General features: G+C 32.7%; 3 protein-coding genes across 3 annotated transcripts; 1 reads left to right on the top strand and 2 right to left on the bottom strand.

Annotated features, from left to right (window-relative positions):
* The first annotated feature begins 21,729 nt into the window (after positions 1 to 21,729).
* Positions 21,730 to 23,913, top strand: LOC120092861 (protein cornichon homolog 4-like). Its single transcript, XM_039051094.2, has 4 exons — positions 21,730 to 22,168; positions 22,565 to 22,746; positions 23,405 to 23,527; positions 23,633 to 23,913. The coding sequence occupies exons 1-4, from the start codon at positions 22,097 to 22,099 to the stop codon at positions 23,667 to 23,669; spliced, it is 414 nt and encodes a 137-aa protein (XP_038907022.1). The 5' UTR covers positions 21,730 to 22,096; the 3' UTR covers positions 23,670 to 23,913.
* A 37,532-nt stretch (positions 23,914 to 61,445) lies between these two features.
* On the bottom strand, positions 61,446 to 63,082 carry LOC150031771 (uncharacterized). Its single transcript, XM_090308275.1, has 2 exons — positions 62,791 to 63,082; positions 61,446 to 61,807 (listed from the first exon to the last, which is right to left on the bottom strand). The coding sequence occupies exons 1-2, from the start codon at positions 63,080 to 63,082 to the stop codon at positions 61,446 to 61,448; spliced, it is 654 nt and encodes a 217-aa protein (XP_090164401.1).
* A 4,010-nt stretch (positions 63,083 to 67,092) lies between these two features.
* LOC120092558 (AT hook motif DNA-binding family protein) lies at positions 67,093 to 71,612 on the bottom strand. Its single transcript, XM_039050679.2, has 5 exons — positions 70,564 to 71,612; positions 69,587 to 69,654; positions 68,988 to 69,119; positions 67,761 to 67,922; positions 67,093 to 67,626 (listed from the first exon to the last, which is right to left on the bottom strand). Exons 1-5 carry the CDS (start codon positions 70,961 to 70,963, stop codon positions 67,396 to 67,398), a joined length of 993 nt encoding a protein of 330 aa, XP_038906607.1. The 5' UTR covers positions 70,964 to 71,612; the 3' UTR covers positions 67,093 to 67,395.
* Between the last annotated feature and the right edge of the window lie 477 nt (positions 71,613 to 72,089).

Genomic DNA, 72,089 nt, shown 5'->3' with positions numbered 1-72,089 from the left:
CTAGAGACTCCATGATCTCATGGACAGTGATCATGGGCTCATGCTTCTTGGCTAAGACTTCTAAAAAGCTAGCCAAGATATACGCTCAGGTCTTCTTGTTTGCCCGTGTCCAGCACTCGTATGCCTCTCGAACATTTTAAGTGGCATTTGGATCAAGAATAGAAGGACACTCCTTCATTACGAAAAAATGGAGGTCATCAATGATCAGTATAGTGTTGATTGTGTTTTTCCAGGATGTATAATTATCGTCCGTTAGTTTGTTGGCGACGAGCAAATTTAAATTTGCGGAAGTCATAATTAAATTGCTAAAATCATACAAATTATTTATATTAGTATATCTTGCATTAACCCAATTAGAAAAACCAATCAATTTTAGCAAAATAATCTAATGCACCCTAAGTGACATCTATTTTGCAATGATGCTTCAGTGAGACAGAAAAAAGCCACCGTAGGGTGATCAGGTGCCCCTTCACTAAAATGAGACCATCTCAACCAATAGACAGAACAACTCATTGTTATTGTAACTATCAGTCACCATTGTTCGGTAACAAAATAGTTAAACTTGCTTAACATTTCTTGTAAGTATAACCCCTCATTTTAGATTCTAGAGTTTCACCTCAATGAGCTAATCATAGGGAAAAACCGATTGAGGCAAAACTAAAGTAACCTTTATCCATTTTTGGAGTTTGAATAAAGCGTCATACAAAATGCCATCCGTAAGGGGACACTCAAGATGACTCGAGGCCGAGAATGGAACTTTACTTCAAACTAATGAGAGAGACTAATGGATCAGTTGATATTTATTCCACTCCCATGTACTAAAAACGCTCTCCACATTCACCTTGATATTGATCTATACAAACACCATCTTTAGGGAGACACTCAAGGTGCCTCAAGGTCGAGTATAGATCTCATGGTGTGAACATTTAGGGAGAAACGTGAAGAGAAAAAATGAAGTATCATATAACCTATTTTTCTCCCACTGAGCGTTTTACCTAGGGTTAATTAACTTAGAAAATCCGGCTACTGATTTTCACTAAGTTTTTGTTTAATTTGCCCAAAAGCAACACTTATTTTGGATAGTTACACAACTTTGATTAATGTTTATTAAACATTTTAATAAACTTTAATCAAACATTGCATGCTTGTAACAAATCTATCTAATTCACCTTTCTAGGGAAGTTCCCAAGTAGGGGTGTTTCGTTTTCATTAACTTAAATACCCCAGTCTAGACAAAACAAACCTTAGACAAAAGGTCCATTATAGATACATTTGTTACAAATTTAATCTTTTAATTAAGAATCAATTTAATCCTATTAAACTGATTAAAAGATTACGCTTAATTTCTAATCTTATTAGAAAAGTGATCTTAGGTCCATGTGAATCATATTTGAAAACTATTTTAAAAGATGATGTAGGTTTGCATGCAATTATTAATTATTGATTTTAATTTCTAAATTTATTTAACTATAATGATTATAAAAAAATGAAACAAATTAAAATCAATTGCATCGAATGACATACTTAGTAAATATAACAATTATAAATTATCTAAGGTAATGTCACTCTTCATGCAATTCCATTTCATTACTAACTATATATAACAATTATATAATAATGTAATGAAATAATTAATAACATTCATCCACACATACTCAAAACTATATATTATAACATTTACAATATAATGATGCATGACAATGTTATTAATGGATGTAAACTTATAGTATAACACTTATATTATATGATGCATGAGCATGCTATATTAGTTAAATCATACAACTATATATATATTATAACACGTACAATATAAATGATGCATGAAATTAAATGCATAATCTATGGTAGGATTTTTACTATATGACATACATTATGACATATAATAATAAATATAAATCATACATCAAATACATAATTTAAAAAAATAATAATTATTGGATCGGGATTAGATATCTTAAAAATTAATTAAATTATTATAACACTTATATTAATTTAATTAATTAAAAAAATCTAACTATTACAAAATAAAAGTCAATCAGTTTGAAACAAGTGAACCGGGCCTTGAACTACTCGAACCAAAATACCCACCAACAATCTCTCAACAGCAATCTCTTAGCAAACGCTGAGAGGTTTCTTAGAAAATGCTACATGATCTCTTAGAAAATGCAATGTGATCTCTTAGCAAACCTACCCGATTTCTTAACAAATGCTACACGATCTCTTAGCAAACGCTACACAATCTCTTTGCAAATGCTATGCAATCTCTTAACAACTATGCAATCTCTTAACAAATGCTAAGCGATCTCTTCCTCATCGTAGCGTTGCTTTGCTTCTCCTCTGAAACACACCGAGAAAACACGAGCGACTCAAAACTTTAAATTACAGACTCGATTGAAAACAATAATGCCTAAGATAGAGGCCCTTACAAACAAATTTGTAAATTGAAAGCGATAAATCTAAACAGTTCAATCTTGAAAACATCCAATAATTGTAAACCATTCACGTTCACAAACATTCAACACATGAACATATACAAAATGCTACCTACCAATTATATAAAATTAAAATCTAGAATAATAAAAATTGGGGATCAAAACCTGGCTCTGATACCAATTGAAGAAATCTTTGAAGGTTCTTAAGCAGAAGTGTGAAGATCAATCCAAATTTTATTTTCACAAAATAAAAATTAAAGAGTACAAATGTTATGCATAATCATAAATTTACAACATGCAAACAAAAGGGAAATGAGAGAATTAGGGTGAGAGAAAACTTACCCTTAAAGAACCCTTCTTCACATATTTCCTTTCTCCAGATCTGTCATGAACAAACTCAATCCAGAGCTTTCTTTATTCTCTAATGGGATGAGAATCACTAAGGAGTTGCAGGCTTTTGTTTTTTTGGTGACGGAAAGAATTAAGAGATTTTGAGAGATTGGGTGAGACCAAATCATACAAACTCAAGGAAAAAGAAGATGAATGAATAAACTAAACTGTTTTTTCTACTCTTGCATGTTGTAGAGAGAAAAAAGGGGCCTCCCTAAAATTATTTTTAAAAAATAAAATTAATTTTAACAAATTCTTTAATATATATTTATATGATAACCACTATATCATATAATATAACCTATAGTTTAATATTATATCCAATACAATATAAGTTATAGTTTAATTCTCTCAACAACGATATTTAATATAAATCCCATTTATATTAATTTTAATCATATGAATCAGATTCACATAATTAATATTTGAATCATATTCAAATATTTATTTCCTCTCAAATAAACTTTATATGATAATGTATCAAATATATTATAGTAATTATATCATATATAATTAAATTAAAATAATTATATCACATATAATTAATTCCCTCAATTAATTTGAACAATTTAAATTAATCCAAAACTAATTCTCATAAAAATCCTGTTGAGCTACAGAGGGGACCTCGTGGACCTATAGCTTGAAGCTCCAACGGTACTTGAATAATTAATTAAACATTTTAATTAATTTATTTAACATCAATTAATTGTCAGGCACTCCACTAAAAACTGACAGCTGCACTCTTCGCATTAAAAATATATTTCTGTGCGCATTGGATATAACCAATCAACAGTGCGATGACCCTTCACAAATTGCTTGTAAGTACAACTAGGCCCAAATTACTGTTTTGCTCCTTTAGTTACATTTGACTCCTTAAGTATCACTGATCCCTCTAATGAACAATAAATCACAGTCCAAATATGACTAGACTCCTCTTGAGCCAGGAGAGACTGTGGCATCACATTGTTGAAGCCTTGAAATCAGCCCCTTAAGGGAGCAATTTATTTACTTTCCCTTACCTTTGAGAATGAGTGAATTCTGTCTTGTGTAGTTGTGTTCCCAGCTCCCTAGTCAGACGAATCCTTAAAATGGTAGACTTGTTGAGTCGGTGATCTGACCACTCTCACCTATACAAATCAAAGGACCACCTTCATAAGTAGGAGTTCATAACTCACTCAGGATTTAGGTCATGTCACTTATGATCATCCTGGTGAAATATAAGTCTCTATTATGAACAACATTACATAATGAGAGTAGTTATTTCGTGGTCCGATCTTATACAAACTCGTTTGTATAGAATATCCCCGCTCATATGACTCCACATGCATGATCAGGATCAGATCATTTGTAGCACTTTACAATGATTCTAACATCTACAAAGTGGGTCATACTCGTAGTGTCACCAAAATAAGGTATCCAGCCTTATCTATCTACTACAGACCATTTAGTTTATCACTTAAACATGGTCCACCTGTCTGTCTCTACATACATGTTTAAGCTACAAAAGATAACTTTGGGTGTTAATTTATTGGTTTGTGGATTTAATGCTATTAAATGTCAAATAAAATATCTCATATTTTATTAAATAATTAAAATGTTTGTACAATACAATTACAAACTACAAGATCTTACGAGATTTATAGTACCTCAAATAGAACACTAGCGACAGAAATGGGCAAGTGAATGAGGTTACTCAGGTGGCTAATGAGAGATGTGTTTTATGCGAAGAAGCTCACTCGAGGTATGCCCGCATAACCTGTAATCTATCTTCTTTGTCAAGAATAACCCGTTTTCAAACACCTATAACCCTGGTTGGCAAAACCACCCAAATTTCTATTGGGGTGGAAATTAACACGTACACATCAACCATCATGGTGCTCCTAAAGATGGACCATCTAGGTTCCATCAAGGACAGAATGGACATCAACAAGCGTCAATTCCATCGTAACAACCAGCAACTTCACCTCTTTAAAATATGTTAAAAGAGTACACATAGAAAAAGGAGGCAGTTCTGCAAAGTCAAGCATCCTCCATCCGAAATCTTGAACTTTAAATAGGGCAGATTGTAGGAGAATTGAAAAGCAGACCACAAGGATCACTGCCAAGTAACATTGAGGTTCCTCGCTAGCTGGGGAGTTCTGACAAAGAATAATGTCATGCGGTGACATTGAGAAGGGGCCATATAATGAACGAAAGAAAGGTCAATCAAGCTTACCAATGAAACACAGAGACACTCTTTTGGTGAACATACTGACAAGCAACCAATGCAGGAAACAAAGATACCATCGCATTAAAATCAAGAGGAACACAGAGATTCATCTGTGATAGCTTCAAGTTCGAAGGTGTCAAATGAAGTGCAAGTCTCTCAATATCCACAAATGTTGAGGCAGAAGAATGATGAAGGTTAATTTCAACACTTCCTTGGAGTGTTAAAGCAACTGCATATTAACATTCCACTCATCGAAGCGCTGGAGCAAATGCCATCTTATGTTAAATTCTTAAAAGATATCATCTCAAAAAAAAAAAAAAAAAAAAAAAGAAAAGAAAGAAAGATGAGAAACTATGAGATTGTTGCACTGACACAAGAATGTAGTGCCATTATACAAGAAAGTATTCCACCAAAAATGCGAGATCCAGGAGTTATACTATTCCCTATTCAATCAGAGGAGTTTACATAGGGCAAGTCCTATGCAACCTTGGAGCTAGCATCAATCTCATGCCATTATCAATCTTTAAGCAATTGAGAATAGGAAAACTTGTACCCACAATAATAAATACCTCTAGCTAATCTTGAGAAAATTAATGAATACCTCTAGTTAATCTTGAGAAGATTTTGAGGAGATGTGAAGACACCAATCTAGTTTTGAATTGGGAAAAATGTCATTTCATGGTGACAAAAGGAATTGTGCTTGGACATAAGGTGTCTAAGCTGAGGCTGGAGGTTGACAAAGCTAAAATTGAAGCCGTAGAAAAATTGCCACCGCCTATAAACGTAAAAACACTCCGAAGCTTTCTTGGACATGTTGAGTTCTATCGTAGGTTTTGCAAAGTTTCTCGAAAAGCGCACACCCTTCGAACTTATTGCTAGAAGTCAATAGACCTTTTGAATTTGATCATAACTATTTAAAAGCATTTGAAACACTAAAGCAAGCACTAGTCACAACGCCTTATTTTGATCGCACAAAACTGGTCAAAGCCATTATGAATGTCAGATCCATAAACTCTCCACCTCGATCAAATTGAAATGCCTTAATAGTTCTATTTAATGCATTTTCAACATCAACTTTGAATTCTTTGAACTTTTCAAAAGATTCAGACATATGTTACATTAAATAAACATACTCATATCTTGAATAATCATTAGTAAAAGTGATGAAATATTCAAAACCTCCCCTTTCTTTAACATTCATTAGACCACAGAGGTCTGAATGTACCAGATCTAGAGGTTCTTTAGTCTTGTGACCTTTTCCGGTAAAGGGTCTTTTAATCATTTTTTCTTCAAGACATGACTCACACACAAGTAAAGAATTTTCTTCTAACTCGCTTAGAAGTCTACTCTTCACCAACCTCTCAATCCTATTGAGATTGATGTGTCTTAATCTTAGGTGCCAAAGTTGGACATTTTTTTAGGAGAATTTTTAAGTCTTTCATGTTGAGTTATCATAGTTTTAAACATTTAAGTGTTATGGAGGGCTTTAGTTGCTAACGGTCTTAGCAAAAAAAGGTTGTTTTCCAGTTTCACATAACAAATATCAACACCATTTTTGGAAATAAGCACTTTATTTATATGGAAATTGATATAATAAGATTGTTCTAATTTGTACTTTACAACAATTAGGTTCCTTTTTAAATCAGGAACTACATACAACATTTTATAGTAAAATGAATTTATTCTATAAAGTCAACTAAAGACCTCCCACTGCCACAGCCGAGACGACGTACCTAGTTCCAACTTGCGTCGTCATCTCACCAGCATCAAGTTGATGCCAGAAACTAATTCCCTGAAATGATGAACAAACATGGTTAGTAGCACATAATCTGTAATCTTGGTAGAATTATCATTCTCCACTAAACATGTTTCCAAAACAAGTAAATCATATTTACCTTGCTTGACCTTCTTCTTTTCGACCAAGTGCTTGGGACAGTTTCTCTTCCAATGTCCCTCCTGGTAACAATGGAAATAGATTCCCTTTGCAACTTTGGCTTTCTTTTGTGTAGCAGTTGGTGGGTTAGCTTTCCCTTTTCTACATTTCTTCTTCTTCCACTTCTTGGTGCCGTAAAAAGAAGGTATAGACTTTGTCCCAGAGGTAGGACCTCTGTGGAACTTCTTAAAGGATGAAGCAACATTTGTTTCACCCTTTTGTCCCTTTGATTTCATCAAGGACTGGAAGGTCTGTAGCTCGTTAAGCAAGGTGGTTAGGTTGTAGTCAATCCTGTTCAAAACAACATTACTACGAAAATGTAGGAAACTTTCAATTAAAAATCCCAAAATGAAGCTAACCTTGTTGGCTTCATTAATGACGGTCTCATTCATCTTCGCCATGTTGAAGTGGACCATCATGTTGAGAACATGTTCTCGAACAAATGCCTCTTCTTGCATACAGGCATTGAAGATGTGTTTGAAAGCGTTATGCCTGAGTTGTGCGAACGGTTGTCTGAACATTCTCTCAAGTACTACATGATCTCACGGGCTATGAGCATGACCTCATGTTTCTTGGCCAAGACTTCAGAAAGACTCACCAAGATATACGTTCGGGCCTTTTCGTTTGTCCGTGTCCAATGTTCATATGCTTCTCGAATATTTCGAGCTGGAATGGGAAAATAGTCCTCCATCACAAAAAAACGAAGGTCATTTATGATAAGTATTGTGTTGATCGTGTTTTTCCATGAAGTATAGTTTTTGCCCATTAATTTATCAGCAGCGAGTAGATTTAAGGTCACGGAAGTCATTGTGAAATACGTTTGCTGAAATTATACAAATTATTTATAATTAGTTTATTTACATTAAACCAATAAGACAACCAATCAATTTTAGAAAAATAGTCTAATGTACCCTAAGTGAGATCTATTTTGTAATGATGTTTCAGTGAGGCGGGAAAAAAGTCACCGTAGGGTGATCAAGTACCCTTTCACTAAAATGAGACAATCTCAACTAATTGACAAAACAACTTCTTGTTACTGTCACTATTAGTCACTATTGTTCAGTCAAGAATTTGTTAAACTCGTTTAACAATTCTTGTAAGTGTAACCCCTCATTTTAGGTTCTAGAGTTCTATCTCAATGAGTCAACCATAGAGAAAAATAAATTGGGACATGAAATTAAAGCAACCCTATCCATTCCTAGAGTTTGAATAAAGCGTCATGTAAAAATGCCATCCTTTAGGGGGACACTCACGGTGCCACGAGGCCATGCATGAAACTTTACTTCAAACAAATGAGAAAGACCGAGGGATGTGTTGTCACACGTCCTGGTCCCACTTACTATAAACACTCTCTCCATTCACCTTGAGATTGATCTATACAAATGCCACCCGTAGGGGGACACCCATGGTGCCTCGAGGTCGAGTATAAACCTCATGGTGTGAACTTTAAGGAGAAACGCGGAGAGGATGAAATGAAGTATCATATGCCCTATTTTCCTCCTACTGAGCATTTTACTTAGGGTTAATTAACGAAGGAAAATCCGACTACTGATTTTATCTAAATGATTGTTTAATTTGTCCAAAAAAAAAAAACTTGCCTTTGGATAGTTAAACAATTTTGATTAAGATTTGTTAAACTCTTTAACAAACTTTAATCAAGTTTGCATGCATATAACAAATATATCTAATTCACCTTTTCAGATAAGTTCCTAGGTAGGGGTGTTATGTTTCTGTCAACTTAAATACCCTAGCCTAGACAGAACTAGCCTTAGAAAAAAGGTTCCATATAGTTACATTTGTTACATAGTTAATCTTTTATTAAGAATCAATTTAATCTTATTAAACTGATTAAAACATTAAACTTATATTTCTAATTTAATTAGAAATAGTGATCTTAGGTCTATCTAAATCATGTTTTAAAACAATTTTAAAACATGATCCTTAACCTAAGGTTTGCATGCCAATCTTAATTATTGATTTTAATTTCTAATTTCATTTTTTTTAATAAAAGTTATAAACAAATGAAATAAATTAAACCATACATTGCATGCTTTGACATACTTTAGTAAATTATAACATTTATAAATTAACCTAAAGTAGTGATATACTTCATGCAATTGTTAGTTTCTAAAAACATACAGTGGAAGAAAACAAGATCATTAAGCATTCTAATTTGTAAATTTTGACATCAAGTTATGCATGTTCATGGGGTATCAAGAGGGTTTCATTACATACCTTTGAAGATCCTCTTCAAATTTTGCTGTGGACCACCACTAGAGCTTCTCCACTATTCTCTAGGAGCCTTAGATTGAGTTGTGGATTCAAAACAAACTTGAATTAAAGGAAATTGAAGAAGAGGTACAGGTTTACCAACTGTGAACAACCCTTTCTTTAGCTTGAAATTTCAGCAGAATTTCAGTAACTTTTGCATGCCTTGTTCAGCTGAAGTTCAGTGTATATTTATGTAGATTCAACATGTAATCACATTGCATTTTAAAGCTCCACCGCCTACTTGAATTTTGATTAAAAACCAGAAATGAAAAGGTGACCAAGCTTCTTGGTTGAAGAAGTGGAAAAATCCCACTTTTTGAAAAAAACCAAAATTTCCAAATTTCTTTTTATTTTGAAAAAATAATTTCCAAAATAAATCTTTTCAAATTTAATTCTTTTAATTAAAAAACTTTATTAATTTTACAAAATTAATTCAATAATTAATTTTTAAAATAAAATTAATAATAAATAATTAATTAAACAGTTTAATTAATTCTATTAATTTAATATCAAATATTAAATTAATTTGTCACCAATTCCACTACCATAAATCTCTATTCATGAAATCAATATTTAAATCAATTTAAATATTAATCGATTCTCCAATTTTATCACATATGATTACTAATTCCCTTAATTCGAATTTGAATTATTCAAATTTACTTATCATGCTATTCTAAGGCTAATCTGGTTGTGAGCTAGTAGGGGGACCTAATGAACCTACAGATCATGGGCTCTAACGATCCGAGATTAATTGGACTCTTTACACCGAATTAAACCCCATTCATTAACTATCGGATCACTCCACTAAAGCCCAGTAGTTGCACTCCCCTCACTATAGATATATTGTTTCCACTCGATATAACCATGATTAGTATGCTAACCCTTCATAGGTTGTTCGTAATAACAGCTGGATCAAATGACTGTTTTATTTTCGAGATTACCTTTTATTCCTTAAGTACCATTAATCCTCTAATGAACAATTTGTTTGTGATCCAATCAGCAAATAGAATCCCTCTCGAGCCAATGAGAGGGTGGGACCCTTTGTTCAAGACTCGGAGTTAGCACTTAAAGAAACAACCTCTCTACTATCCCTGAAAATGGGTAGGAGTGAATTCCATCTTGCATCCTATGTCCCCAACTATCTACCCGGTCTTACCCTTGAAATGGGAGGCTTATTGAGCCGGCGCTGTTGAGCCAATCCTCACCTATGCAAATCTAAGGATAATCCCGAAATAAACAAGAGTTCATAGTTAGCTCAAGATTAAGGTTAAGTTACCTATGTCATCGTTTTGAAATAGTCAATCTTAAACAGTAAACAACGTTATAAAGTAAGAGTGACTTATTTCTTGGTCCGATCTTATGAAAACTCATTGCATAGGATGCCCCCACTCCTCATGTCACTACATGAATGAATCAGGATCACTTCGTTTGTAGCACTTTACAACTCCTTATAACAACTTCAGAGTGGGCCGCATCCGATAGTGTTACTAGAATAAGACACCCAACCTTATTTGTATACTATAGATCATTTTGATTATTTACTCGAATCTAGCCCACTCTTATGTCTCCACATAAAGTTCAAGTACTCATGTAATAATCATGGATCTTTTAGTTTATTGGATTTATTTCTAAAACGAAATAAGTAATTCATAAATTCTTTATTGAATTTCAAAATAAGTTTATTGTTTTACAAGGACATAAACCCAACAAATCACTCCCCTTGACCCGAACCAGCTCATTTGAACTGCTGGTTTAGGCTTACGTGTGCATGCCGGGCTGAGATGAATAGCGTCGCAACGCTGGATCCTCTAAGAAGCATGTTAATTTAAATATTAATTTCATGAATAGGGATTCATGGTGATAGAATTTGTGACAAATTAATTTAATATTTGATATTAAATTAATAGAATTAATTAAATTGTTTAATTAATTATTTATTATTAATTTATTAAAAAATTAATTATTGAATTAATTTTGAAAAATTAATAAAGTTCCTTTTTAATTAAAAGAAATTGAAAAGATTTTTTATTTTGGAAATCATTTTTTCAAAATAAAAAGAAATTTGGAAAAATTGATTTTTTTTTTTTTGAAAAAGTGGGATTTTCCCACTTCTTCAACAAAAAGCTTAGTCACCTTTCCATTTCTGTTTTTTCACAAAATTCAAGCAGGTGGTGGAGCTTTAAAATGCAATGTGATTGTATGTTGAATCTAATAAATATACACTGAACTTCAATTGAACAAGGCATGCAAAAGTTACTAAAATTCTGCTGAAATTTCAAGCTGAAGAAAGTATTCTTCACAGCTGATAAACCTGTACCTCCCCTCTAATTTTCCTAAATTCAAGCTTGTTTTGAATCCCACAACACAATCTAAGGGTCCTAGAGAATAGTAGGGAAGCCCTACTAGTGGTCCACAGCAAGATTTGGAGAAGATTGCAGCTGAATCTGGTTGAAGAATAGGATCTTCAAAGGTATGTAATGAAACCCCATGAACATGCTTAATTTGATGTCAAAATTGAGGAATTAGAATGCTTAATGATCCTGTTTTCTTCCACTGCATGTTTTTAGAAACCAACAAAAATTTCATTTCATTACTAATATATATAACATTTATATAAAAAAGTAATGAAACTGACAACAACATACATCCATACATACGTTGAACCATTATTATAACAATTATAATAGAAATGATGCATGAATATGTTATTAATGCATGCATGCATATATTATAATATTCATATTATATGATACATGAATATGCTACATTAATTAAATCATGCATAACCTATGGTGGGATTTTATACTATATGACATACTTTATGGCATATTAATATAAATAAAATTCATACGTCACATGTATAAAATAAAAGCAATTAACGAACCGGGATTGGACACCTAAAAGGAAATTTAAAACTAACTATTACAAATAAAGAGTCAGTCGATTCGAAACAAGTGAATCAGGTTTTGAACCGCTCAACTCGAATCGCCCAACAATGATCACCCACATCCATCGCATAGAAACGAACATACAATGACATGCTTAGCCATAATCATGTAGTGCTATTGCATAGCAACAATTATCCAATGTTATCGCATAGCAATAATAGCACAAAGCTATTGCATAGTTATGATCGCATAGTGCTATCACATAGCCACGATCGTATGGGGCTATTGCATAACCACGATCGCATAGCGTTATCATATAGCCACGATCACACAGTGCTATCACATAGCACCTCACGCCAAGTGCCATCGCACAACAAGCATCGCCTAGCAACGAACGAATGAACCTTCTTGTTCTTCCAAAGTGGACTCCGTTTTCTTTGGAAAACACATCGGGATCAATACGAGCGACTCAAAATTTTAAATATAGACTTGATTGCATTTAAATACCCCAAAAACATGGACCCTGACAAACCAATTTGTAAAAAGAAAGTAGTAAATCTATACAGTCCAGTCCCGAAAACATCCAATAATCGCAAAATCAAACATTCCACAAAACATTCATCACATGAATTACAGAATGCAAAATCCCACCAGAACACTGTAAAGTTAATCCGAAATTTTGGAAAAATTTGGATTAGAAACCTGACTCTGATACCAATTGAAGAAACCATTGAAGATTTTTTAGTGGAAGCATAAGATTAGACCAAATACTCAAAATTTACAGAACATAAATTTTACAGCAAAAACATACAGATTATGTATTTAAAAGAAAATTACAGCATGCTTTAAAACAGAGAATAGATAAGAAAAAGGGTTCAAGAAACCTCACCCTTGAAGAACTCTTCTTCACGAAATTCCTTCTCCGAATCTTGTCACGATCAATCTCGAACCCTCTAACTGTCAACAAGGACACCACCACGAATTTTTTCTCTATATTCTCTGGATGAGAATCCATGAGTTTTGTGGGCTTTGGCTATTTTGGAAGAGAGGGATTATTAAAGTATCAAGAGGAAGAGATGATCTTCAGCAATTCTCACAAAAATTTTCTGTGTATATCTCTATTGTGAAAACCACTCCCCAAGAACTTTTTACTTTCCCACTAATACGTTTTAGAGAGAAAAGAGGGGAAGGGAGTTATAACTCCCTCCCAAAAAGATTTTTAAAATAATTTATTTTAATAAATCAATTTAATATATATTTATATGATAATTACCTTATCATATGATATATATATTAAACTATTTGTTATATCAAATATAACACATAACGTATAAATCCTATATTGTATCAAATACAATATAACCTATAGTTTCTATTCTCTCACCAATGGTATTTAATATAAATCTCATTTATATTAAATTTAATTATATGAATCAAATTCATAAAATTAATATTTGAATCATATTCAAATATTTATTTCCTCACAAATAAACTTTATATTTCAATGTATCAAATATATTATAGCAATTATATCATATATATAATTAGATTATATTAATTATATAACATGTAATTAATTCTTTCAACTAATTTGATGAATTCAAATTAATCTAAAAATTGATTCTATTAATTCTCGTGAGTTACAGAGGGGACCTCATAGACCTGTAGCTTGGATCTCCAATGGTACGTATTATTCACCATCTATTAACTGTTGAGCACTCCATTAAAGACCGACAGTTGCATTCTTTGCACTATAGATATATTTATGTGTCCATTGAATACAACCAGTCAACAGTACGATGACCTTTCAAAAATTGCTTGTAAGTACAGCTGAGCCAAAAATACCGTTTTGCCCTTGTAGTTATATCTAACTCCTTAAACACCATCGATCTATTTAATGAACAATAAATCATAGTCCAACTATGATCAAACCCCTCTCAAGCCAGAAAAAGGTGTGGTGCCCATTGTTCAAGCCTCAAAATCAACCCTTAAGGGAACAATTTATCTACTTGCCCCGACATTGGAGAAGAAGTGAATTCCTTCTTGTGTAGCTGTGTTCCCAGCTCCCCAATCAGACGAATCCACAAAATGGTAGGCTTGTTGAGTCGGCAATCTGGCCACTCTCACCCATACAAATCAAAGGACCACCTTCATAGGCAGGAGTTCACAACTCAATCAAGATTTAGGTCATGTTACCTATGGTCATCCTGGTCAAATGTAAGTCTCTATTATGAACGACATTATATAATGAGACTAAATATTTCTTGGTCTGGTCTTATACAAACTCCTTTGTATAGAATATCCCCACTCACATGTCTCCTCATGAATGATTAGGATCAGATTATTTGTAGCACTTTATAATAATTGCAACATCTACAAAACGGGCCATATTCGTAGTGTCACCAGGATAAGGTATCCAACATTATCCATCTACTATAGACCATTTAGGTTATCACTTAAACATGATCCACCTGTATGTCTCTACATATATGTTTAAGCTACAAAGATAACCTTGGATGTTAGTTTATTGGTTTTTGATTAATGCAACTAATTTTGAAATAAAAATCACATATTTTATTACATAAATAAAATATTTGTACATTACAATTACAAACTCTAGGACCCTATGAGATTTAGGGCATCAACCCAATACTTATGATAAAAAAGTGTCATCTTTTCAAGATCGCATCATATCCTTTTTTTTTGTATTCTTTTATGCTTTCTTTTATTTTGCCTTTTCTTCTTATTGATTGTTTTTTTTACTTGAACTTTTGGGAAAAATGATTGCTTTATGAGATTGGATCTGTATGGGATTAGTGAGAATAGTGTTTAAAAAAAAGCATTGAGTGTTGCGATGATTTTTAGAATGCATTGAGATCTCAACTCAATGCATCCTAGCTAAACTCATTGCATGAGAGGGAACCTTAAGCATCAAAATTTGACCATTAGGATCACTGAAAAGACACCATCATGGGGTCGCCTGACACACTTTCACATCAAACTTTCATTTAATCCACATGCATTACGATGACATCAATTCTCAAAACAAGCACCCAATCATTTCCTCATCCTTCTCGCATCTATTTAAACCCCACTTTCCCCTTTATTTCTTCTTATGTTTTCAAAGAGCCTAAATCTTGCGATTTCCAGCAAACCTCTGCCTAACGATTGTTAGCTTCACCTTCCCTTCTCTCTTCTTCACTGAGCTTCCATTTCAACACCATTCTCAGCCTATTTTCTAAATGGCCCACCAAAAACCTACCTCCTTCGCTCTCGCGAAAACTTCATCTTCTTCTTATGAAGTAGTAGTGTCGTCGGCAAACATCCACCTGATGTCTTTCTATGTCGTTCCTGTACAAGTTTATGCGTCACCACCAAACGTGGTGGCTCATCTACCTTTCAACCCTACTTTCCTTAAACCTGCATCCAAAAATCGCCCAAAGCCCGCATTATCGCAATTTTCATCGCCGCAATAGCGCATTCAACCACTAGCCCCCAACGCTAACGAAGAAAGACGTAGAGACAAGTTAGAAGTCTATGGAGACATCTTGAGGATGAAGTCGCTCAAATCTTTTGAAGATGAAGGCATTTTCAATCAACCCAGCAAGGTGGGGTCTGAATCAGAAGTCTCATCTTATGGGTCTGGCCATGCAGTAAGTGGCCTTGAGGCACTGGCATCCATCCAAGTCCTACCAATGTCAAGGAAGGACCCCTTAGAAAAATGTTCGCTGCATTTAAACAGAAGAAGGCGACAAAGAAACAAGGGCAAGATATTGAGGAAAGGACCAAAGTGCATTGCATTGATTTAATAGACGAAGAGAAGGAGCCTCTCTAACATAAAAACACCAAAGGAAAAAAGGAAGAGAAACGAGGAAGAAGAGGGATTGATAATACTGCCTGCCTCATCTGAAGAATGATTGGTGGCCAGCTTGGCTGTTAAAATGAAGAAGGTGAATGAAGGCTTCTGGAGGTGAGGAAGGAAGCTGAGACACTCATCGCTGCGACAGAGTTTCATCACGAAACGCGCATGAGGACATTGAGGAAGCTGGGGCCATGATGCAAACTAAGCCAGAGAGATTAGTAGATAGTGCGGAGTGTGTCACGCTTGAATTTGAGAAGGAATGGAGGGAAGAGAGCGAAGAAGAGAGAAAAGACCACGAATAAGAAGAAGAAAAAAAAAGGCAACTGGTAAGAGAAAGCAACCTGAGAAATAAGGGGTAAAATCCACAAAGAAAGATGTGGTACCAAGAAAAGTGGCATCGAAAAAAGGGGATAAAGAAAAATGCTCATACTCAAGGAGGAGGAGAAAGCACAAAGGAAGAGGCTCTCAATTTTGCTAAAAATGGGATTTTTCTCGAAGAGTGCACCACTGCCTGGCTTCATCACAGACGCTTTGATGCGATTAGGTGGAGAGATTTTTGTGAAGGGGCTCGAATGGTCAAACCAAAAGTGGTTCACACGTTCTATGGTGGGATGCTGCATTCATAGACGTCGACAATATAACAATTGGATTCCACATCAAGAAAGTCAATGCCATGTACAATTTGGAGGATATCCTTGATGCGAAAGGAAACAAAATTATAGAGAAGCCAACCAACGAGGAGCAAAGAGAAGTGCTGAGAGTGGTTGCTAAATCAAGGACCAAATGGATCACGTCTGCTAAGAGGATGAAAACTTTATCATCACACAACCTGACACCTGAAGCAAACGTGTGGCTATACTTCATCAAAAGGAAGTTGCTCTCCACATTGCATGGCCATTCAATTTTGAGAGAGCACGTGATGGTTATTTACTGTATAATATAGCTTATTTCGATCGACATTAGCCACATTATTGCTAGAAAAATTTGGATTTTATTCTCAAAACCAAGGTGGCAACTATTCTTTCCATCACTGATTACGAGGTTATGCACATTGCAAAGCTTGTTTGAAGAAGAAGAGGAATTGGTGGTGAGGGAAGTACTCACAAATCACTTTCTCCGCCTCTTCATGAGATTGCCAACATTCCAAGCTGAAGTTAATCAGTCGAAGCAACCAGTAAACCGACGATCCCAGTAAAAAACCCAATCTCCTCCGAACCTTCTCAACAAAAGAAGAGAAAAGTGGTTATTACACCCAACACTAATGAAGAAAGGGTGATCGCATCACCTTAAGTTTAGAAGACGCCTCCCCTCTGCCGAAGCAAAACCTCATCACCTAAGCCTAGGTCAGACATTCCCTTGCATCAGGATGATTTTGATGTAGAATCAATTGCATCACCTACACATAGGGATTCTCCTAAGTTAGGCGTTGATCTAAATAAGCGTCCTCCTCTCTTGAAGAACCCTCTCTCCCAATATTTTCCATTGCACCTAAAATACCAACGCCTCTACCTTCCCCCAAAGAAATAATGTAGGCTCCGGCTTATGAGGAGCCCAAGGTCCAAAGTGTCCAACCTACCTTGCCCGCTGCTAATGACCCAGACTTACCAACTTCTACCCTTGAAGTAGGCAGAGGATCCGACATTGGTGAGGCTAGTGGGCATCCAACTGGTGAAAGTAGCCAAGGCAAAAATCCTATTGCATTTGAGGAAGAAGTTGATCCGAAAAATGACGAGTGGTATAGATTCCTCCACGATAACCTACGAGAACCTATCTTAGGTGGTCTTGACGAGTTTTCGTGGAAACAGTCGCAAGTCAGCTAAATGACTTGATGCAACAACAACAAGAGCTCATTAGTCAACACAAAGAGTTAAGAGAATTTGTCCAATGCTAGGTCCATAAGTTTAACACCAATAGACTGTCACTAGGAGCTTCATATGCCAGCAGAAGTAGAGGAAGCATGAGCAATTTCACTTCATGATACAAATTCCCTTACATCTCGAAGCTTCTTTACAATTTCTAGAGGAAAACACATCTCATGATCAAAATGGCAATGATGTGGGTGAAAACTAGATTTGGGGGTGTTCGATTTGTTGAAGTTGATGCCTTAAATCTCGTAGAATTCTATAGTTTGTAATTGTACTGTACAAACTGATTATTTATTTAATAAATATATGATGTTTTATTTACTTTTTTGTTACATTAACCACAAACCAATAAACTAACATCCAGGGTTATCTTGTAGTTTAAACATGTTTGTAGAGACATACGAGTGAATCATGTTTAAGTGATAACCTAAATGGTCTGTAGTAGATGGATAAGGCTGGATAATTTATCCTTGTGACACTATGAGTATGACCCACTTTGTAGGTGTTACAATTGTTGTAAAGTACTACAAATGATCTAATCCTGATCATTCATGTGGAGATATATGAGCGGGAATATTCTATACAAAGGAGTTTGTATAAGACCGGACCACGAAATATTTAGTGTCATTATATAACGCCGTTCATAATAGAGACTTACATTTCACCAGGATGACCATAGGTAACATGACCTAAATCCTAGGTGAGTTGTGAACTCCTGTCTATGAGGGCGGTCTTTTGATTTGTATGGACGAGAGTGGTCAGATTGCTAACTCAACAAGCTTACCATTTTGGGGACTCATCTGATTGGGGAGTTGGGAACACGGCTTCACAAGATGAAATTCACTCATCCCTTAAGGGCTGATTCAGAGACTTAAACAATGTGGCACCATACCCTCTCCTGGCGCGAGAGGGTTTGATCATAGTTGGACTATGATTTATTATTCATTAGAGGGATCAGTGGTACTTAAGGAGTTAGATTTAACTACAGGGATAAAACGGTAATTTTGGCCCATCTATACTTAGGAGCAATTTGTGAAGGGTCATTATACTGTTGATTGATTATATCCAATGAACATAGAAATATATCTATAGTGCAAAGAGTGCAACTGACAATCTTTAATGGATGCCCGTCGGTTACAGATGGTGAATAATTTAACTAAGAGTTTAATTAATTATTCATTAGCGTCGGAGCTTCAATCTATAGGTTCATGAGGTCCCCCCAATAGCTCAACGGAAATAAATGAGAATCAAACTTTGGATCAATTTGAATTATTCAAATTAATTGAGGAAAGTAATTATATGTGATATAATTAATTAATTTTTTTAATTATATATATATATAATATAATATAATTACTATAATGTATTTGATACATTATATTTATAAAAGGAAATAAATATTTGAATATGATTCAAATATTAATTATATGAATTGAATTCATATTGTTAAATTTAATGTAAATGTGATTTATATTAAATGTCATTGGTGAAGGAAAAGAAACTATAGGTTATATTGTATATGATACAATATTAAAACTATAGATTATATGTTATATTTGCTATAACATATAGTCTAATATTTATTATATGATAAGGTAGTTATCATATTAATATATATTAAATTAAATTAAATTAAATTAATTAATGGGAGAGAGTTGTAACTCTCTACCCCCTCTTTTCTCTCCTTATCGTGGAAGTGGAAAACTGAATGGGTCAGTTCTTCTTCTTCCTGAAAAAACACACAGGATTTAGTTTTTTCTATAATATTAGAGAAGTGTTACAGACTCTCCTTCATCTCTTCCTCTCTTTCCCTTTTCCCTCTAAATCCAAAATAGCCAGAGCCCACTCCTCCTGGGTTTTCATCCTAGAGAATACCAAGGTCTCCTTGCGGTGGTGCCCAATTAGCCAATTTTATTTTCTGTTCGTATTTTTCATAGAGAATGGATTCATGAAGATTATCTTGAAAGGTGAGGTTTACTGTAACCTTTTATTTATTTATTTTCTAAAGCATGTTGTATGTTTAAAATTAAATGTATAATCCTTTCTTCTTCCTGTAAAATTGTGATTCTATAAAGAATTGGGATTTAGGAGATCCGCTTCCGCTCAAGGATCCTTTCATTAGGGATCCTTCATGATTTTCATTTTTTTTTTATCTTTTTATGTTTTTCACCGCATCTTTATAATCAATTACTATGAATTTAATTCCAACTGCCAATTTTTCTTTTCTTTTTCTTTAAACTTGTCCCTTGCAAATCTGTATTGATTTCTTAATATTCTTCTTGGTTTGGTTACGTTCCACAAATGACCTCAATGATGATACTTGTGCTACCAACGCAATGATTAGTGTGACTAGTTTTAGTACATACCTTTAGGACTTTACCTGAGGAAAAATTTCTTGAAATTAGTATGCTTGCAAACTTTATCTCACACCTCTTTTCGATATCTTTCTGAAGCCATCACATAATCCAATTTTTAGCAATGATGACCTTGATGCCCTCTAAATTTGGGTGTGGGAGAGGTTTGAGCTAAATGCGTTCAAAATAGATTTATTTTTTTAATCTCTTTGTTATTATTGTTTAAAAAAAGGAGGCGTTGAGATCAAAACCTAATCGTAATTGAATGCCCGCATGACACCTATGGGGACAAGCCAAAACGAAGATGAGAATCGTGCTCAATGCATAAAATAATTTATCGTAATTCCGCTGCCCATGTTAAAAATTTTCAAAGGTGTAAGTTAAGTCTGAAAGGCTCGCCTTGCTCATAGTTGATTGTCCGTATGAATCCCATGGGGGCAAGCCAAAACGAAGGTGAGATGCTAGGATTAGTGCATTCTCAAAGCAAAATAAATGCATTAAGGAGAATCTTTTTATTAAATTTTAAACCAAAAGCCCATTCTTGAAAACGGAATATAAGATGGCTTTGGAAATAAGTAAGGGATTTGAAAAATAAGTTTGCCACATCTAAAGGTTGGAAATATTTCCATAGGTAAAAGAATAAAACTAAGGAAAGCATTGGTCTAACAAATCTAGAATAGGAGGCAATTTGAGATGTCTAGGCAATGCGTCAAAACTATCAAGATATATAAGGACTCTAAATATGTTATGAGGGAAAGTATTGTTTTAAATTTGGAGGTGTGATAACTTGTAGAAATACAAGTTATTTTACCTCTTTTATCTAAAACAATTAGAAAAAATCTTGAAAAATGCGACAACTTGATAAGAAAATCATGAAATTAATTATATCATGCGATCACATGTATACAAAATCTCACAATCCACCAAAGATATAAAAATTGTGCTTTTTGAATGTAGAAAATCTATTTATGCGACCACAAGATATCACCACAAAGAAATTCATGTATTGGTGAATATTTCTCTCAATCCTATTTTATTTATTAAGAATCTACATCTCTTCACTTAGCCTGTTTTACTTACGATTGTGACCCTCATCACATCCATCATTATTTACCTGCATTAGCCATATAATAGGTATATCAACTCATTGCATATTTAACAAAAATTCACATCAAGATCGAAAACAATCATTGTCATCGCATCAATAGAATACAATCCTTGAGTTCGACTCTGGACTTACCAGGATTCTAGTTAGATTTATACTTGGATCTAATTTAGATAAAACAATGTGTTTATAAGGTATCATATAGCATTCATTACATCGCATATTAAAATGCATAAGAGATTTATAGAAGTCTATTTGTATCTATCAGTATTTTTTTACTATTTTTATAAATAATCTGACATTTATTCCATATATGAAAATTTCTCAATTCTAAAAATAAAACACATTTTACCATTTTCTGAAAAAAAAACATTTTTATTTCTTTTCTATATTATTTTCCCTCCTTTCTTTCTTCTTCTTCTGCCCCTTCCTCATTTTCCTTCTTAAAGTTCTTTTGTTTCAGAAAAGAAGAAAAAAAAAAAAGAAAAAAAAAAGAAAAAAAAAGAAAAAAGAAAAAAAAAAAAAAAGGTGGTGTTGAGAGCCTCCGTCGCCTTGAGAAAATTTAATCATCCAGATGCGATCGGTCGTTTGTGCACAGCGATCAGTCTCCGGCGGCGTTCAATCTGCATATTTCTTATAATTCCTTCACCACCTTCTTCAATCCATTTCCGCTGCCGCAGGCTCGTGTATGCCCGATAACGATGTCGCGGCATTGAGATTGATTTCACATCATACACACAGGGAGTGAGACGAAACACATTGCACACAAGTTTAGGGCATTACTATGGCTGATATCTACGTCTGGCTCCTCTCCTTCTTCTTTATCATTGCGCTTCTCGTACTCGTCGTTTTCCAGGTTCTCTCTAAACCCTAGAATTTCCCTTGCTATTACCATTTCCTTCACTTTTCTTTCTCTTGATTTGTTTTTCTGCATGTATTCCAAATTACTCTATGGAAATCCTGTCTGTTTAAGTTATCTTCCGGATTGACATTCGATTTGAATGCCCTTTGATTTCTAGATATAAACATTATTACATATGTGATACATCCAACTGTTACGTCCTGTTTGGCACAAGCTTGCTTTCTAGCTATCTGTTTTGGATGCTTAGATATGTTTATTGGGCTAGTGTTGTAGAATTGATATCTTAATTCGCTTATACTGTGTTAACGATAAATATTGCCTAATACCATTGGTGAAAGTGAAACAATTTTGGAACTGTGGAACTTATGATGCTTTTGAAACTTGTTGCAGCTAATGTGCTTAGCTGATCTTGAATTTGATTATATCAACCCTTATGACTCCTCATCACGGATAAACAAAGTGGTTGTGCCTGAGTTCATCACCCAAGGAGTTTTGTGCATCTTCTATCTTTTGTCAGGGCATTGGATTATGTCATTATTTTGTATTCCCTACCTCTATTATAATTTAAGATTGTAAGTTTCTCTAATTCTTGCATTCTTTTATCGGACTTTACAATATTAGAGATATGGTTGCATAATATTTAGTGGGGTATATCCTTATATTGGTTCCCAATTTGAGCTATCAGAATCTCACTTATATTCTAGCCTCTGGATTCCAAATAAAAGATGAATTGAATGAGGAAGCCTATCCCTTATAAGCCCGGTAAACACTCAATAGCCAAGTGCTGCTGAGTGGATAGCGGGTGAAAGCATCTAAGTAGTGAAATTGACAACCTTTTCTTTAAATGTATGAATTGTTTTAAAGCACCGACAGTCTACGATCTTACATTAACAGAATTTGTTCTATAGGTTGTACAACTATGTCCTTGAGTTCTAAAAGGCACCAACAGTCTTTGAGATTTAGATTATTTAGATTAATAACGTTAGTTTTCAGATAATTTAATGTTTTGGGATGGTTGAGAATGTAATGTAGGTCTCATGGTGCCTTTCAAGTTTAACACTACATCTCTGACTGAAACTAATTTACAGTGGATATCATTTGATATAAGCCAAACTACGTATTTGAGATTGGTTTGGTGCGCCTATGTGTTAATACGCGACTTGTTTGTTGTTGTTAATTCTTCATGCCAAGCTTCTTGATCCGTCTGATGTGTGTTTTTCTCATGATTAGGTACACTCAGCGAAAGCACCTGGTAGATGTTACTGAGATATTTAATCAGTTACCTTGGGAAAAGAAGCAAAGACTTTTCAAACTTATCTATCTTGTTTCTCTTCTCTTTCTTTCCATATTTTGGTAATCCAATTGGAGAGAGCGTTTTCATAGTTTGAAATCTTATTGTTGACATCATTTATTCTAATTATTGTTTGCTCTCTTCCTTTTTGTTTCTCTGGTTTGCAGGTTAATTTACAGTGCGTTGGAGGATCATGAATCTTGAGTAGATTCTGCAAAGTGCAAGTTGTTGTCTTGTAGGAGGTAATGCCACTATGCGGCTCACTACAAAGCTTTGTATACTTATCTTAGGGTATCTTCTTGTGTTGTAATTTTGGATAAATAATTGCCTTGTGAGTAAGGTCTAAAGGGTTTGATTTCCACTAAATGCTGCCCATGTTTTGCAGTGCTGTCTATAAACGAAAATTTTAAAAACTATAAATATGAGAATCTTGTTATGTTTATAGAAAGGCTTTATACACGATGTAAGTGAATAGAGTTGTTTATTTATGGACTGGAGACATATTTGCACTTGTCAAAAAGTAACTTTATGTTAATTATGTAAGAATTTTAGGAAGAATGTAGGTCAAATTATAATAATGCTGTAAAAGAATACTTGCACCAATTTGGTGTGTTTTTCTGTAGGCCATGAGATTGAAGATGAGTGTAGTTTGAAAATTGGAAGTCATTTGTTCGCATTAATAAAATCGAGAGAGAAATTCATCCTCCATAATCAGCTATTGAATGTAAAGATCTGGATTATCTACAAGAAAAAATAGTCCTATATCCAAAAAAAAAAAAAAAAAAAAAAAAAAATCCGAGTAAGTTGGCATTAATTTTTGTTACTTTTAATTATTGTGTATTGTGTATTGTAATATAAATTTATCATAATTAACTAAGAAAAAGAAAAAGACTTACAATTCTAAATTCACTGTTTTTGTCATCAGAGAGGAAGGTGGGTGAAGGGAGGAGAGGAAAGAAAATGTGAAGAGAGAGAATAGATAGCTTTTAAAAGTAATTTTGATAATTTAAAATGTCATATTATTATTATTTTTTTTAAATTCAAGTATCTTTTTGAACCTATTCTTAAGAATTCAAGAAACTAAAATGGTAAATTATAACTTTGAAACCAAATTTTATGTTAGCCATTTTAAAATTTCAAAATTTTAGAATTATTGTTCGAATACAAAACTTCATTTGAAAATTCTTTTGAAAAATAAGTAAGAACTTACAAGTATCAAGTCCCAAAGTTATATATTCCTTTGGAAAATTACAAAGTTGATATGTTGAAATTGTCTAGAAACTGATTAGAATGTTAAAAGTCATATCGCAGAAAGAATAATGGAGATTGTTCATTATATTAGAGTTTTAGCCACACTACAATAGGATTAAAAGCGTCCTTAAATATTACAAAAATTATAAAAGGCGTTTGGTTTAAGGTTTTATAAATGTCCGAGAATAAAAAATTGAATAGAATACTTAGGGGAATAGAAATGATGAATTTGTTTGATTGTACATGGAAAATGCTATCAGAATTTTATGAACAAAAAATTTATTTACATTTAATTTATGAAATTAAACATGAAAAACTTATATAATTTTAATAGATTAATTGATTAAACAATAAATATCATTCAATATATTGATCAATATTAATTAATTAATAATTAATAATAATTTTGATTATAAATATTTAAAAATGGAGTAATGTATAATTAAAGTAAAGTTAACCAATTGTTATATTTAAGGAATATCATATTAATTATAATCTAATATTTAATCATTTTTATAATCAATTAAGTTCAACATTAGTAATTTCAATTTTAATTAAAAAATATAAGAAAATATATTTTAATAAACTATATATATTATATAAAAAGTGAAAAATGAGATGAAAATATGATATATTAATAAAGAATACTAAAAAAATCATAAATATGATATGTTAATAATGAATGAAGTAATATAAATTAATCGCAATAAATAATTAACACATTGTAAATAATCAATAATGATTATATGTTCATAATGAAATATCAAAATAAAATTAATCTCAATAAATGATTAGTTGATTATTAAAAAAAACAATAAAGTAACCAATTATGATTATTGAAAAATGTGTACTAACAAATTTTAACTGATCTTAATTTACGTTAAATATATTTAAGATCTTGTTAGTGAATTAATTAATTATTTATGTAAAAAAGTAATTGCATTCACTTAATAAAGTTTTATCGTAAAAATAAGTTAAGTAAATTTTTTTAATAGATTCTTTTTTTATTAAAATAAATACTTACATTAATTTTGTTAAATTAATATTAATTAATTAATTATATTCTGAATAAAATTATATAAAAAATGAAAAACAGAGGTAGAGGGAAAAAGAGAAAATTAACTGTTTTGGAAGGAATAGAAAATCCTTATCTGTGAAAAATGAAGATGGCTGTAAATAAGCTATTTCCAAGCAACATGTTGAAAACTGTGAAACAAAGTTAAGATTTGGATGTCTGCATCAATTTTTATGAAGAAAACTCTCCAAGACCGCTAAGAGATTTGAACTTTTACATATAAGAAATAAACATAAATTAAATAACAGAAAAAAAAGTACTATAAACATAATATTAAATAATCAGAAGAACATTTTTTAAAAAAAGGAATTTTTTTTTACATAAATAATCATCTCTGGGTCATATTTTTTAAAAATGTCTTTTCTTTTGTATTTTCTAACGAAAGCTTTTTGTGCTTTTCTTGGACAAATTTATCATTTTTTTTTTTAAAAAATTTGGTTCATAATTGTTTTGTTTATAATTATTTCCCATTTTCTTTTATTTTCATTTTTGTCATTGGTTTGTGTATAATCATTATTTGAGCCACCTTTTATTATAACTTGTATATTCTTTAATGTGCCAAGAATGATATTTCATATTCTAATTCATTTTTATTTATTTTTTTGTGTAAAAAACTATTTTTATTGATTCTTATTTTTGCTTTTCTTCATCTCTTTCCTTTGGCAATAGAAAGGTGTGTGTTTTTTCCTTTACTACTCGACTTTTCATGTATTTTTTTTTTGTCGTTTTCATGCATTAGTTCTCCCGCTCCTTTCGTCTTCATCTTCGTTTTTTCACCTTTTTTATTTATTTATTTTTATTTTTTTTTCCATTTTTCTAGTGCTTTCATTTCGGTTTTCTTCATGCGTTTTGTTTCCTTCATGCATTCGCTTCTTCTTTCCCATATCATCTTATTTTTTCAGTTTGTTTTTCTTTCATTTTTTCCTTCCGTAAACCCTACATATTTTTTATTTTATGCATTTAGTTTTTTGGTTTTATTTATTTTTTTTCATTTTTTGCAGATTTAATAGGTTATTTGCACGTTCTTCCTCAGTATTGAAATGAGTTAGTTTGAAATATTCACATGTTGGGTATACATTTTACTATTATTTTTGAAGACCTTACTATTATTCCGTTTCTTTTTCTGTAATTTCTGTTATTTTTATCTGTATACTGAGATATATATTGTGTATACATTATTCAGTTTGTGTATTTTATTATTTTTTTTACGTACACTGAGATATATATTGATTTTTTTGTTATATTTATTTGTATACTGATATATATATATATATATGATATATGTGTTATTTTAAAAATCTGTTTGTATATAAGATTTTTATATACTTCCTTTTATAGGAACTCTTTCTATTCAAATTTTACATACTGAGGTATATATTGAATTTGTTGTTATATTTGTTTGTATACTGATTATGCAATGATGCAATGATGGTTCTATGATAGGAGGAATGAAGCAGAATACTAAGTGATTGAGTTTACCAAAGCTGCGGAGAACCATTTAAGAGAACAAATTGGTCAAGATAGATTGATTCAGGTAAGTATTTATTGTATATACTCTAGTATATATCGATATATATAGTAATATTTGTCATTGATTTACAGGTTTTTCCAGTGAACAACATTCAATATCAAGTGATAGATGGAACCATTCAACATGATGTGCACATGCCTTTTTGAAACTGTAGTTGCAGGATGTGGGATATTTTGCAAATTCCATGCCCTCATGCATGTGCTGTTTTAGTATGACTTTTACATTGTACACCCCACTAGCTTTAGGTCAAGTGAGAGATTGTTGGGGTTGATGCCCTAAATCCTGTAAGGTCCCATAGTTTGTAATTGTAATGTACAAACATTTTATTCATATAATAAAATATGTGATGTTTTATTTCAAAATTAGTTGCATTAACCACAAACCAATAAACTAACATCCAAGGTTATCATGTAGCTTAAACATGTATGTAGAGACATACGGGTAGATCATATTTAAGTGACAACCTAAATGGTCTGTAGTAGATGGATAAGGCTGGATACCTTATCGTTGTGACACTACGAGTGTGACCCACTTTGTAGATGTTAAAAATGATCTGATCCTGATCATTCATATGGAGACATGTGAGCGGGGATATTCTATACAAAAGATTTTGTATAAGACCGGGCGATGAGTTGTTTAGTCTCATTATATAACTTCGTTCATAATAGAGACTTACATTTAACTAGGATGACCATAGGTAACATGACCTGAATCCTAAGTGAGTTGTGAACTCTTGCCTATGACGGCAGTTCTTTCATTTGTATGGGTGATGGTGGCCAGAACACCGAATCAACAAGCATACCATTTTGGGGATTCATCTGATTGGGGAGTTGGGAACACAACTACACAAGAAAGAATTCACTCATTTCCCAATGTTGGGGTAAGTAGATAAATTGCTCTCTTAAGAGTTGATTCCGGGGCTTGAACAATGTGGCGTCCCACCCTCTCCTAGACCGGGAGAGGTTTGGTCATAGTTGAACTATGATTTATTGTTCATTAGAGGGATCAGTGGTACTTAAGAAGTTAGATGTAACTACAGGGGCAAAACGGTAATTTTTAGCCCAACTGTACTTACGAGCAATTTGTGAACGGTCATCATACTGTTGATTGGTTATATCCAATGGACACAGAATATAATTGTAATGTGAAGAGTGCAACTGTCGGTCTTTAGTGGAGTGCCCCACAGTTAACGGATGGTGAATAATTTAATTAAAGAGTTTAATTAATTATTCACGTATCGTTGGAGCTTCAAGCTATAGGTCCATGAGGTCTCCTCAGTAGCTCAACGAGATTAATTGGATTCATAAAATTAAATTTAATGTAAATGTGATTTATATTAAAAGCTATTGGTGAGAGAAAAATGAAATTATAGGCTATATTGTATTTGATAAAATATAAAAACTTTAGGTTATATGTTATATGTGTATAACATATAGTTATGTATATATGTATAATAAATTAGTTATTATATATATACATATATTATATTCATTAATTTAAATTAAGTTATTTTTTAAATTAATTATTTTTTATTTTTGAATTATTGGGAAGGAATTAACTTTCCTCCCCAATTTTCTCTCCACCAAAGTATTATGTAGGTGGTTGATAGAGGGAGATGATTGATCTTCCTCTTCTCCCTTTTTGGCCAGCGAATTTGAATACAGAAAAGTTATGTATTTTTCTCTGAGAAATTTCTTCCTCTCTTCTCTCAATAACTACTTTCCCTCTCAATCCACAATCACCAGAGCCCCATACCTATCTTCTGGATTCTCACCTAGAGAATACCAAGGTCACCAATTGGTAGTACCTTTTTTGGAGTATTCGTGATTTTCACAGAGAAGAAGATTCGTGAAGATTTGGTCTTCAAAGGTAAAAGGTTCCTAAAATCCTAATTTATTCTTTTGTATTATTTTAAGCATGTTATATTTCTGAATTAAGTGCATAGGATTTTTTAATCTCGGTAAAATTTTGTGTTTTGTAAAATTGGGAAGATTGAGATGATCCATCGCTTCCACTCATGGTTCCTTCAAAGGGATCCTTCAATTGGTATCAGAACGACATTTTAATGGCCCAATTTTTTTCAAAAATCTTAGAATAAGCTTTACAGTTTTGATGGGTAAATGCATTCTTATTCATGTGATGTGCTTGTATTGAATGAGATTTGCAATTAATGGATGCTTATGAGATTAGTCAGTGTAGATTTCATTGCTTTATTTTACAATTTTATGTTGTAAAGGCTCATGTTTTGGGACATAAACAAGCAATTGAGTCCGTAATTTAGTCCTTGAGTCGCTCGTTCTGATCCCGGTGGCGATTTGGTGAAAAGGAGGCCAAAATCGAAGGTGTTTAGAAGAAGTTCGAAATTGTATAGTGGGCGATTGTACAGTAGCATAGTGATATTATGCCTTAGCGTCAGACGCTGTAATGCGGCGGATGAAGGTCATCTCTGTAGCATCATGATGCTAGGGCACGACATCATGACGCTCCGAGACGGAGAGGGCGCATGGTCCAGTTCCGGTCTGACACGGTTCGTAGTCTGCTGGTCCAGTTTGGTTCTGGACTCTCCAGTTCAAGTTGGTTGGGTTCTTCTTGACCGATTCATGGATTGTTCGAGCAGTTTGTGGTCTAGTTCGAGCGGTTCAAGACTCGATTCACCTATTTCGAACCGGATGGATATTTATTTGTAATAGTTAGATTTAAATTTCCTTTTAGGTGTCTAATCCCGGTCCGTTAATTGTTTTTATTTTATACATGTGATGTATGAATTTCTTTTATATTTATATGCCATAAAGTATGCCATATAGTATAAAATCTCACCATAGGTTATGCATTTGATTTCATGCATCATATCATTAATGTTATAATTTTAAGATGCATTATTTAATTAATATAGCTGCTCATGCATCATATAATATAAATATTATAATATATGCATGCATGCATTGATAGCATATTCATGCATCATTTATATTATAATTATTATAATATATGATTCAATGTATGTATAAATGTATGCTATTGTATGTTTCATTACTTTATTATATAAGTGTTATATATTAGTAATGAAATGAAATTGCATGAAGCATGATACTACTTTAGGTTAATTTATAAATATTATAATTTACTAAAGTATGTCAAAGCATGCAATGTATGGTTTTAATTTATTTAATTTGTTTATAACTGTTATAACAACATGAAATTAGAAGTTAAAATCAATACCTAACGAGTTACATGCAAACCCTAGGTTAAAAATCATTTTTTAAAATTGTTTTAAAACATGATTCACATAGACCTAAGATCACTTTTCTAATGAGATTAGAAACTTAAGTTTAATCTTTTAATTGGTTTAATAGGATTAAATTGATCTCAATTAAAAGATTAAATATTGTAACAAATGTATCTATAAGAGACCTTTTGTTTAAGGCTAGTTCTGTCTAGCCCAGGGTATTTATGTTGACAGAAACGTAACACCCCTACCTAGGAACTTAACTGAAAAGGTAAATTAGATAGATTTGATAAAAGCATACAAGTTTAATTAAAGTTTGTTAAAGAGTTTAATGAATCTTAATCAAATTGTTTAACTATCCAAATGCAAGTATTGTTTTTTGGTATATTAAACAATCACTTAGATAAAATCAGTAGTAAGATTTTCGTAAGTTAATTAGCCCTATGTAAGACATACAGTGGGAAGAAAATGAGGTATATGATACTTCATTTATCCTTTTTATGTTTCTCCTAAAATTCACACAGTGAGATCTATACTTGACATCGAGGCACCATAGGTGTCCCCCTACGGGTGGCATTTGTATAGGTCAATCTTAAGGTGAATGGAGAGAGTGTTTATAGTAAGTTGGACTAGGACGTGTGACAACACATCCCTTCGTCTTTCTCATTAGTTTGAAGTAAAAATTCATGCATGGCCTCATGTTACCGTGGGTGTCCCCCTAAAGGATGACATTTTTGCATGGCGCTTTATTTAAACTCCAGCAATGGATAGGGTTGCTTTAGATTCATGTCCCAATCAATTTTTCCGTATGGTTTGCTCATCAGGGTGAACTCTAGGACCTAAAATGAGAGCTTACACGTACTAGAATTGTTAAGTGAATTTAACAAATTATGGATCGAACAATGGTGACTGATAGTTACAAGAACCAGAGGTTGTTCTGTTTATTAGTTGAGAATGTCTCATTTTAGTGAAAAGAACTTGATCACCTTACAGTGACTTTTGTCCTATCTCACTGAAACATCATTGCAAAATAGATGTCATTTAGGGTACATTAGACTATTTTGCTAAAATTGATTGGTTGTCTTGTTGGTCTAATGCAAATAAACTAATAATAAATAATTTGTATGGTTTCAACAAATTTATTTCACAATGACTTCCACGACCTTAAATCTACTTGTCGCTGATAAATTAATGGGTGAAAATTACACTTCATGGAAAAATACTATCAACACAATACTTATCATCGATGACCTTCGTTTTCTCTTGATGGAGGACTGTCCTCCCATTCCAACTCCAAATGCTGCTCGAAATGTTCGAGAAGCATACACGCGTTAGACACTGGTCAACGAAAAGACCCGAGCGTATATTTTGCGAGTTTTTCCGAAGTCTTCGCCAATAAGCATGAGCCCTCACAGCCCGTGAGATCATGGAGTCCCTGAGGGGAAATGTTTGGAGAACTGTTTGCACAACTTAGGCATGACGCTCTCAAACACATCTTCAATGCCTGTTGCAAGATGGGACATCTGTTCGAGAACATATTCTCAACATGATGGTTCACTTCAACATGGCGGAGATGAATGGGTCCATCATCGATGAAGCCAGCCAGGTTAGCTTTATTTTGAAATCTCTACCTGAAAGTTTCCTACACTTCCATAGCAATGCTGTTTTGAACAGGATTAACTACAACCTGACCACCTTACTCAACGAGCTACAGATCTTTTAGTCTTTAATAGAAAGCAAGGAATAGAAGGGTGAATGAAGAAACTCTTATACAAGAGTACCTCTGAGCAGAAGCGAATTGTTCCAAACTCATTGTGACAGAATTACCACATTTACAATATAACAGACAAGTTATGTAATAAACAACAAATTACCAGCATACTTTCAAAACTAAATAACAAGAGAACGAAACATGTACCAGTTGAAGAAATTTTCTGCTCCCAAATCTCGCTCTCGAACAGGAACTGCTCCTCTCGCTCTCACTAGAACGTCCAAGTAATCGTTCAACAAATCACTGATCGTCTAGCCACAAACGGCCTCCACATGAACACAACAATGGGGATGACACCACCACTTAGAACCCTTAGTATTCTCGGTGTGAGAATCCAGAAAGTGTGGGCTCTGTTGGATTTGTAGAGGGAGGGAGGAAAGGAAGATCGTATACCACAACCAAGCAAGTGGGAGAATATCGAGTATATCGTATAGACAATGCTTTATCATTTAGAAAAAGGTACACGATCGTTTAGTAAATAGGCAGTGATCGTATAGACGATCGTTTAATAAACGCTCGGGCGCGCGATCGTTTAGGAAAAAGCTAGGCGATCGTTTAGCAAATCCTATGCGATCGTTTAGAAAGAAGCGCGTGTGTATACGATCGTGTAGAAAATTTGAGCTATCGTGTAGTCTCTCGGTTTACTATGCGATAGGCTATATACACCAAACGTGACGAATGACCAATCTCTTTGCATAATGAAAACGATTTTCATTTTATTCTTCAGTTATAAAAACTGAATGAAACCTCCCACTATCACACAGTTATGGAGAAAACGTCGGCACCATTATCCTATAATTGTCCAATTAAAAATAATAAATATAATCATATTATATTCATTAACCTATGGTTTAATATCACATATAAACCATAGTCTTTTCTCTTCCACTAGATATAAATCATATTTATATCATTTTCCTCCAAACAATTTATCTCATAAATAATGTTAATCATATCATATATAATTAACTAGTTCAATCATATCATATATAATCGTATTCCCTTTTGTCAATTTGAACACTTCAAACTGACTCAAAAACTGATTCTCAACTTGAATCCATTGAGCTACCAAGGGGACCTTATGAACCTATGGCTTGAAGCTCCAATGGTATGTGAATAACTGACTAAACTCTTTAGCCACGAGATCCACCATCCGTTAACTGCCAGGCATTCCACTAAAAACCGGCAGTTGAACTCTTTTTACCACAAATATATTTCTGTGTCCATCGAATATAACCAATCAACAGTGCGATAACCCTTCATAGATGCTCATAAGTACAGCTGGGCCAATTTACCGTTTTGCCCCTATAGTTACATCTAGCTCCTTAAGTACCACTGATCCCTCTAATGAACAATAAATCATAGTGCTTCATCCTCTAAGAAATTCAACAGAGGTTCTCTGGAAGACCGCCGACACCAAAAAGTGGAAAAAGAAGAAAGGTAAAAAAGGGAAAGTTAACCCATCAACTGCTGCCCAAAAGGGTAAGAAAGTCAAGGTTGCAAAGGAAATTTGTCTCCATTGCAACCAGAAGGGACATTGGAAGAGGAACTACCCCAAATACTTGGCATAAAAGAAGAAGGCCAAGCAAGGTAAATGTGATTTACTTGTTTTGGAAACATGCTTAGTGGAGAATGATGATTCTACCTAGAATATAAATTTTGATGCCACTAACCACGTTTATTCTTCATTTCAAGAAATACCACATTTGTTCTTCATTTTAGAAAATTAGTTCCTGGTGGCAACTTGATGCTGGTGAGATGACGATGCAAATTGGAACTGGGCATGTCATCTCGACTGTGGCAGTGGGAGGTCTCCAATTAACTTTATTTAAGTAAATTTATTTTGCTAGAAAATGTGTATGTAGTTCCTAGTTTAAAAAGGAACTTAATTTCTATAAAGGTTTTACTTAAACAATCTTATTGTATCAACTTCCATGTAAATAACGTGTTTATTTCGAAAATGGCGTTGATATTTGTTCTGTTAAACTGGAAAACAACCTTTATGTGCTAAGACCGTTAGCAACTAAGGCACTCCATTACATTGAAATGTTTACAACTGTGGTAACTCAATATAAAAGACTTAAAATTTCTCCTAAAAAAATGCTCAACTTTGGCACCTAAGATTAGGACACATCAATCTCAATAAGATTGAGAGATTGGTGAAGAATGGACTTCTAAGCGAGTTAGGTCATGCCTTGAAGACAAAATGACTAAAAGATCTTTTACTAGAAAAGGTCATAGGGCCAAAGTACCTCTAGAGCTAGAACATTCAGACCTCTATGGTCTGATGAATGTCAAAGCCATAGAAGGTTTTGAATATTTCATCACCTTTACTGATGATTATTCAAGATATGGGTATGTTTATTTAATACAACACAAGTCTAAATCTTTTGAAAAGTTCAAAGAATTCAAGGTTGAAGTTGAAAATGCATTAAATAGAACAATTAAGACATTTCGATTCGATCAAGGTGAAGAGTTTATGGATCCGACATTCCAAAACTATTTAATAGAACATGGAATTATATCCTAACTCTCAGTACCTGGTACACCTCAGCAGAATGGTGTTTTGAAAAGGAGAAATTGAATCCTATTGGACATGGTTCGATCTATGATGAGTTATGCTTCCTTATTTGACTCGTTTTGGGGTTATACAGTGGAGACTGCAACCTATATTTTGAACTGTGTTCCATCCAAGAGTGTTATCAGAATACCTTTGAAGTTATGGAATGGTCGTAAAGTTAGTTTACGTCATTTCACAATCTGGAGTTAACCAGTATATGTGCTTGAGGCAAATCCTAAGAAACTGAAATCTCGTTCAAAATTGTGCCTATTTGTAGGCTACCCCAAAGCAATGAGAGGTGATTTCTTCTTCGACCCTAAAGAAAACAAAGTGTTTGTATTGACAAATGCTACTTTTCTTGAATAAGACCACATAAGGGAGCACAAGCCTCGCAGTAAAGTTGTGTTGAATGAACTTTCGAAAGAAACTACTGAACCTTCAACAAGAGTTGTTGAAGAACCTAACACCTCAACAAGAGTTTTTAAAGTCAAATCATCTTATAGGTCAAATCAAGTGTTGAGGGAACCTCGACGCAGTGGGAAGGTTGCGAACCCACCTATCCATTACATGGGTTTAATGAAAATCCTAGCTATGATAACTGACGAAGATGTTGAGGATTTATTGTTTTACAAGAAGGCAATGGAGGATGTTGAAAAATATTAGTGGATCAAAGCTATGGATCTCGAAATGGAGTTAATGTACTTCAATTCAGTTTAGAATCTTGTAGATCTACTTGATGAGGTTAAACTTATAGGTTGCAAATAGATCTACAAGAGAAAACGGAGTGCTGATGAGCAGGTGCAAACCTTCAAGGCTACACTAGTGGCAAAGGGTTATACCTAGGTTGAGAGAGTCGACTATGAGGAGACTTTCTCACTTGTTTCCATGTTAAAATCTATCTGCATCCTCCTGTCTATTGCCTCATATTATGACTATAAAATTTGGCAGATGGATGTCAAGACCACCTTTCTGAATGACAATCTTTAGGAGACCATTTATATGGATCAGCTCGAGGGATTCATAATCCAAGGTCAAGAGCAAAAGGTTTGCAAGCTTAATCTGGACATTTATGAATTGAAGCAGGATTCTCGATCTTGGAATATAAGGTTTGATACAATGATCAAGTCTTATGGCCTTGATCAAAATATTGATGAGCCTTGTGTATACAAGAGGATCATCAACAGTTCAATAACTTACCTAGTGTTATATGTAGACAATATCCTATTCATTGGGAATGATGTAGATCTACTGATTAAAATTAAGCACTGGCTAGTGACCCAATTCAAAATGAAAGATTTGGGAGAGGCTCAATTTATTATGGGACTTCAGATCTTCAAAGATCGAAAGAACAAAATGCTAGCTCTATCTCAAGCATCATACATTGACAAAATACTTGTCAAGTATTTGATGCATAACTCCAAGAGAGGTTTGCTACCTTTCAGACATGAAGTTATCTTGTTTAAGGAATAGTGTCCTAAGAACCTCAAGAGGTTGAGGAAATGAGATGGATCCCTATGCATCGGCTGTTGGGAGCTTGATGTATGCAATGTTATGTATGAGACCTGATATCTACTATATGGTGGGGATAGTCAGTATATATCAGTCTAATCCAGGATATGATCATTGGACCACCGTTAAGAATATCCTCAAGTATCTACGAAGAACGAGGAACTGCATGCTCGTATATGGTTCTAAGGATTTGATCCTTATAGGTACATGGACTTTGATTTTCAGACTAATAAGTGTTGGGTTTTATGTCCTAAAAACTCCCAGTTTGTAAAATAATAAACATCTTCTATAATCAATATACTTGTTATTGATCTCATAAATTGTATGAAAGTCTAAATCCAATAAACTAAGACCCATGACTATTATATGACTACTTGAACTTTATGTGAAGACATAAGAGTGGATCAGATTCGAGTAAATAGTCACTGCTGCCTTCTTAAGCCGAAAGAAAGCCGGGCAAGAATCTCGATAGATCCACTCTAATTCTAATCTTCCTCCCCAATCAGATATTATGGTGCCGGTATAGACCGAAATTCCGTTATGACCATCTTCAATGGTTTGCATGTCAGCAGCAACAACATCTGAATCACGAAGGCTATGCCAGAGATTGAGCTCAACTCGAGAGATGGAGACATAAAGGTGCGATCTATGGTACATGAATAAAATTGGGTACTTTATTATGGTAACACCATTGGATGCAGCCTACTCTGTAGTTGATACAAAGAGTTGTAAAGTGCTACATACGAAGTGATCCTAATTCGTACATGTTATGACATAAGGAGTGGGGGCGTCCTGTGTAATGAGTTTGCATAAGATTAGGACAAAGAAATAAGTCACTCTTACTTTATAACGCTGTTTACTGTATAAGACTGACTATTTCACCTAGATGACCTAGGTAACTCGATCTTAATCCTGAGCTAACTATGAACTCTTATTTATTTGGGATTGCCCTTAAATTTGCATAGTTAAGGGTTGACTCAACAACGCCGATTCAATAAGACTCCCATTTCAAGGATAAGACTGGATAGATAGCTGGGGACATAGGGTGCAAGATAGAGTTCACACCTACCCGATTTAGGGATAAGAGAAAGGTTGTTCTTTTAAGTACTAACTCCAGGTCATGAACAAGGGGCCCCACCCTTTCACTGGATTAAGAGAGTTTGGTTTAGTGATTGGATCACAAACCAGTTGTTCATTAGAGGATTAGTAGGGACTTGAGGAATAAGACGTAATCTCAGAGGTAAAAACAGATATTTGACCCAGCCATTATTACGAACAACCTGTGAAGGGTCAACTTGTCGATTATGGTTAAATCATGTGGACATAATATATCTACAGTGAGGGGTGCAACTATGGGCTTTAGTGGAATGACCCATTAGTTAACGAATGAAGATTAATTTGGTCTAATGAGTTTAGCCAATTAATCTCGGATCGTTGAAGCCCATGATTTGTAGGTCCGCGAGGTTCCCCTATTAGCTCGTAACGAACTAGCTCTAGAATAGCATGATAAGTTAATTTGAATCGTTCAAATTAGAATTAAGGGAATTAGTAATTATATGAGATATAATTACATGTTTAATTTGAGTATTAAATGGAATAGGAGATTAAGGGAACTAGCTCTAGGTTATTGTTTTGTGTACTTTGTATTTTAGTATGACTTTTACATTGTACGCCCCCACTAGCTTTAGGTCAAGTCAGAGATTCTTGGGGTTGATACCCTAAATCTTGTAGGGTCCCATAGTTTGTAATTATAATGTACAAACATTTTATTTATGTAATAAAATATGGGATGTTTTATTTCAAAATTAGTTGTATTAACCACAAACCAATAAACTAACATCTAAGGTTATCTTGTAGCTTAAACACGTATGTAGAGACATATGAGTGGATCATGTTTAAGTGATAACCTAAATGGTCTGTAGTAGATGGATAAGGCTGGATACCTTATCCTTGTGACACTACGAGTATGACCCGCTTTATAGATGCTACAATTGTTGTAAAGTGCTACAAATGATCTAATCCGATCATTCATGTGGAGACATGTGAGTAGGGATATTTTATACAAAAGAGTTTGCATAATATCGAACAACGAAATATTTAGTCTCATTATATAACACCGTTCATAATAAAGAATCACATTTCACCAGGATGACCATAGGTAACATGACCTGAATCCCGAGTGAGTTGTGAACTCCTGCATTGAGGGCAATCCTTTGATTTGTATGGTGAGAGTGGCAAGATCGCCGACTTAACAAGCCTACCATTTTGGGGATTCGTCTGATTGGGGAGCTCGGAACACAACTACACAAGAAGGAATTCACTCCTTCCCCAATGTCGTGCCAAGTAGATAAGTTTCTCTCTAGCTTGAACAATATGGCGTCACAACCTCTCCTGGCCCAAGAGGCATTTAATCGTCGTTGCACTATGATTTATTGTTCATTAGAGGGATCAGTGGTACTTAAGGAGTTAGATGTAACTATAGGGGCAAAATGGTAATTTTTGGCTCAGTTGTACTTACAAACAATTTGTGAAGGGTTATCGTACTGTTGATTGGTTATACCCAATGAACACTAAAATATATCTATAGTGCGAAGAGTGTAGCTGTCGGTCTTTAGCGGAATGCCTAACAGTTAATGGATGGTGAATAATTTAACTAAAGAGTTTAATTAATATTCACGTGCTATTGGAGCTTCAAGCTACAAGTCCATGAGGTCCCCTTGTAGCTCAATGGGATTAAATGAGAATCAATTTTTAGATTAATTTGGATTGTTCAAATTAATTGAGGGAATTAATTATATGTGATATAATTAAGTTATTTAATTATATATGATATAATACTATAATGTATTTGATATAAGAGGGGAAATAAATGTTTGAATATGATTCAAATATTAATTTTATGATTAAATTTAATGTAAATGAGTTAAAAGCCATTGGTGAGAGAAAATAGAAACTATAGGCTATCTTGTATTTGATACAATATAAAAACTATAGGTTATATGTTATATGTGGTATAACATATAGTTATGTGTATATGTATAATAAATTAGTTATTATATATATACATATATTATATTAATTAATTAAAATTAAATTAATTTTTTATTTTTGAATTATTGGGAGGGAATTAACTTCCTTCCCCAACTTTCTCTCCACCCACGTATTATGTGGGTGGTTGACAGAGGGAGATGGTTGATCTTCCACTTCTCCCTTTTTGGTCAGTGAATTTGAATACAAAAAAATTATATATTTTTCTCTAAGAAATTCCTTCATCTCTTCTCTCAATTACTACTCTCGCTCTCAATCCAAAATCACCAGAACACCACACCTCTTGGATTCTCACCTAGAGAATACCAGGTCACCAATTGGTAGTGCCCTTTTTGGAGTGTTCGTGATTTTCACAAAGAAGAGGATTCTTAAAGATTTGGTCTTCAAAGGTAAAAGTTTCCTGAAACCTTAATTTATTCTTTTGTATTTCTTTAAGCATGCTATATTTCTGAATTGAGTGCATAGGTTCTTTTCATCTCTGTAAAATTTTATATTTTGTAAAATTGGGAAGATTGGGACGATTCGTCACTTCTGCTCATGGTCCTTTCAAAGGGATCCTTCAGAATATAATTGAGTATATTACAAAAGTATATTTCGCATAAGTACAAGTATATTCTCTATATTTCTGATGTTATTTATAAAGTTTATAGTATATTTAGCATCATTACATATGATACACTTTATAGAGAATATACTTCAACTATATTGTTTAGCTTAGTTTTGGTATATTCTATTTTTTATCTTCATCATATTCCGACTATATTTAATAATATAAATATGTTTATTTAGTGAAAATATTTTTTTAGAAACGTGTATATCATGAATATCCTTGAGTAGATTGCGGAATATTTTTAGTATATTTTCAATTATATTTGTTATATTTATGATGTTACTTATATAAATAATATATTTAGCATAATTTCACTGTAGGTTCGTATATTTGTGCCATAGTATAATTCTTTTTTTTTTTTGTCTTCATCATATGTCAAATGTATTTATTATGAATATGTTTATTTAGTGAACAATATTATCTTTTAGAAACGTATTTTTCATTGTCCTGACATGTGCTATCAACCTTCTTTTTTCCCTCCAATATATACAACTATTCATATTAAAAGCTCATATCATTATAAAGTAAACTATGATTAATAGTTAAGTATGGATATATATACCTTCATCACTTCTTTTTCTATCTTTTCTACTTAAGTAAGAAGTTTTTGCTAAGTTTGGTAGAACTCAAACATATACCTTGCACATTCTAATTTGCAGTTAGTAATATCAATTAGTATTTTCATAATTATAATTACATGTACCTTTATTATAATTAGATGTATCGTAATATGTATAATTAAATTTCTAACGTTTTGTAGAAATTATGACTATCATACCTCATCTAGCATTTCTACATGTGTACCCATTGCTCCTCGAACATTTTGCTCCTATTTTTCCTAGTGGAATGAATGTTACAAAAAAAAATCAAGTTTCTTTTGATATATTCAAATTTAAAATGGGCTATTATATATTTTGAATATACCTCAGTAACAACCCTTGCCCTTTATTAGGGTCATTTTCTTCAATTCCTTTTTCTTGCCCTTCATGTCCCACTTTGCTTCCTCCATCAATCCCTCCAATATTATGCTCCTGTTTTTTCCAAAACAATGATTGCTATAAAAAGATTCAAGTTTATATGATATATTCAAACATCAAATGAGCTATGGTATATTGTGAATATACCTCTGTAACAACGTCATCCTCTTCATGTCCTTCTTTGTTTCCTCCATCATGTCCCCTTCCTGTGTTATTTACGTCCCCTCCCTCATATTCATTGTTTTTTCATCATATTGTTCCTCACTTTCTTGTACTTTTCTCGGTTCGTATTTTTTTTAACTTCCATAGTCAGAATCTCTATCTTCTTATCCATCTCTTCAAACTTTATCATCACAAGTTCACAAAACTCTTCAAAATATTTTGGTATTTAAACCTAACTTCTGCAATTCCTTCATTTTGTCTGTTGCTTTCACCACATTCTGTAGTCTATACTCCTTCATCATCCTCATCAACCATCTTATATATTTTGACTTGTAAATAAGGTTGGTAACATATAAACTATGGTTGGTAGCATATATATTATTATTTATTTAACATATTTGAAATAAATCTTACAATTGTTTTGTCGAAGACTTTCCTCGCTAGCTCATTCCATTCTGGATGCACATTAGCCAACTAGTTGTCATTTTCGGTTTTCCATTTGACACTCTTTGGTAGCAACACATTGAAGGGCTCGAGAGGCTAAGGATGTTTTCAAAAGCTCATATGACCAAGGCTTGTGGGAATCCAAGAATCCCCACTTGTAAAGCATTCGCATTCTTGATCAATTGCACTGTTGTCATATATGCGATACGACCCCATGGGTATTGATAAAATTGTATCTCATCATCCAACATCCTAATATGATATGGATCTACTCCAATGGTAACTTGTTTTCTAAGAAGAAAGTTTGATCAGAAGTATAGTTTGGCAAGTCTCATTCTGTCCTTTTTTTTTCACCGAATCTTTTTCCAGGAGCATGATCAATAAAGTTGATATTTCTATTGTTTTTTGGTTGAAGTATTTTTTCATAAACCTCCTACTAAATTTGCTCATATCAAATGTTGGCAATTTTCCACAGTTAAGTCTTGTGATCTTTTTAAATTCAGCTATTCAAAACCTAACAATATTCCCTTTAAAGTTGAATGTTAACTCATCTTGTCTTGTTATACTACATTGCCAAATGATTAAGTGACATAACAATTAGGTAGGGAACTCGGTAACTTAAAAGTCTAGGAAATAGGAAAAAGGACTAGATCATAACCTTTTGAGATGTTTCTTCTTAAGGTTATCCTTAATGTTTATGATGGTTTTAAATTTTGCATATATATTCAGCTTTTGTACACTAGACCACCTAGGTAACAACAAGGGTGCATCTTGAGGCATGAAATAGTAGTTCACCTTTATGTAGATATAAACCACATAATATTTTTAATATACCGAATATGAATATTTAATACATATCTCATATAGTGTGTCCACGTCGGCCTGCCTTGTATTTCCTCTTCCATAGTTTTCTATATTCAACTTAGCTTTTCCTCAATTGGTATGTTATATTTTGTGTATACCTTAATTTATACAAAAGTATATTTCAGGTCAACCTTAGTTTATACAGTAGTAAATTAGATACATACCTTTGGTTTTTTCTCCTTAGGTAATTAGCCCTTGATTTTTTATTCCGACGATTGGTTTCTGCAACTCCCCTTAATCTTTCTATCTTTTTTGTTTCTTAAATATGCATAGTGAGAACTTGGTATCATAAATCATAATTATGATGGTCTTTTATAATCTATATATTCAATAGTTAAATACATATCTTTCTTTTTGTTTTTTGTTTTTTGTTTTTTTTTTTTTTTTGTCTTCAACCTTATTAACCCTTGACTTTTTTCCCACGGTTAGTTTCCTCAACTTCCCAATTACATTTTGTCTTCTTCCTATTGAGATTTAGGTTCAATAAACCATACATTTGCAATATTTTTATAACATAGTATGCATATTTATATTCAATATAAAGTTGTATTATACCTTCGCAATCTTAAGCTCCATTGTTTGTCTTTTTTCAACTTGTGCAGAAGCCTGAAAAAATTATTTGTACAGTTTTATAAGTTTATAGAATATATTGGACTTTTAGATACATGTCTCACATATCAATATTTATACCTTTTTTGTTTGAACAATTGATCTTTTTTGTTTCCTTGCCTCCATTATCAATTTTTCCTTTCTAACTTCAAGGCTACATTGTCCTCCTGTTTGCATGATAGTATATGAAATATAAATGACTGTTTATCTATTATTCAAGGTTATAGTAAATGATATATACTACTATTTATATATTGCAGTATATATCATTATATTTTATGTTACCTCCTCGGTCTCAGGGTGTTCACATACAATCTCTTGAAACAAATTTCAGAAGTTTATAGTTCTTTTATTATATTCCATCTTATATATAATATATAGTAGAATACTTTGATTTATATCATGTTACCTCATCCATTATATCATCTTCGGACTTAGTAGATGGTTCCCCAACAACGTATGCTTCAGGATTTTTCCTCTACATATATTTCACATAGAAAGAGTATTGCATCAATTTCAATGAAACCTATTCTGTTATAATCTTACAATTTTGTTAATGACATATACCTTAAAAGAGTATCCGTATGGAACTATTTGTGTCCCAACCATTTCCATATCATCATCTTCTTCAATATCTTCTTCGGGTAGTACGACTCTCAATGGTACAAAGTAATATGTCATGTTTCCTAATAGTCGGTCAAAAAGTTGGAAGATGTTTGCTTTTCTCCTTCATTATGTTGAGGTATTTGTTTTTCGTCCCATATGATAAATATTAAAGAATAAATTCTTATAGGAAATGGTAGATAAACCAATATATATTAGTAACATACTTACATAATCTGACGAAATGTTGAATACAACATTTGTTTTTTAGTTTTGATCTTTGGTCCCATTCTACTAGTAGATGCCAAAAGTCTATCACTTCTCCTTCTGTTTGAAGTTTGACACGGTCATTTAACACGTACCATTTTCCTGTAGTTATTAGAACTAAGTCATATACACATTTTATATCAAATTATCATATGCATATATTTCATCACATATCGGCATATGACAAATATACCGAGGTAATGTATTTATAATCCTGAGTTGGCCAACAACAAACATTCCATATTGTCTATATCAACTTGAGGATAATTTATTGTTTGTGCAGTTTATTAACAATAAACATCTATACATATTATTTCGTTTATATATCATAATATGTTATTGTTGGGTTTTATGTCCTGAAACTCGTGGTTTGTAAACAATAAACTTATTCTGAAAATTCAATAAAGTTGTTATTGAATATTTGAATCGCTTATTTCGTTTTAGAAATAAATCCAATAAACTAAAAGATCCATGACTATTACACGAGTACTTAAACTTTATGTGGAGAATAAGAGTGGATCGGGTTCGAGTAAATAGTCTAAATGATCTATAGTATATGAATAAAGTTGGGTGTCTTATTCTGGTAACATTATCAGATGCGGCCCACTCTGTAGTTGTTACAAGAAGTTGTAAAGTGCTATAGACGAAGTGATCCTGATTCGTACATGTAGTGACATGAGGAGCGGGGGCGTCCTGTGCAATGAGTTTGAACAAGATCAGACCAAGAAATAAGTCACTCTTACTTTATAACATTGTTTACTGTTTAAGACTGACTATTTCACAACGATGACCTAAGTAACTTGACCTTATTCTTGAGTTAACTATGTGTTGGGGTTGATGTCTTACATCTCGTAGGGTTCTATAGTTTCTAAACATTGTATGAACAAACTTTTATGTGATTAATAATATATGATATTTTTTTCACTCTGTCTATAAAATATGTGATATTTTAGTTGCATTAATCACAAACCAATAAACTAACATCTAAGGTTATCATTGTAACTTAAACATATATGTGGAGACATATAGGTGGATCATGTTTAAGTGATAATGTAGTAGAGGATAAGGTTGAGTACCTTATCTTGGTGACACTACGAGTATGACCCACTTTGTAGGTGTTACAATTGTTGTAAAATGCTACAAATGATCTGATCCTAATCATTCATGTATTAGACATGCGAATCGAGATATTTTATATAAAGGAGTTTGTATAATACCAGACCACGAAATGTTTAGTCTCATTATATAACAACGTTCATAATAGAGACTTATATTTCACCAGGATGACCATAGATAACATGACCTGAATCCTAATTGAGTTGTGAACTCCCGCCTATGAGGGTGTTCTTTTGATTTGTATGGGTGAGAGTGGCTAGATCGTCGACTCAACAAGCCTACTATTTTTAGGATTTGTCTGATTGGGGAGTTGGAAACATAATTACACAAGATGGAATTCACTCATTCCTCGAAGCAGAGGTAAGTAGATAAATGGCTCACCTAAGGGCTAATTCCGGGTCTTGACAATATGGTGCCACACCTTCTCCTGGACCGAGAGAGATTTAGTCAAGTGGGACTATGATGTATTGTTCATTAGAGAAGTCCGTGGTACTTAAGGAGTTAGATGTAACTACTGGGGAAAAATGGTAATTTGGCCTAGCTGTACTTACGAGCAATTTGTGAAGGGTCATCGTACTGTTAATTGGTTATATCCATTAGACACAGAAATATATTTGTAGTGCGAATAGTGCAGTTGTCGTTCTTTAGTGGAGTGTTCTATAGTTAACGGATGGTGAGTAATGTACTAGTTTAATTAATTATTCATGTACCATTGAAGCTTCAAGCTAGAAGTCCATAAGGTCTCTTAGTAGCTCAAAAGGGTTTAGTTGAAAATCATTTTTTGGGTTAATTTGAATTGTTCAAACTAATAAGAGGGATTTAATTATATATGATATAATTAAATTATTTCAATTATATATGATATAATTGTCATAATGTATTTGATTATAGTTTATTGGGAGGAAATAAACATTTGAATGAGATTCAAATATATTTTCTATGAATGTCATTCGTAGTTGATAAATTTAATATAAATATGATTTATATTAAATGCCATAAAATAGAGAAAAGAAGCTATAGTTTATATTATATGTGATACAATATTAAAATTATAGGTTATATGTTATATTTGATATAACATATAATTTAATATAAATATAATATGATAAGTTAGTTATCATATTTATTTATATTATTTTATTATTTTGAATAATAACTTCTCTCTTTTCTCTCCAATCACCTTAGTGGGTGGTTATTATTTTTGTGGCAAGAGGAATAAAAGAAAATTTGTTTTCTCTTCTTCCTCTACGGCTTGAACGTTGTAATTGCTAAACGATTGAGTTGTAGAAAAGTTCTGTGTTTTTTGAGAGCTTCCTCAATCTTCTTCCTCCACACTCAAACTTTCCCTCCTAACCAAAATAGTCAGAGCCCACCACTCCTGGGTTCTCACCCCGAGAATACCAAAGGCTCATTGTGATAGTGTCCCTGTTACTGTTCAACATATCTTAAAGAAGGTCTTCAAGAGTTGTTGTTTCTGTTCAAGGCTTGTGACTGTTCGAAGGAGTTTTACGTGAAGAAAGGTTTTTCAAGGGTAATATATCTTGAACTCTTTATTTCTTGTAAAAGCATGCTGTAGTTTAACTTTAAATGCACATCTATTGTATGTTTACAGTAAATTATATTTTCAATAATTAATGGAATTTGGACAATTCGCTTCCACTCAAGGATCTCTTCATTACAAGTTCCTTCATTATGAACTCTTATTTATTCGGGTTTATCCTTAGATTTGCATAGTTGAAGGTGGCTCAACAACACCGACTCAATAAGCCTCTCATTTTAGGGGTAAGACCAGGTAGATAGTTAGGGACATAAGGTGCAAGATGGAATTCACTCCTACCCGCTATCAAGAATAGTAGAGAGGTTGCTCCCTTAAGTGCTGATTCCGGGTCTTGAACAAGGGACCCCACCCTCTCATTGGCTCAAGATGGACTCAATTTGATGATCGGATTACAGACCAATTGTTCATTAAAGGATCAGTGGGACTTAAAAAAGAAGAGGTAATCTTGGGAGTAAAACAACCTTTTGACCCAACTGTTATTATGAACAATCTGTGAAGGGTTAACTTACTAATCATGGTTATATCGAGTGGACACAATATATCTACAGTGAGGGGAGTGCAATTACGGACTTTAGTGGAGTGACCCAGTAGTTAACGAATGGGGGTTAATTTGGTGTAAAAAGTTTAGCCAATTAATCTTGGATCGTTGGAGCCCATGATCTATGGTCCACGAGGTCCCCCTACTAGCTCACAAATGGATTAGCCTTATAGTAGTGTGATAAATTGATTTGAAATGTTCAAATTAGAATTAATGGAATTAATAATTATATGTGATATAATTACACGTTTAATTTTGGAATTAAATGGAATTAACGAATCTATTAATATTTAAATATGATATAAATATTAAATTTATGAATAAGGATTTATGGTGGTAGAATTGGTGTTAAATTAATTTAATATTTGATATTAAATTAATTGAATTAATTAAATTATTTAATTAATTTTATTTGAAAAATTAATTTTGAATTAATTTTTTTAAAATTAATAAATTTTTCAGTTTTATTTTTTGAATTAAAAACTAAAAATAATTTTAATTTGAAAATAAATTTCAAATTAAAAAAAAAAAAAGAAGAAGAAAATTGGAAATGGAAAAAGTGGGGTTTTCCCACTTTAAATGCAAGCACCTTAGTCATTAAACCACAAAGCTTTTTAGCTCAAATTCACAAGCATGAGCTATGATTCATGCAGGGAACTCATTTGCATGATATTCATGCTATAAATAAACAAAATAGGAGTGGAATTCAATGATGATTTGCTGAATTGCTGGGAAAAAAATTGGAGAAGTTGTTCTTAAAAATTCTGCTGAAAATTAGTGACCTTCTCTCCTTATTCCCTTAATCCAGGCTTATTTTGAGTCCCTAGAGGATAGTACGAAAGACTTTGTGGTGGTTCACGAATAGAAATTAAGGAGATCACAACTGGAATTCGTGATTCATAGGTACTTCAAAGGTTAGTGTTGAAACTCTATTTATAGTTTATGAGCATGCTGAGTTTGAAGCCAAAATTAATGAATTAGAATGGTTAATGATCCTATTTTGCTTCCACTGTATGCTTCCTTAATCTAACAATTATAGAATTAAACATCATACATATTTGTCTATTCCTCTGTATATGACAAATAAACATCTATATAGTATATAGTAAATAAGCATCATTACAGTTCTACTAATACTTATATAAGATAGTACATAGCAAATAAATTTCAAAACAACCCTATGACATTAAAAAGCCTTTCTATATATTTTTCATCGTATTCATTTGTGTTTATTTGATGAAGAGGTACAAAACAACATGTTTAATATTCAAATGCCTATATATTGTTTATAAACATCAACCGATACATCTTCTTGAATTAACTTATGTAGATTTTTAGTCAAATATCAATCTATAACAAACATACCGAGATAATGTACTAATAAACATGAGTTGGTAAACAACAAGTATTCCACATTGTCTATATCTATTTTAGGAAAAGTTTTTGTCTGTGCAGTTTATTATCAATAAACATCAATACATTTTATTTTGTCTATATATCCTAATAAACATTTTTACAGTACATAGCAAATATACAATAGAACAATCCTATGATAGTCTACTAGTCGTCTATTCCTCTGTATATGGAAAATATAGACCAATGCAAAATTTCAATTATTCTAATATCGTAGAAAAGTAGTTATGTTCCATAATATATAGTAATATCACAGAGTTATATAGTAATATCATAAAGAGATATATCACGGAGAAGTAGTTATGGAAATATATTGTATATTGAAGTCGATTGCTTTGTCTCCCTAATTTGGACGTCGATTGCAGTAGGTCGCCACTTTCGTTTCTATCGATAGTGGAGGTTCAAAATAAACCTCCACCATCATTAATTTGGACGTATGCATGTGCGCGTGCGCTGTGCACTATGCGTGTGCGTGTGTGTGTGCTTGTGCGTGTGTGTGTTGCGCGCGTGTTCGTGCGTAGTGGGGGTGGGGGTGGGTGTGTGTATGTGTGTGTGCGCGTGTGTGTGCGTGTGCATGCGTATGTGTGTGTGTGCACGTGTGCGTGCATGCGTGTATTGTTCGGTCTATTGTTATATTTCAGGTTTGAATTCAGTGAATTTATAGGTGGAAGATAAATATTGTTGGCTTACCATGCAAAATATAACAAGCGTGCATTATAATAAACAATTTTTTATATTTTTAATAAAAAACAATGACAGATATTTCCTGAGCCAACATGGGACATATAATGTCGTTTTTAATTTTTTGACCGACATTAAAAATGGATTCGACAATAGAATTAAAAAAATGGACAATAGTTGAAAAAAACGGACATGGATTTTGGACTTCAATGTCGGTTTAAAACCGATATTAAAGGGCTTTAATGTCAATTGACAACCGACATTAAAGATAGTGTTATAAAAGGTCTTTAATGTCGATTGTAGATCGACATTGAAGAGGGTGTACAATGTCGGTTTTAAACCGACATTAAAGCCCAGGTGAAATTTTACTTATGTAGGGGTTGAATTTTACGTGTCTAAGTGGCGTAAATATATTCATATATTTGTTCATAAACAAATAAGCCAATAAATTTAGAGGGAATTTAGGGAATTCTTTTTCAAAAAAATTCCATGTAAACAATGGATCGAAAATTTGTTAAAAGAATAGGGATGATTTGGTGTATTTAAATGGGTTTTCTAAAAATTGCAAAATTAAAAACTCATTATTAGTATATACAGGCTTCAAAATCTATTAAGAAACTACTGTAGTTTTAAAGGAGTTAGAAACAAATTTCTTCAAAATTTAATTTTGAATGTAAGTTCGTCTCTTGAAGAGATGAAAATCGTGTAAATTGGACAAATTCATAAGAGACTACAGATTTAGTTTGCTTGATTGGTAAATCAATTTGCAGATTTTAGTGTCAAAGACACAATCTCTTAATGGATATTTTTCTAATGAGTTATATATATATATATATTAATAATAAGTTTTATCCTTTGCAATTTTGAAAGAAAAACTCACTTAAATTTTAATTTTTTCCAATTTTATTTTATTTTGGTTTCTTTGAAAACCTCTGTATAAAAATTTTGTAATTTTCTAAACGGATAATATTTAGATACATCTAAGATACCTTCATCTTTATACATCTCTCCCTTATCATTTACATAAAATTTGAATTAAAATATTTGAAAAAGGAAATAAAAATAATCTTTTACGTGATAAATTATAACTAGATAATTTAATTTGATATACAAATATAGGTGGTGCAAGGATGTATCTAAATATTTTCTTCTCAAAATTATTTCGTATATTTTGTCACTGGAGACGACTTAATCATCAATGTTTTCATATAAAATAAATAAATAAGAAGGTACTCCTTTAATATATATATATATATATATATTATATAAGGTTTTTTTAACAAAAATTATTATTTTTTATCTATTTGAAAAGTTTTAATTTTAATTATCATTTAAACAATCATAATTGATGACCTTGTCATCTTCTTGAAGTGACTTGGTTGTTATCTACTTGCAAGTTGATTCAATCTTCCTTTTTAAATAATAATAATAATAATAAAATAGATTTTAAATATTTTCAATTGAAATGATAAATTCTACGAGAAGTATCAATCCGTCACATTTACTATTACTGTTATAATTAATGTATTGTTACAATAGAAGTATGAATTTGCGATATTTATTATTTCTATTATCATTAATGATAATGATAACGATAACAATAATAATATGGTAGGTTCAAAATTCTAAATAGATAAAAATAATTTAATTATGTTTACGATTTTAATTTATTATGATTGATCTATCAACAAAATTTTAATATGATTATACTAATTTTCATTATGAATTAGTAAACATGGCCTTAAGTTATATTTGGATGTCTTAGTTTTCAAATATGATATCTTAGCTCCTTTAATAGCACTACTACTCCATTCATATCTATTCTTCTGTTAATTATGTAAGTTTTTATTTTTTATTTTTTTATTTTTTTTGAAAAACCATTATTCATATAAGTTAACATAACATAATTTTATTATTAACATTTTTAACATAATTTTATTATTAATTTTTTTAGTCTTAAAAGAAAAATAATATTTTTTAATTATTCAAATAAAAATATATTTTATCATCTTTTTTCCGAAATAAAAAATTTACTTTTACTTCTTTTTTTTTTAAATCTTTTCCCCTTCTCTTCTCTCTTCTTTTCCCATAACTCATTTTCTTTCTCCTTCCTTTTCAATGACCAGCAACCAGCAATATATATATTCCACCCCTTTTTTTTTTTACTCTCATCCTTCTTCTTTTTTACAAAGATTTTGTTTTTTCAATTTCTTTCAAAATAGCACTAGGAAAGTAATTAAAAGTAGGAGAAAATATATTTTTAATTCCTGAATTTTTAAGAATAGGTATATTTGGTCCCTAATGTCTCAAATTGACCATTTTGATCTTTTCAAAAATAGGTTTAAAATGTTTCTCAACTAATAAATCTATTAAATTTAAACACAAAATTAATTAAAAATATGACGTGGGAAAATGACTTGGAATTTTTTTTAATATTTCCTATTTGTCTCTCCTCACCCTCTCCTCTTTCATCTTCTTCTCTCTTCTCTCTCCTCTCTTATCCTCTCTCTCCATCTCAATGCCTCTTTTTGTCCGTCATTTTACCAATGAAAGAACATTATGAAATTTGCTCACTTTCACTTTCAAGACTCATCTTCATCTAGAGTGCTCATGAAAAAAAGCTAGCCGAAATTCATATTATTGGTCAATACATTTCCCCTTCAACTTGTCATGAGCAACTTCATCCTTCTCTAGAGTTGATCCGCAAGGAATTCCAACTTCTACAATATCAAATTTCCTCCACAATAAATCATCTAAAATAAACAAGATTCTTGATCATTTTTCAATTTGTGATATAGTTGTTAGACGTATTTAAATAATAATATATATAATTAAAGTATGGACTAGGTATGTGAATTAATATTTTATCACATTCGATTATTTTATTAGATTAGGTCCTATTATATGATCTAATTAATTAAGTCTCTAGATTCCTAATTTAGTATGAATTTAATGGCTAGAAATCCATTCTTAGCTAATTAGGGTTTAATGAGAATCCTAATTGAACTAGTATATTATATAAAGAATGATCCCAACATACCAAAACAATACGTACTAAGTCTTTTAAGTCTTTCTTAAATCCCATCTAGAGAGACCCCACTAAAGACATCCAAAGTTTCGTTGAGGAAGACAATAACCACTTTATATCTATCATCAATTTTTCAATAGAATTCGATATGTTATTCTTGACAATTTAGTGTGAATGATCCTAAAGTTAATCTATTTAATTTAGATTTAAAGTAATTTTGCTAACAAGTGATATGCGAGTATGAATTTCAGGTTGGATTGTTGGTTTAGGTTCTCTTCTATTGATTTTTTATTCAATTTTGGTTTTGGTTAATGAAATAAAGATTATTTAAACAACTAAAAAAGGAAATTTGTTTTTCAGGTGAAGCTTTCGTCAGCCGTAGGTGTCGACTAATTGCCAATTATGGGCTTACCGATGTTTCATGTTTGTTATTGCCGACGGCAATCCCATCACCGGCGTTTTTTTTTTTTTTTTTTTTTTTGTTGAAATTGGTATTTTTAAGGTTAAAAATTGATGGAAAATCTTGTATTTATCCAGATTTAATCAATCGGAATTGGAATTCCTATTTAATTAGAAATTGATTGATAATTACCTATTTAATTGGTTTAAATTGATGAATAATACTCGGAAGGGTAGATGGAGTACTATTGAGATTATCTCACAATGTGTGTAAGAAGAAGATAGGATTAGAAGAGAAAAGACAGAAAGTGCTCATTTGGTTACTGAATCTTGTGATAAGAAGAAAATGAAATCTATGGGTGCTGTAGCAGCAGAATAAGAGAAAGAAACAAGTTATTGAAATTCTTGTTTTTTTTTCTAAAAAAAGGAAGTAGTTCAAGAAAGATTGTCCCAATATGCCAAATGACATGTAAAAGAGGGTAAACTTCTTACTTTTGTTTGTTCTAAAGTTAATTTAGCTTCTGTATCTATAGATACTTGGTGGGTAGATTCTAGTGCTACTACTCACATAAGTATATGTATACATGAATAGAACACTTAAGGATATGGTAAGAAGTATGATTAGTCATTCTTCTCTACCAGAATCTCTCTAGAGTGAGGCACTAAAGACTGCAACATATATCCTTAATAAAGTACCTAGTAAAGCAGTAGTTAAAACCCCTTATGAGCTGTGGACATGAAAGAAGCCTATTATTAGGCATCTTCACATCTGGGGTTGTCTAGCTGAGGCTAGGCCTTATAGGTTTAACTAAAGAAAATTGGACTCAAGAACTATTAGTTGCTATTTTGTTGGGTATTTTGAACACTCTCGGGGTTTCAAGTTTTATGATCTCACTTCTAGATCCCTGTTTAAGACGAAAAATGCTAGATTCCTTGATGTTGTAAATGATGGTCAAGCTCCAATTCCTGACTTCTCTACTGAACCAATAATAAAACAAGATAACATTGAAGTCCTCGTTGTTGAACCTGAAGTTCAAACTCAACAACTTCAAGAAGTATCAATAAGGAGATCCCCTAGAGAGAAGAAGTGCAATTCCAGATAATTATATTATATTTCTTCAAGAACATGAGGATGATATGGGTGTAATAGAAGATTATCCAATCAACTTCCAACAAACTCTACAAAAGTTCTAACTCTCAAAAGTGGATAAATGATACAGAAGAGAAAACAAAATCCATGAAAGATAATGACGTTTCAGAACTTGTCGAACTGTCATCAGGAGTGAAACTCATAGTTGTAAATGGATATTTAAAACAAAAAAGGATTCGTATGGCAATATCGAAAGATATAAGGCTCGTCTTGTTGCAAAAGGATTTTACTAAAAATAGAAGGTATTGATTACAAAGAGACTTTCTCTCCGAGGTCATTGAAAGACTCTTTCAAGGTAATCATCACACTGGCAGCTCACTTTGATTTAAAGCTACACCAGATGGATGTAAAAACTACGTTTCTCAATGAGAACATTGATGAGACAATTTATATGGTGCAACCAGAAAACTTTGTGTCTGATAATTCAAAGTCTATGGTGTGCAAATTTAAGAAATCTATCTATAGTCTCAAGCAAGCCTCTCGTCAATGGTATCACAAATTTCATGAAGTAATAACCTCTTTTGGTTTTGAGGTGAATATAATAGAAGATTATATATATCACAAGTTCACTGGGAGTAAATTAGTTTTTCTAGTGTTGTATATCGATGACATACTCATAGCAAGTAATGATGTTGGTTTGTTGCATGACACTAAGAGGTTTCTCAAAAAGAATTTTGAGATGAAGGATCTTGGTGATGCTTCTTTTATATTAGGAACTGAAATACTACGAGATCGTTCTCAAGGTGTTTTAAGATTGTCACAAAAGAACTATGATGAAAAGATCTTTAGTAGATTTGGCATGAAAGATTGTGCACTAGGAGATACCTCTATCGCTAAAGGTGATAAATTTCATTTAGGTTAATACCCCAAAAATATACTCGAGACTAAAGAGATGTTGAAGGTGAAGGGAATTTAAATACCCACAGCAGAAATAATCGAAGAATTGGTCTTTAATTTTCATTTTACAGAACAATAATAATTTAGAGGCGAAAACGTAGGATAAACAAAAATTGAGCATTCTTCTACTGTGCAATTAGAGAGGAAGGGGTTAAGCAATACATACCCTTGAAGATCTATATATTCACGTTTCCTCTCATAGCACGAACTTGCCCAATCTCCTCTTGATCTTCCAAACCCGGCATCACAAACACAACATATAGAAGAGGACACCACCACGAGGTCTTCCCCGTTATTCTTAGGGACAAGAATCATGCAGAGTTTGTAGACTTGCACTTAATCTTGAAAAGGGAAAGGGGAAGAACTTGAGAGAATACAAAGAGACCAAAAACTAGAGAGAAGATCAGCATCTCTTTCTTCCATGTTTTTGTTACATGAAAAAAAACAGGTTGAAGGGTTGAGGGAGTTATAACTCCCTCTCCTTTATTTTTATTAATTTGAGAGAATAACTCCCAAAGGGTCTAATCTACTTACCCCAGCTTCGGGGAAGGAATGAATTCCATCTTGTGTAGCTCAGTTTCTAACTCCCCCATCAGACGAATCCCGAAAGTGGTAGGTATGAGTAGGCGATCGGGCCACTCGCACCCATGCAAATTAAAGAACTGCCTTCATAGTAGGAGTTCACAACTCACTCAGGATTAAGTTCATATTACTTATGGTCATCCTAGTGAAATGAAAGTCTCTATCATGAACGGTGCTATATGACGAGAGTAAACATTTCGTGGTCTGGTCTTATACAAACTCCTTTGTATAGAGCATCCTCGCTCGTATGTCTAATATACGAATGGTCAGGATTGGATCATTTGTAGCACGTTACAACACTTGTAATACCTACAAAGCAGGCTACACTCGTAATGTCACCAAGATAAGGTTTCCCTCCTTTATCCATATACTACAGACCATTTAGGTTATCACTTAAAGCACGATCCACTTGTATGCCTCCAATTACATGTTTAAGTTACAATGATAACCAGAGATCTTAGTTTATTGGTTTGTGGTTAATGTAACTAAAATATCTCATATTATAAATCACCAAATATTTGTTCATACAGATGTTTACAAATTACAGGACCCTACGAGATTTAGGGTATCAATCCCAACACCATTGAAGCTTCAATCTAAAGGTCCATAAGGTCCCCTCTGTAGCTCAACAGTGATTTAGTTTAGAATTAATTTTGGATTAATTTGAAGTGTTCAAATTAATTGAGAGAATTAATTATATATGATACAATTAATTAAATTGATTCTATATGTGATATAATTAATATAATGTATTTGATACATTATAATTTAAAGTAATATGAGAGGAATTTGAATATGATTCAAATACTAATTATATGAATGAGATTCATGTAATTAAATTTAAGATAAATATGATTTATATTGAGAGGAATTAAATATTCGAATATGATCTAAATATCAATTATATGGATGAGATTCATATAAGTGAATTTAATATAAATGTGATTTATATTAAATGTCATGTATTGTTGAGAGAAAATAAAATCTATAGATTATGTTGTATTTGATGCAATATAAAACTATAGGCTATATATTATATTTGATATAATATATGTATATATATAATATATATAAAATAAAATAGTTATTATTATTATTATTATTATATCTATAATAATTTAATTGAAATTAATTAAGGGGAAGGAGTTACCATTCCCTTCCCCATTTCTCTCAATTAATTTATGTGGGTTGAAAAAGATTGATGTGGTTGGAGATTCATCTTTTTCCTTAATTCTCTTTGAGAGAAGAGTTCTCACTGGAAAAAAGTTTTATAGAGAAGAAAAGTTCTTGTCATCGCTCTCCTCCTCTCCATCTCCCTTCTCTCTTCCAAGGATTCAAGCAAAGCCCACAACTTTTGCTTGAATCCTTTGTCCCAAGAGAATACAGAGGGTTCTCAAGTGGTGGTACCCCTTTTGAAGAAGGAGATCCGCGTGGAGAAGGAGATCCATTTGTGTTTTGTTCGAGGGATTCATTAAGAAAGTATTATTCAAAGGTAAGGGTTTCTGAAACCTTAAGTTTTTCTTTATTTAAAGTATGCTATAATTTATGTAAATGCATATCTTGTTCTTATTTACTGTAAAACTTACATTCAATGAAAAATGGAATTTGGGTCGATCTTTGCTTCTGCTCATGGTTCTCTTCAGTTAAAGTTCCTTCAATCCATATACTACAGACCATTTAGATTATCACTTAAACATGATCCACTTGTATGTCTCCACATACATGTTTGAGTCACATCAGATAATTTTGGATCTTTGTATTTAATGGATTGTTACACATAAAACTAATCAACCATTGATTTAAATAACATATAACTACGAGACTTTAGGGCATACATCTCAATAGAAGGTTCCTTATGCATCAACTACTGGAAGTCTAATGTACGCTCAAGTATGTATGCATCCAAATATTGTGTTCATAGTTGAAGTGTTAGGCAGATATTTGAGCAACCCAAGGATCGGTCATTGGAAAGCAGTCAAACAAGTTATAAGGTATTTACAGAGAACAAAAGATTATATGCTCATTTATCGAAGATCAGAAATTCTAAAGATCATTGGATTTTCTTATTCCAATTATGTTGGATGTCAAGACACTTTGTGATCCACTTCAGGCTATATCTTCTTGTTGGTTGGAGGAGCTATATCCTCGAAAAGTGTCAAACAAACATTGATGGCTTATTCTACCATGGCTGTAGAGCTTATAGCATGTTATGAGGTGTCCAATCATGGAATATAGTTGCAGAATTTTGTCACAGGACTGCGGATAGTTGTTGGCATAGAAAGACCATTAAAATTATTTTGTGACAATAAGTCAGTAGTGATGTATTCTAACAACAATAGAAGCAATAGAAGTCATTTCTGGTTGTTAAAGAAAGACTTTAGAATGGTCAAATTTCGATAGAACACATCAAAACAAACTCTATGTTGGTAGATCCATTGACTAAAAGTTTACCACCTAATTTTTTTCATGAGCATATTGCTCACATGGGTGTTAGTTACTTTCTGATTCCATGGGTTAATGGGAGTTTGCTATTGAGGATGTTCTTTGACCTTAATTTATTTTTTTTATATAGAATAAAGTTGATGTCTTATGATTTATTATCTGAACTTTTTTTTTATCATGCATGCGGTTTAGCATAAACTTTTTAAGAATGATCTCACCGAGGAATTTAGACCAGTTGGAAACCGGCATGATCTAGATCACTTTGCATGTAGTTTTCATGCTATCCATCCATACTTGATCTATGTCATTGAATGTATTGGAATTAGTGATCAAGGAAGGTTTAGTTACTAGAGTAGTGACGAAAGCTGCCTTAATTCCATGTTGATACATGAGATGAACCAAATTGAGGGGAAATCTATTATTGAAATAACCTGTTTATGCGCACTTAAGATTTATGGTATTTAATTACATTAGGTACATAGACATATCCCAAGTGGGAGATTGTTAGATGTATTTATTTAAATAATAATACGTATAATTAAAGTATGAGCTATGTAAGTGGATTAATATTTTATCACATTGGGTTATTTTATAAGATTGGACCCTATTATGTGATTAATTAATTAAGGCCCCAGATTCCTAATTGAGTAGGACTTAATGAGTAGAAGCTAATTCCTAGTTAATTAGGGTTTAATGGGACCCTAATTAAACTATTATATAAAGAGACCTTAAAACTATAGTCCCCAATATATTAAAACAATACACAGTAAGTCTTTTGAATCCCATCAAGAAAAAGATCCCATTAAGGATATTCAAAGTTTTGGTTAAGGAAGACAATAGTCACTTTATATCCATCATCAAAATTTCAATGGAATCTGATATGTTATTCTCGATAATTTGGCATAAATGATCTTAGAGTTAAATCTATTTAATATAAAATTAAAGTATTTTTGCTAACAACAGTACCTTCGCTTTGCTTCCTTACTGCACCACTAGTCTAAATCCAAGTCTAGCATACTTCAATTTGTACTTGGATATTGCGTATACTCGGGGTTTTGCCTATTGTCACTGTAATCACATGATTAAATAAATTGTCTTCCACCAATAATTTTTAATTTAGTGAGCAAATGAGTTTTTCCAACACCTCTAATACCATGTAACCTAACCTTGTTGAGATCAGGATTGACAAGTGCATCTTTAATTTGCTTGGCAATGATATTCTCGATTCGAGAAAATGATGACTTTGAGACAACAAAATTTGCAAGAAGTGAGAGAAGAATGGGAAAACCGACTTCGTCAACTGTGTAGAACACCATTGCCCTTGCAATGATTTCAGAAATTTCTTTTACCATCTTATTTGATTTTCTACTTAGCTGGTGACGCTAGACAAAGCAAGAACTTGAATGATTGGAACCAATTTCAATTTCTTGGGACATGTGGAGGTGCACAATGATTTCATCTATATCTTATACAGTCTCTAAAACTTCAGAGTTGATTTCATAGCCCTTGCTACCTCCCTCATTGGTAAGATGTAGCATGATAGTTTCTAAAACTTAGAAGGTTTTTTTTTTTTCCTTTTCTTAAACTCCTATTTTATTTTTATCTCTTTCCTCTAGATTCAAATCAATTGGATTAACCTCCTTTTGAATTTAAGAAATTTTTGGACATAATGATTTGAATGTATTAGAAATTTTGTGTTTGGAATATAAGTGAAAAGGAAAAAGAAGTTAGAAAGTTTACTAATATAAGCTAGATGAGAGAAAGAAGGGTGAAGTGAGCAAATTTCATCTCATCTTCTTGAAATTGAAAAAATGATCGAGAAAATGAGACATGAAGATGGAGAAGAGAGAACAAGAGAGAGGAGAGAAGAAGAAAGAGGAGAAAGAGAAGAGAGAGGAGTGGGAAATATTAAAAAAAATAATTTTATGTTTTTAATTTATTTGTTGTTTTAATATGAGAAAAACAAAGGATTATTAGAAGGTTGAAGCAATGAATTATTTAGTAAAGCTTGTTGAGCCAAAGACAATAGAAATCTACATTACAAAGAGGAACATAACAATATTTAAAAAGCTTAACATAACAACCCTCTAACAAAAAGTTAGTTCTATACTTGCTCCACAATTATAGAGCATGAATAACAAAGTAACTAATCTCTAAAAATAGGAAAAACCTTTGACACAATCAACTTAAACAGAGTGGACTTGTTTTAGTCCTAAAGCATTTTCTTAACACTCCTTCTTGCTTTAGGAGAAGCAAACACCAAGTCTTGACCTTAGAAACTCAAACTTGCAAGCAAACAATGGTTTTGTTAAAATATCTACAAATTGATTTTCTGTTTTGCAGTAGACAAGAGTTACATCTCCATGTTTCTGTACTTCCTTAAGAAAAATAACTTGATGTTAAAATATTTAGTCTTCCCATGAAACACAGGATTATGAGAGATAGAAATAGCAGCTTGGTTGTCAACAAGAATCTCTATGCTTTCTTTCTGCTCAAAATCAAGGCCAAATAAAATTTTTCTTAGCCATAAAGCTTGATTAACAGTAGCTGTTGATAAACTCTGCTTCGACAGTGGATTGAGCTATAGTTTCTCACTTCTTTAAGCTCCATGAGAAAACCCTAGAGCCAAGAGTAAAACAATAGTTTGAAGTGCTCCTCATATCATCAATGGACCTCCCCAGTCACTGTCAGAAAAACCAACCAGCTTGAACTCCTTGCTTCTTGTGAACTTGATACCAAAATCACTTTTGCCTTTTACATATCATATCACTCTTTTGGCAGCCTTGAGATGTAATTCACTTGCACAATGCATAAATCGAGATAAAATACTTACAACATTCAAACTGTCTGGCCTTGTTGCTATGAGATACATCAAGCAACCAATCAAACTTCTAAAATATCCTTCATCAACTTTGACAGCACCATCTTCTTTGCATAGCTTCTCCTTTTGATTCATTGGAGTTTTGGCTGCCTTGCATTCATCCATTTGAAACTTCTTCAGTATTTTCTTTACATATTTTTTTCTGGCATACGAAAACTTCATCTTGCCCTTACTTAATCTCCATGCCAAGGAAGTATGACATGAACCCTAGATCTGTCATTTCAAATGTCTTCATCATCTCTTGTTTGAAATTCTGAATATGATCTGTGTTGTTTCCTCAAACCAGTAAGTCATCAACATACAATGAAACCATAAAAATGTCGGTACCATTGCACTTAACATACAAGGTTATTTCTGATAGACTTTTCACAAAATCCAAGTTTAGAAAATATTCATCAATTTTGCTGTACCAAGCTCTTGGAGCTTGTTTTAGTCCATAGAGAGCCTTTTTGAGAAGATAAACTTTATCTCCTTCATCTTCTTTTACAAATCCTTGGGGCTGTTCAACATAAATTTCTACCTGTAGGACACCATTTAAAAAAGTTGATTTGACATCCAACTGGAAAACTTTCTAAGCCTTTTGTGCAGCTATTGCGAGCAGTACCTGATTGTGTTTAATTTAGGAACAGGAGCAAAAGTGTCAGAGTAATCAACACCAAAGATTTGAGTATACCCTTTAACCACAACTCTGGCTTTATGTTTTTTGATCGAGCCATCGGCATTAAGCTTGGTTCTAAATACCCACTTCACCCAATTACCTGTCTGTCTTTAGGTCTATCTACAAGGATCTAAGTCTTGTTCTTCTCTATCATTGACATCTCCTCCTCCATTGCAACCATCCACCTTCGATCCTTTTTTGCTTCTGCATAGTCAGCAGGTTCACACACAACAACATTGCATCTTTCATAAACATATGAGAGTAACCTTATTCCTCTCACAGGCACATCATCCATTGTTTCATTTTGCCAATCATCTTCTTCTTCGATGCTTGAACCAGAGAACTTGAGTTGCTCTATTATGGTCTGATCCTTCTTCTTTGCTTCATCCCAACTCCACTCTTCATCCTCCAAGAAGTGGACGTCCATGCTAACAACAATATTTCCAGTTTGTGGCTGGAAAATTTTATAGGCCTTGCTGACAATACTATAGCCTATAAAAATACATGATGAAGCTCTCCTATCAAGCTTGTCACACTTGCTCTATGGAACATGAGTAAAACAAAAGCAACCAAATACTCTAAGAAATTTCAACGAGGGTTTGTAACCATACCAACCTCAAATGGTGTTTATTCCTTCACTGCCTTTGTCGGAAGCCTATTTTGAAGAAACATAGCCGTATTTACTACCTCTGTCCAAAACTTCTTTGGCAGATTTTTCTCATGCAACATGTATCTTGACATCTCCATGATGTATCTATTTTTTCTCTCACTAACTCCATTTTGTTGAGGTATGTAAGGGGTTGATGCTCTATGCCTGAATTTTCACAAACTTGTCAAATTCTGTCGAAGTATACTCCTTCCCATTGTCGGATCTTACAATTTGAATTTTGCAGCCACTTTCATTCTCAACTCTTATTTTGAACTTCCAAAAAACTTGAGCTAGTTCTAATTTAAACTTCAAGAAAAAGATCCAGCATATCCAGGTGAAGTCATCAATAAAGGAAATATAAAAGAGACTTACCTTTTAAAGAAGGTGTTCTTTGTGGTCCTACAACATTTGTATGGATGAGCTGCAACTTGCAAGTGGCTCTCCAGATTGACTTTGGGAATGACTTCCTATTTAGTTTTCCAAACTGACATGCTTTGTAGCTTCAGATTGCATCACCAAGCTTGGGAACATCTAGTGCTAGCTCCTTTTCTTTTAGTTGCAGCAAACCTTGTTGATGATAGTGTCCAACTCTCTTGTGCCAAATCTATGTGACATCTTCCTTTAGAAGAAAAATAGATTGCTCCTTCTCTAAAAGATTGAGTGAGAAACTCTTTCCTTTCATTTTAACTTTGAAAATTTCCCATCCTTAATCAAACAATATTTATCTTCAAAAGTAACTTTAAAGCATTTTTCAATAAGTTGACCCACACTCAACAAACTATGATTAATGTCAGGAACAAAGAGAACATCTTTATATGCTTTGTACCTGTATAGCTTGTAATCGCAATAGTGTCTTCTCCTTTAAGAGAGATGTAATACCCATTGCCGATTCTTACTTTGGTGATGTTAGTTGGCTTCAAATCTCTAAACAATTCCTTGTCATAAGTCACATGATTGGTGCAGCCACTGTCAATTAGCCAGCTTTCGTTTGATTCACTACCCATGAAACATGTAGCCACAAACAATTGATCCTCCTCCTCCTTCTCCTGATCAACAATCTTAGCCTCTTCACCTTGCTGTTGATTCTTGCTCCTGCAAATTACAGCTTCATGCCCCATTTGGTTACATTTGGTGCACTTGTCATCTGGTCTTCTCCAGCATTTGAAAGAAGGATGATCCTTTCTATTGCAATGTTGACATGGAGGATAGGACCCCTTTTTAACTCCTACTTTGTTGTTGGCTAAGGATTCTCCATTAAGATTTTGATTCTTCTTGTTGTTCCTTGCATTCTCATGTTAGGCTTGCAAGGCTCCTTCAACAACACCTTCTAGCCTCATAGCTCTTCTTTGCTCCTGTGCTTGTAAAGCATTGAGAATTTCTGCAAGAGTAATTTGAGTTAGATCCTTGGTATTTTCCAAGGCTGAAATAGATGCCTCAAATGATAGAACCAAGTAATCTGATTCGGTTTAATTGATTTTGTTTCCTTCATCCTCTCCAACTCGAATTCTCGAACCAAATTTAGCACACGTATTCTTTTGATTCTTGCATCTCCCTCATACTTTGACTTGAGATAATTTCATATCTCTATGTTGATTTTAGAGTCATAATCTGAGTGAATATAGTAGATGAGACTGCAATAAACAAACAAGCCTTTGCCTTAGATTTCCTTGTCTTTTTCGCCTTCTGCAATTTAATCTGTGCCATGGTAAGATTGTTTGGGAGGTCAAGAATTTCATAGTCCTCTTCCACAGCTTCCCAAATATCCAAAGCTTCCATATATGCCTTCATATGAACTACCCAAACCTGGTAGTTGTCTCCATCAAACACAGGTGGAGAAATTGAAGAAAAATTGGAACTTGCTTGAATGTCCATGACACAAAAAACACTCACTCATAGATCCCTCAAGAATGAGGCTTTGATACCAATGGTTGTTTTAATATGAGAAAAACAAAGGATTCTATTACTGCAAAGTTGAGGTAATGAATTATTTAGTAAAGCTTGTTGAGCCAAAGACAATAGAAATCTACATTACAAAGAGGAACATAACAATATTTAAAGCTTAACATAACAACCCTCTAACAAAAAGTTCTATACTTGCTCACAATTATAGAACATGAATAACAAAGTAACTAATCCCTAAAAATAGGAACAACATTTGACACAATCAACTTAAACAGAGTGGACTTGTTTCAGTCCTAAAGCATTTTCTTAACAAATTTTATGTTTAAACTTAATAGACTTATTAGTTAAGGGACTTTTAAACTTATTTTTGAAAACTTGGGGTTCAAAATGGCCAATTTGAAATCTTAGAGACCAAATGCACCTATTATTAAAAATTCAAGGATCAAAAAGATATTTTTTTTTCCCTTAAAATTATGTTCTTTGAACAAGCGGTGTAGTGTACTAATACTTTCTTCAAAAACAAAATACTCCCGAACCTTTACATTTATTTTGTAGACCATTTTAGCATGCTTTGAACATTCAATCAGTCTCTTTTAAATTAGAACTATGGTGATTTCATTTTCCTCCTCTTTAAAACAAAGATAAGACGTTCCATGTCACAAACCCATAGCAACACAATCTCAAGATGCATAATTCAATTTTTTTAAAAATTTTTTTGTTAAAAGGAAGATCAATATGTGTAAAATTATTTATAAAATATGATATTTAACCTATTTCCACTTGTATAATACAAAAAGAAAAAAGAACAGTCAGCCTAAATTCATATTTCAGAACTCCTCTATATTAAATAAATTAGCACAAAAATAGATTTTTTTTTTTAAAAAAAACCAAATTAAAATAACTTTACACTCCACACACAAACTATTCAACTAGGCAAACTATTATAACTCCATATACTGTACTAACTACAAACTATTATAATCAACTTTGCCACCCAAACAATTCATTAGAGTTTTTTTTTTTTCTAACAATATAACTTTACTAATATCATATATATCTTTTATTTTTTATTCATTATTTTGCCATGTCAATTTTTACCTCTAAATTGAAACTTATTTAGAAGTTTAGAGGCAATTTATAATGTATAATTTAATCATACTAAAATATATATACTTCAAGAAGTAGGATTACAACCTGAATAAAGCTAAAGAAATTTACAACATATCTATAACTTTTCACGATTTTTTTTTTTTTTTGAAATATCCTTTGATGCATTCTTAAATATGAAGTGTTATTGAATTAGTGTCCATATTTCAATTTAGTTTTGAAAATTGTCATCATTTTTTTCAATTTATCATAATTTTCAAATTTTCTATATAAGTTTTGATTTTGAAAACATTCGTAGACAAGAAAGTAGTATCTATAAATTTATTTTTTAAAAAACAAAATAATTATCAATCAAAATCTAATATTATGATTTTTTTTTTTTTTCATAATGGACCGTTTGTCAAATCTAACCTATAAAAGCTAAGACAACAGCCAATTTTGGTTTAGATGAGCTAACCCAGTGATTCAAAAACTGCAAAACTTTGACTTTTACATAAACTTGGCCATGCTTGGGTTAGCCGTAAAATTATGATAAAAGGACAGCATCATCATATTCTATCATAATATCTTGTTAAATTACCCTTTTTTTTTTTCTTTTGGGACTACATATTAATGTCTTGCTATATTATCTTATGGTGTCCCATCGTTATTAACGATAAACACAAAATTGAAAATTATGGCGTTAACCATTTTTCTATTAAAAGAAAAAAAAAATCAAACATATAAATATTACTTTTATTTGTGTATTTCTTTTTTATGAAAAAATTAACAACTTTAGAAGATTCAAAAATCAACTTAAAGAGTTTCTTAAAACTGGTAAGGACCCGAACAAGATAGTGGACCAACTATATTATACGTTCTAGTATTGAAAACAAATGAAATAGAAGGAAGATTGTTAGCAGCATTCACATAGCCACAATATTCTTCACTTATGTGTTTCTATATTTTGATATTTACTTTCTTTTTATCACGTTTTTAAAACAATGTTTTCATATCGAATTCAAATTTTAAAACTAGAAAAATAGTTCTGAAATTGTATTTTGGTAAGAGTTCAAATGTATTTTAAAGTAAAGTGAAACATATCCTGAGGAAATAAGTCTAATTTTCCCTTTTTTTTTTTTTTATAATAAAACCCAAATTACTATCAAATGGGTATGTAGAACATTACAAAGCAAAGTTAACTTAAAATTTTGATTTCTGTGATTGAGAAGAAATTATAATTAAGTCTCTATAATTTGAAAAACTAGAATTTAGTCTCTTTAATTTGATAAAACCTTATAAATAATTTCTATGATTTAATAAAATTAAAATGGTCAAACCTTCGTAGAGTTGATAATAATAATAAGAAGATGACAACTAAAATATCATTTGGATGGCTATATTTTAGTTTTTATACTTTAAATTGTCCAATTTAAGAACCTATATTTTAATAAATCTTAAATTTTGTCATTCAAAAATAATAATTTTCATGCAAGAAAAAACATTGCATTAATATATTTTTACAATATTTAAAAGAAATGTCAATAGACTAATTTTACTTTTAGCAAAAATCATAAATTAATTCCAATAACTAATTTTAAGATTTATTGGAAGTGCATAAACTAAAATTAGACATTTAAAAGTTTTTGGCCTAACCAGTAACAATAATGTAGAAGCTTCCATTATATCTCAAACGATAGGAGAATTAATAAGGAGGCTTTTTCAGTCACCATCAATGTTCTCAGAGGCAGGAACAACAAAATCTAGGAAGTCAAATTAAAAAGCTTCTCTTTTCTTTAATACATGCATAATTCACTTCACTTCCTTGATTGCTTAAGCAAGCTTTAATATTGATTTGATAAGTTTAAGCAAATTACGTAATTACACTAATATAATGATTAATATATATGTCGATGTTGATGCTAGTTGACTTCAATTTTTGCTAATATTTAGGAAGTGATTTCTTATGTGATTCTTGATTGCTTATAGATTGGCTTTTTGTTTATTTTAAAGGTTCCTTTCATTTGGTCTGCAAAACACATCCTCAGGAGTTTCATCGAAACCCAATGAATCAAAGCAGAGAGGGACAAAGATTTGAGGAAGACATGTTGACCAATATGTCGATATGGACGTAAAGAAGGAAACATAAAATCACAATCCATTGATATGAAACAAAAGTGAAAGTTGTTCACATTACATCAAAATATTCTACTCGACTCGACGCGGTAGCATCGGGGAGCCTATAGCTACTCTAACAAGTGAAAAGCTAACTGAGAGGGATCAACAGGAGCAGTGGGGGGGGCTTAAAATTCTACATTGGACGAAGTACAATGGTAAGTTACAGAGATCATGAAACAAAATGTGAAATATCCACCAACTAGTAAGTTTGATGATGGCAAATGGGAGAGGGGAGATTTCCACAATAAGCTATGCAGCTCAAAAATCAAGCACTGGGTAGGGATACATTGATATCAGTTGACTTATTCCTTGAATCAGTTGGCAGCATTGACCAGTTATCGCCACGAAAGGAACTGGAAGGCGAGAGGTTGGACTTAGGATCAACGCAAGATATTGGAATAGCAGCAGTTGGCGGGGCCGGTGAAATAGTATCATGTTTTGGCTTTTTCGGTTTCTGCTCGTGTTGATTTCCAGATAGAAAACTCCCTACTACAACCTATTTTTGCAAAGACGAGAATAAGCGAAATCTCAGTTTCCATAGCTTATATTTGGAAAGTAATTACAATGAGATCATAGGCCATATCGATTACGGATCACTGATTGCAGGTAAGAAACAAAGAAATACCATACCTGAACAGGACTTGCTGCTACTAATAGACCAGCTACTCCACCACCTACGACACGCCCGTCTGGACTTGCTAAGGAAACACTCATTCCACCAGATCTACTTCTAGTTCCTCCATTGTCACTAGGCATGAATGAGCCAGACAAGGAAAGTATTTCAAAGCGTCCCTGTGAACAAAGATCAGTATGAGATATTTTGCATATGGATGAAAAACCGAGACCCTAATCCTCTACTTTATCCTCTCTCCCCTGCATTTATGCAATGCTGGACTGGCTTGAACATATCCAAAAGGAAGCTTTTATTGTAATCAAAGATTTACTAGCAAATTCATTTTGATGACCAGGTATTGAAGAACATATTCTACCAATTCTTGAGAAAACTACTATTTGAACGAGTTCCTTTTCCATTCTTTGGAACCATCAGTTTTACAAATCAGCCATAACGTCTAATGCAAAAAGTTTTTACTGCCTATAACATGTGAATAAACATTCAGGTATCCAGTGAACTCCCATGAATGAGCTCTTCAACAGGATTGGCTGGTTACAGCGTAACTGAACCGCGAGTTTAATGACACAAACATTATAGAACAGATAAAAGATTCCAAAATTGAAAAAAGAAAGCAGCGGATTCACATTTAGCTACATTACACAAAATGTTAAATGAAGCTTCTTTGTGGGGAATAAAAGTGATAACTCAAGAGGGACATCCTTGGAAGCTTATTAGCTACAGGAGTTGATAGCCGAAAGAAATAATAACGAGCTATCTAGCAGTGTACAGGTTAGAGAGAGGATGCCTTTACCCAACGAGCAAGACGGGAACAGTGGAATACATGTCGATGTCCAAATGCAATGTTAGGAAGGTAGTGTTAAGAATTGGAAAGCTTTAGTTTTAAAAGAAAAGCAGACAATAAATGCACATTAAACTTAAATTTACCCTTCATCATTTCAACTTTAGAATTTATGAACCATAATTAATATACGTGGTACTATTTCTCAGAACAGCTTCATATAGATCTCAGCAAATACAAGTGATTTTTATCTATAGATGTTCGAATTTTAATTTCGATATTCTGTATCAGAACCATTAATGACATGTTATTTATGGATCCTAAAAGCATGGTAACAAGAGCCAATAGACAGGGAAATATCACTGCAAACTTCATGAATTCATACACAACTGAATCGCCATTCAATTAGGCATTCTTTATTTAGAGGGAAAAATAAACGCATCACCTCATAAGTTAGTGTTCCTCCAGAGGAATCAGGCTGACGGAGAGTGACACTTGAGATCACACCGTTCGCAGACAAAATGCAAATAGCTCGAGGCCCTTGTTGAGAAAAGGATATGATCTTCATCGTGACATCCTACGTAACAGGAAAAACTTGGTCACATAGTTGATCCAGAAAAGGAGGGATAAAAGAAAGTGTAACAGGTAATTTGTTACTGTTCATTTCTTATCCTTTTTCTTTCCCTCACATGACAAGACCAGTGCTCCTTTACTCACTTCAGCACAAGAATAGTTAAACAAATGAATGTGTTTAAGTCACTCTTTTGTTATGAGTTATAATAATTAGAAAACTTCCCATTTGGAGTGGAGCAAATAGAAACTAAATGAAACAACCAAACTTCAAGGATTTCATTTATTTTCACAGTTATTTACACAAATTGCTAATCGCCTTATAAATTCAACTCCAGGGATGGAATAGAATCGGAAAGAAAAGGAATGTTAATCTCTTTATTGACCAACAATATGAAAAAAGAAGAAAAAGAAAAGCTCTAAGGCAGGTTTTACCCCTGCTTATTTGAAGAAGATAAGTTCTTGACATTTTACCTCGCCCGCATTGACAGTGATGATATGAGGCGTAAAATTTGCACCAACAGAACATGGAACCCAGTCACCTGAGAAGGATGGATTTAGTGAAAGGATTGTAAGTTGTAACACAACAATAAGCTAGATTGAATTATTGGTAATATAGTAGCAGAATGAATCTTCAAAGGAAAAAAAAAAAAAAAAAAGAAAAGAAAAGAAAAGAAAAAAAAAAGAAAAAAGAAAAAAATTGAAGGGGGAACATGAAAAGAAACTTTTGAAGCCATTATAGAATCCCAATTATAGAATCCCAAATTTCCATATCAAGTGACAGATTTGGAGAATTCAATCAATTACATCTAAGAAAGCAATACACTGTAGCAGAGTAGAGGCATCTAATGGAAAAAACAGTACAATACTTAATTGGGTCCATGTAGAAACATTTGAAGATAATGAAAGTTCATTGAGTCTATTAGTTGCTAAGAAATCAAAATCAAATGAGAACCCAACACCAGAACAAAAAAAATTGAAGACACCCTTTTCTCTAAGTGAATCGAACATGAGTTTTCAGGATCAGAAAATAGCCAAAATGAGAGACAGAGACAAAGACAGAGAGTTTCAAACAAGAACAAAAAAACAAGAAGATTCCGACATTCTCAGACCAACCTAGAAAGCTCTCAATCTTCTAAGAATCAGAACAACAATATGCTTCGAGAACTTAATCAAAGAATCCAAACCAGAGGACCCACATCCACCCAGTAAGAAAAGAAGTTCATACAGAATCACTAAGTAATAATCTCAAATCCAAACACTTCTCTCCAAAACCCAGGTCCCAAACCAACCAAATCATGCCAACGAAAAACAGTACTAGCCATGGATATCAACCAAAACAAAGCTTTATTTAAAAAAAAAAAAAAAAAAAAAAAGAAAGAAAAAAAACTAAGTAACAGAAACAGAAAAATCACTCGAACAGAGTGATTAAATCAGTAAATCCTCATTACCTAAATTATCCACTTCGAACTTGCTTTTACTCACAGCGGTCGCCGGCCGTACTTTCCCCTTCTTCTCCGTCGAGAAGTCGATCACCGGCGGCGGCACTGATGACGATATCGGCTTGGGAGACAGAGCCATAGAAACAGAGCCATCGGGTCCATACTTTCTGGGTCTCCCTCTTTTCTTCTTTCCCGGTACTGAGGAGGCCGCCGTAGGCGGCGGAGGCTGCGCAGATACTTGAGCTGAAGCCGACGGCGTCGAAGTTGATTGAGTCGCCGGCGGCGGCGTTGATCCACCAGTCTGCGGTGGGTTATCTGAGGTCCTCGGAGCTATTTTGTACTCCGACGGAGCATCTGATCCCACCACAGTAACCCCACTACTTGCACCACCACCATCCCTTCCCTCCATTACTTAAAAAGAAAGAAAGAAAAAACAAAAAAAAAAGACAAAAATAGAGACGGAAAAAAAAAACACCCAACAAATATTTCCTCCAACTATTTATGAAAACTCATTTTTCATACTGTAATTTCCAATCCCTCATCAGAAAGGAAGAAGAAGGAAACTCTTCAAAATCAAAACCCAGAAAAATGAAAATGAATTAAAAGCTAAAAAATTAGAAGTTTGGTAGTTTCTTTTTTTTTTTTTGTACATAAATATATATTTTTTAAATAGCATGAAAAATTATGAGAAAGGACTTTACATTGAATTATAATCTTATATGACCTACAAAACTTAAAAAATGACTGTTTACTTGAAGAGTTTTGCTAAAAAGAAACAGTTAAGCTCAACACAAGGCCTAAACCATGCTGATCTATTTTAAGAAAAAAAATAAACATTTTTTTTTCAGAAAATTGAAAATATGGAAGATTATGAGGGGGGGGGGGGAGGAAGACAGCTTTTGATTTTGAATGGGAAAATGCTCTGATAATGAAACCTTGTTTCTGCAGTTTAGATAATTGGAGGCCTAACTTAACTTTACCAAAGACTGTCCAAATTTAGATTCAAAATATTAATTAATTAATTAAAAAGAATATTGAATTATGGCCATAAAGAAACCAATTTTCTTAGGGGTTTATTTTTTTATTTGTTAAAAAATTGGTAATTGAGTATGGTTGGGAATCCGGCAGAGAAATAATAATATTAAATTTATTTGATTTTTCAAAAGTGGGTGGGGGATTTTTTTTAATAATATTAATAACAATAATCGATATTATTATTATTATTATTATTATTATTATTATTATTATTATTTTGTTTCTTAAAAAGTAGCAATTTGAAAGAATAATATTAATAATAACAGTGACTACTTTTTCTAGAGAACCAATGCTTAATAATTATCGTTTTAGTTTTTAAATAATATAATTATATATATATATATATATATATATATATTTTTTTTTTTTTGTTTAAAGGAATTATTATAATAATAAATTGTTTGGGTAAAGGGAAAAGTAAATATGAGGTTGCCAGAGCCTGAAGGAATTCTCTTGGAGAAAAGAAAAAGAGAACTCCTACTTCAGGCTTCTCCTTCCCT

This window comes from Benincasa hispida, chromosome 12 (genome assembly GCF_027475165.1).
Source record: "Benincasa hispida cultivar pf3 chromosome 12, pf3_genome.v1.1, whole genome shotgun sequence".
NCBI classification, from domain to species: Eukaryota; Viridiplantae; Streptophyta; class Magnoliopsida; order Cucurbitales; family Cucurbitaceae; genus Benincasa; species Benincasa hispida.
Note: the sequence above shows the minus strand (reverse complement) of the source record. Positions and strands in the feature narration are given on the sequence as shown.

Coding starts and splice junctions, on each gene's coding strand:
- LOC120092861 (XM_039051094.2), top strand. CDS start 22,097: ATGGCTGATATCTACGTCTGGCTCCTCTCCTTCTTCTTTATCATTGCG. Junction 22,169..22,564: donor TCGTACTCGTCGTTTTCCAG/GTTCTCTCTAAA, acceptor AACTTGTTGCAG/CTAATGTGCTTAGCTGATCT. Junction 23,528..23,632: donor CTCTTTCTTTCCATATTTTG/GTAATCCAATTG, acceptor TCTGGTTTGCAG/GTTAATTTACAGTGCGTTGG.
- LOC150031771 (XM_090308275.1), bottom strand. CDS start 63,082: ATGGGGCATGAAGCTGTAATTTGCAGGAGCAAGAATCAACAGCAAGGT. Junction 61,808..62,790: donor TGCGATTACAAGCTATACAG/GTACAAAGCATA, acceptor GTATTTTTATAG/GCTATAGTATTGTCAGCAAG.
- LOC120092558 (XM_039050679.2), bottom strand. CDS start 70,963: ATGGAGGGAAGGGATGGTGGTGGTGCAAGTAGTGGGGTTACTGTGGTG. Junction 69,655..70,563: donor GTTCGAAGTGGATAATTTAG/GTAATGAGGATT, acceptor CATCCTTCTCAG/GTGACTGGGTTCCATGTTCT. Junction 67,923..68,987: donor GAGGAACACTAACTTATGAG/GTGATGCGTTTA, acceptor CTTTGTTCACAG/GGACGCTTTGAAATACTTTC.